Here is a 72,089-nt window from a genome sequence, read left to right on the forward strand (position 1 = left end):
CGTCAAGTTCTTCAAAATTTCTTCCCGTCTCGCAGGTCGTCATGTGAATGAACTCGCAAACGTATTATCCACATAAGTTATTCTCGTCTAACTGCCTTCGACACTATACAATAATAGAGTTCAATCAAAATAATAATCAAGCATGATAATGGTATTAAAACTATAATCAAAGAGATACACATACCTAGCTAGTACTACTTACAGTGACTTGTTGAAATCACAGGTCCTTTCTCCATTCATCTAGAGTCTCTTGTTGAACTGTTTCCAAACCTTGCCCGCCAAAGAAAATGAATATATAAAGAAAATATTAATTACTTGATATCAGGAAAATGAACGAACGTTGTCGATATAGTGCGACAATGATTGAAATCACCTCTGGAGCATTTGTTGCAGGTCGGTCTATGTCTCCATGTCTTTGCGTTTTGAGTCCATGACAAGGACGGTTTCTGTGTCCAACTGAATGACTAGCAAAAATCTTCTCAACGAAATCTTCTCAATGCATTATGAAATTTCAAACTAAAATTGACTATTGCATCTAGACATCATATACCAGACCGCATGTGAGCAAAACAATTTATTTTCAGTCATGCACAATCCAAACGAGACTAGCTCTGGCTATAATTTAGAAACTACTTTGAAGCACCAACCTGTTGGAAATATGCCCTAGAGGCAATAATAAATTAGTTATTATTATGTTTCTCAGTTCATGATAATCGTTTATTATCCATGCTATAATTGTATTGATTGGAAACACAATACTTGTGTGGATACATAGACAAAACACTGTCCCTAATAAGCCTCTAGTTGACTAGCTCGTTGATCAAAGATGGTCAAGGTTTCCTGGCCATAGGCAAGTGTTGTCACTTGATAACGGGATCACATCATTAGGAGAATCATGTGATGGACTAGACCCAAACTAATAGACGCAGCATGTTGATCGTGTCATTTTGTTGCTACTGTTTTCTGCGTGTCAAGTATTTGTTCCTATGACCATGAGATCATATAACTCACGGACACCGGAGGAATGCTTTGTGTGTATCAAATGTCGCAACGTAACTGGGTGACTATAAAGATGCTCTACAGGTATCTCCGAAGGTGTTCGTTGAGTTAGTATGGATCGAGACTGGGATTTGTCACTCCATGTGACGGAGAGGTATCTCGGGGCCCACTCGGTAATACAACATCACACACAAGCCTTGCAAGTAATGTGACTTAGTGTAAGTTGCGGGATCTTGTATTACGGAACGAGTAAAGAGACTTACCGGTAAACAAGATTGAAATAGGTATGCGGATACTGACGATCGAATCTCGGGCAAGTAACATACCGAAGGACAAAGGGAATGACATACGGGATTATATGAATCCTTGGCACTGAGGTTCAAACGATAAGATCTTCGTAGAATATGTAGGATCCAATATGGCCATCCAGGTCCCGCTATTGGATATTGACCGAGGAGTCTCTCGGGTCATGTCTACATAGTTCTCGAACCCGCACGGTCTGCACACTTAAGGTTCGACGTTGTTTTATGCGTATTTGAGTTATATGGTTGGTTACCGAATATTGTTCGGAGTCCCGGATGAGATCACGGACGTCACGAGGGTTTCCGGAATGGTCCAGAAACGAAGATTGATATATAGGATGACCTCATTTGATTACCGGAAGGTTTTCGGAGTTACCGGGAATGTACCAGGAATGACGAATGGGTTCCGGGAGTTCACCGGGGGGGCAACCCACCCCGGGGAAGCCCATAGGCATTGGGGGTGCCGCATCAGCCCTTAGTGGGCTGGTGGGACAGCCCAAAAGAGCCCTATGCGTATTGGAAGAAAAATCAAAGAGAAAACAAAAAAAAGGAGGTGGGAAAGGGAAGAAGGACTCCACCTTCCAAACCAAGTAGAATTCGGTTTGGGAGGGGGAGACCTTCCCCCTTAGGTTCGGCCGACCCCTTGGGAGTCCTTGGACCCCAAGGCAAGGCTCCCCCCTCCTCCTCCTATATATAGTGGGGTTTTAGGGCTGATTTGAGACGACTTTTCCACGGCAGCCCGACCACATACCTCCATGGTTTTTCCTCTAGATCGCGTTTCTGCGGAGCTCGGGCGGAGCCCTGCTGAGACGAGATCATCACCAACCTCCGGAGCGCCGTCACGCTGCCGGAGAACTCTTCTACCTCTCCGTCTCTCTTGCTGGATCAAGAAGGCCGAGATCATCGTCGAGCTGTACGTGTGCTGAACGCGGAGGTGCCGTCCGTTCGGTACTAGATCGTGGGACTGATTGCGGGATTGTTCGCGGGGCGGATCGAGGGACGTGAGGACGTTCCACTACATCAACCGCGTTCACTAACGCTTCTGCTGTACGGTCTACAAGGGTACGTAGATCACTCATCCCCTCTCGTAGATGGACATCACCATGATAGGTCTTCGTGCGCGTAGGAAATTTTTTGTTTCCCATGCGACGTTCCCCATCAGTGGCATCATGAGCTAGGTTCATGCGTAGATGTAATCTCGAGTAGAACACAAAAGTTTTTGTGGGCGGTGATGTGCGTTTTGCTGCCCTCCTTAGTCTTTTCTTGATTCCGCGGTATTGTTGGATCGAAGCGGCTCGGACCGACATTACTCGTACGCTTACGAGAGACTGGTTTCATCGCTACGAGTAACTCCGTTGCTCAAAGATGACTGGCGGGTGTCAGTTTCTCCAACTTTAGTTGAATCGGATTTGACCGAGGAGGTCCTTGGATGAGGTTAAATAGCAACTCATATATCTCCGTTGTGGTGTTTGCGTAAGTAAGATGCGATCCTACTAGATACCCATGGTCACCACGTAAAACATGCAACAACAAAATTAGAGGACGTCTAACTTGTTTTTGCAGGGTATGCTTGTGATGTGATATGGCCAACGATGTGATATGATATATTGGATGTATGAGATGATTATGTTGTAATAGATAATATCGACTTGCACGTCGATGGTACGGCAACCGGCAGGAGCCATAGGGTTGTCTTTATAACTAACGTTTGTGCTTGCAGATGCGTTTACTATTTTGCTAGGATGTAGCTTTAGTAGTAATAGCATGAGTAGCACGACAACCCCGATGGCGACACGTTGATGGAGATCATGGTGTGGCGCCGGTGACAAGAAGATCGTGCCGGTGCTTTGGTGATGGAGATCAAGGAGCACGTGATGATGGCCATATCATGTCACTTATGAATTGCATGTGATGTTAATCCTTGTATGCACCTTATTTTGCTTAGAACGACGGTAGCATTATGAGGTGATCTCTCATCAAAATTTCAAGACGAAATTGTGTTCTCCCCGACTGTGCACCGTTGCTACAGTTCGTCGTTTCGAGACACCACGTGATGATCGGGTGTGATAGACTCAACGTTCACATACAACGGGTGCAAAACAGTTGCGCACGCGGAACATTCGGGTTAAGCTTGACGAGCCTAGCATGTGCAGACATGGCCTCGGAACACATGAGACCGAAAGGTCGAGCATGAATCATATAGTTGATATGATTAGCATAGAGATGCTTACCACTGAAACTATTCTCGACTCACGTGATGATCGGACTTGAGATAGTGGATTTGGATCATGTACCACTCAAATGACTAGAGAGATGTACTTTTTGAGTGGGAGTTCTTAAGTAATATGATTAATTGAACTAATTGTCATGAACATAGTCTAATGGTCTTTGCGAATTACGATGTAGCTTGCGCTATAGCTCTACTGTTTTTTTATATGTTCCTAGAGAAAATTTAGTTGAAAGTTGATAGTAGCAAACTTTGCAGACTAAGTCTGTAAAACCGAGGATTGTCCTCGTTGCTACACAGAAGGCTTATGTCCTTAATGAACCACTCGGTGTGCTGCACCTCGAGCGTCGTCTGTGGATGCTGTGAACATCCGACATACACGTTTCTGATGACTACATGATAGTTCAGTGCAAAATACTTAATGGCTTAGAAGCAAGGCGCCGAAGACGTTTTGAAACGTCGCGGAACATAAGTGATGTTCTAAAAAGATGAAATTGTGATTTCATGCTTGTGCCCTTGTTAAGAGGTACAAGACCTCCGACAAGATTCTTTGTCCACAAAGTAAAGGAGAAAAGCTCAATCGTTGAGCGTGTGCTCAGATTGTCTGAGTACGACAATCGCTTGAATCAAGTGGGAGTTAATCTTCCAGATGAGATAGTGATGGTTCTCCAAAGTCACTGCCACCAAGTTGTGAGAGCTTCGTGATGAACTATAACATATCAAGGATAGATACTATGATCTTTGAGTGATTCGCGATGTTTGACACTGCGAAAGTAGAAATCAAGAAGGAGCATCAATAGTTGATGGTTAGTAAAACCACTAAGTTTCGAGAAAGGCAAGGGCTAGAAGGGATACTTCGTGAAACGGCAAAACAGTTGCTGCACTAATGAAGAGACCCAAGATTAAACCCAAACCTGAGACTAAGTGCTTCTGTAATGAGGGGAACAGTCACTGAGGCGGAGCAACTCTAGATACTTGGTAGATAAGAAGGCTGGCAAAAGTCGAGAGAAGTATATTTGATATACATGATGTTGATGTGTACTTTACTAGTACTCCTAGTAGCACGAGGGTATTGGATACCGGTTCGGTTGCTAAGTGATTAGTAACGCGAAATGAAAGCTGCGGCATAAACGGAGACTAGCTAAAGGCGAGGTGACGATACGTGTTGGAAGTGTTTCCAAGGTTGATATGATCAAACGTCGCACGCTCCCTCTACCATCGGGATTGGTGTCAAACCTAAATAATTGTTATTGGTGCTTGCGTTAAGCATGAACATGATTGGATCGTGTTTATTGCAATACGATTATTCATTTAAAGAGAATAATGGTTACTCTATTTTCTTTAATAATCGCCTTCAATGAATCTCGATCGTAGTGTTACACATGTTCATGATATTGGTGCCGAAAGACACGAGGTAATGATGATAGTACCACTTACTTGTGGCACTACCGCTTGAGTCATGTTGGTATAAATTGCATGAAGAGGCTCCATGCTGATGGATCTTTGTACTCACTTGTTTTTGAATCACTAGTGACATGCAGATCATACCACATGAGCAAGGCCTTGTGTTTCATTGAGATGAAACAAGATAGTAACTTGTTGGAAGTGATACATTCTGATGTATGCAGTCCAATGGGTGCTGAGGCACGCAGTGGATATCATTATGTTCTTACTTCACTAACGATTTGAGTAGATACAGGAGTATTTACTTAATGAATCACAAGTCTGAAATATTGAAAAGTTCAACTCCGTTTCAGAGTGAAGTTCGTCGTAACAAGAGGATAAACTGTCTACGATATGATCATAGAAATGAATATCTGAGTTACGAGTTTTGGTACGCAGTTAAGACAATGTGGAAATTGTTTCGCAGTTCATGCCACCCGGAACATCATAGTGTGATGATGTGTCTGAACGTCATAGCCATGCACTATTTGGTATGGTGCATGCTGTGATGTCTCTTATCGAATTACCACTATCGTTTATGGGTTAAGCATTAGAGACAACCGCATTCACTTTAAATAGGGCACCACGTATTTCCGTTGAGATGACACAGTATAACTGAGGTTTAGAGAAATCTAAACCGTCGTTTCTTGAAAGTTTGGGGCTTTGACACTTATGTGAAAAAGTTTCAGTCTGATAAGCTCGAACCCAAAGTGGACAAATGCATCTTCATAGGATATCCAAAACAGTTGGGTACATCTCCTATCTCAGATCCGAAAGCAAAGTGTTTGTTTCTAGAAACGGATCCTTTCTCGAGGAAAGTTTTCTCTCGAAAGAATTGAGTGGGAGGGTAGTAGAACTTGATGAGGTTATTGAACCATCACTTCGACCAGTGTGTAGCAGGGCGCAGGAAGTTGTTCCTGTGGCACCTACACCAATTGAAGTGGAAGCTGATGATGGTGATCATCAAGCATCGGATCAAGTTACTACAAGCCTCGTAGGTTGACAAGGTCGCGTACTACTACAGAGTGGTATGGTAACCCTGTCCTGGAGGTCATGTTGTTGAGCAACAATGAACCTACGAGTTATGGAGAAAGCGATGGTGGGCCCAGATTCCGACAAATGGCTGGAAGCCATGAAATTCGAGAGAGGATCCATGTATGAAAACAAAGTGTAGACTTTGGAAGAACTACTTGATGGTCATAGGACTATTGAGTAAAAATGGATCTTTAAAAGAAGACAGACGATGATGGTGATAAGTCATTATTAAGAAAAGCTCGACTTGTCGCAAAGATGTTTTCGACAAGATCAAACAGTTGACTATGATGAGACTTTCTCACTCGTAGAGATGCTAAAGGTCTGTTAGAATTATGTTAGTAGTTGCTGCATTATTTATGAAATATTGCACGTAGGATGTCGAAACATTGTTTCCTCGACGGTTTCCTTGAGCAAACATTGTATGTGATACAACCAGGAGGTTTTGTCAATCCTAAAGATACTAGCAATTGTGCAAGCTCCAGTGATCCTTCAATGGACTAGTGCAAGCATATCGGAGTTGGAATATATATACTTTGATGAGATGATCAAAGATTTTGGGTTTGTACAAGGTTTATGAGAAACTTGTATTTCCAAAGAAGTGAGTGGGAGCACTATAGAATTTCTGATAAGTATATGTGGTTGACATATTGTGGATCAGAAGTAATGTAGAATTTCTGTAAAGCATACAAGGTTGTTTGAAAGGAGTTTTCAAAGGAGTACCTGGATTGCGCTACTTGAACGTTGAGCATCAAGATCTATGGAGATAGATCAAAACGCTTAATAGAAGTTTCAACAAGATGCATGCCTTGACAAATTTTCGAAGTAATTCAAAATAGATCAGCAAAGAAGGAGTTCTTGACTGTGTTGTAAGGTGTGAATTTGAGTAAGACTCAAAACCCGACCACGGCAGAATAAAGAGAATAGACGAAGGTCGTCTTCTGTGCCTTAGCCGTAGACTCTAAAGTATGCCATGTTGAGTACCGCACCTGATGTGTGCCTTGACTCAAAGTCTGTTGAGAGGTACAGAAAGTGATCCATGATTGAATCATTGATCAGCGGTCAAAGTTATCCTTAGTAACTAAATAGACTAAGGAATTTTTTCTCGATTATGGAGGTGGTTAAAGAGTTCGTCGTAAAGGGTTACGTCGATGCAAGCTTTGACACTAATCCGAATAACTATGAGTAGTGAAACGGATTCGTATAGTAGAGTAGATATTTGGAGCATTTCCGAATAGCACGTAGTAGCAGCATCTATAAGATGACATAAAGATTTGTAAAGAACGCACGGATCTGAAAGTTTCAGAGCCGTTGACTAAAACCTCTCTCACGAGCAAGACGTGATCAGACCCCATAACTATATGGGTGTTAGATTCATTGGAGTCACATGGTGATGTGAACTAGATTATTGACTCTAGTGCAAGTGGGAGACTGTTGGAAATATGCCCCTAGAGGCAATAATAAATTAGTTATTATTATGTTTCTTAGTTCATGATAATCGTTTATTATCCATGCTATAATTGTATTGATTGGAAACACAATACTTGTGTGGATACATAGACAAAACACTGTCCCTAGTAAGCCTCTAGTTGACTAGCTCGTTGATCAAAGATGGTCAAGGTTTCTTGGCCATAGGCAAGTGTTGTCACTTGATAACGGGATCACATCATTAGGAGAATCATGTGATGGACTAGACCCAAACTAATAGACGTAGCATGTTGATCGTGTCATTTTGTTGCTACTGTTTTCTGCGTGTCAAGTATTTGTTCCTATGACCATGAGATCATATAACTCACGGACACCGGAGGAATGCTTTGTGTGTATCAAACGTCGCAACGTAACTGGGTGACTATAAAGATGCTCTACAGGTATCTCCGAAGGTGTTCGTTGAGTTAGTATGGATCGAGACTGGGATTTGTCACTCCGTGTGACGGAGAGGTATCTCGGGGCCCACTCGGTAATACAACTTCACACAGAAGCCTTGCAAGCAATGTGACTTAGTGTAAGTTGCAGGATCTTGTATTACGGAACGAGTAAAGAGACTTACCGGTAAACGAGATTGAAATAGGTATGCGGATACTGACGATCGAATCTCGGGCAAGTAACATACCGAAGGACAAAGGGAATGACATACGGGATTATATGAATCCTTGGCACTGAGGTTCAAACGATAAGATTTTCGTAGAATATGTAGGATCCAATATGGGCATCCAGGTCCCGCTATTGGATATTGACCGAGGAGTCTCTCGGGTCATGTCTACATAGTTCTCGAACCCGCAGGGTCTGCACACTTAAGGTTCGACGTTGTTTTATGCGTATTTGAGTTATATGGTTGGTTACCGAATGTTGTTCGGAGTCCCGGATGAGATCACGGAAGTCACGGGGGTTTCCGGAATGGTCCGGAAACGAAGATTGATATATAGGATGACCTTATTTGATTACTGGAAGGTTTTCGGAGTTCACCGGGGGGGCAACCCACCCCGGGGAAGCCCATAGGCATTGGGGGTGTCGCACCAGCCCTTAGTGGGCTGGTGGGACAACTCAAAAGAGCCCTATGCGCATTGGAAGAAAAATCAAAGAGAAAAAAAAAGAAGGAGGTGGGAAAGGGAAGAAGGACTACACCTTCCAAACCAAGTAGAATTCGGTTTGGGAGGGGGAGACCTTCCCCCTTAGGTTCGGCCGACCCCTTGGGAGTCCTTGGACCCCAAGGCAAGGCTCCCCCTCCTCCTCCTATATATAGTGGGGTTTTAGGGCTGATTTGAGACGACTTTTCCACGGCAGCCCGACCACATACCTCCATGGTTTTTCCTCTAGATCGCGTTTCTGCGGAGCTCGGGCGGAGCCCTGCTGAGACGAGATCATCACCAACCTCCGGAGCGCCGTCACGCTGCCGGAGAACTCTTCTACCTCTCCGTCTCTCTTGCTGGATCAAGAAGGCCGAGATCATCGTCGAGCTGTACGTGTGCTGAACGCGGAGGTGCCGTCCGTTCGGTACTAGATCGTGGGACTAATCGCGGGATTGTTCGCGAGGCGGATCGAGGGACGTGAGGACGTTCCACTACATCAACCGCGTTCACTAACGCTTCTGCTGTACGGTCTACAAGGGTACGTAGATCACTCATCCCCTCTCGTAGATGGACATCACCATGATAGGTCTTCGTGCGCGTAGGAAAATTTTTGTTTCCCATGCGACGTTCCCCATCACAACCGGGGGCTTGTGGGTTCATCTTCCCTATCGAATAGTTGTGAGGTGAACTGTCATGCCTTTCAACCGCTACATCTGGCTCATAGACGTGTGCTTCCGCCGTCACCACCGCAATTGACTTTTCTATTATCTAAGCCATGCAAAGTATATTTTCTTCACTATTTTGCCTTAGGCTGGGGGGAGGGGGGAGCACGGCCCCTCAGGCCTTGTTCGCTTGTCTCATGGTAGAATCCACCTGTGGTTTCTAACCTTCCAAAGAATTGGTGATCCTGGTCTTGTCACCCAACCCCCGCCATTCCCCATCCATATGAAATCCATGTGTGCATAACCTGTTCGGTTTCTTCCATGCTAATTCATACACAAAGACAACATTGTTCCATAGAACTGAAAGACCACACAGTCTACGCAGTTTTTACTGAAGGAAAATATGTCAGAACATAGAGAAGGAAATGTTCAAGATATACAGATGTTACATAATTTATCTCAAATAAACAGTAAAATCGATGAAGATATAATACAAATGTTACATAATTTATATCAAATAGACAGCAAAATAATTCTAAAATTCTCAGTTGTTCCAAACTGGAGTCGGTCCGTTTCAGAATGTGGTATGGTATCTCTAAAATCATGCAAGATATAATACATATGTTACGTAATTTATCTCGCCGATGCCGCTTCTGTAGTGATTGATACAGTGTGTTGGCAATAAAGGCAGTTAGTCCACATCAAAGGATAATATGTGAGCAATATACATGAACAAAGAAATACATATGAGATGTCTTATTTCTAGCAATCAACAGTCAAGTGAGCAACATCGTATCCATATCCACCAAACAGATCACAACTATACGGTAAAAACTGAAAGCATATGTGACATTGAGCTGGGTAGTGGGTGGTTCCTTCACAAAGGAAACAAGTCACCTGACTACTTGGGCACTCGTCAGCTGGGTGATTTCCTTCACAATGAGTGCATCCATCCTTGTGTTCTTCATGGGTGTGTCCTATTTCTCCACAGATCTTGCATCCACAAGTCTTCTCCTTCGGATTATCATAGCTCTTCTGAATAAGTCGGGATCTTAACAGAGTGTCCTTGAATTCGTCCCAAGTTTCTGCTCCACTAAATCCTTGTATGGCATGGTGCATTTTCCACCAGATAGCAGCACTTTGGGTAAAGTACTGGAGAGCATGTTCCACTTCATACTTCCTTGAGATCAAGTTGCTCCCGAAGTGGTTCTCCATGTTCTGAATCCATATTCCAGCCTCCAGCTGGGCCATAGGTCCAGAGACTACAAGTCCAGCTTCATACTCCATCTGGTAGGGTTGAGGTTTTGGGGATGAGACGAGTAAGAGAGGGAGGGAGATACACACAATACAAGCAATATTTTTGAGAATAGGTTTTATTTGTGGCCGTCGGAAAACACACACCAATGGCGGCTCACAAATCATCGTATCTAACGTGGGTATATAGCAGGGGTGTGGACTTCTAATGGTCATATAAATATTCAAACGCTTCAGGGTCTTCGAGTTCTTCGGGTCTTGAAAGTCTACTGTTGGTATAGCTTCAATTCTTCAAACGCGTGGTGAAATCCTCTTTACTTTGAAGTAGAACTCCGTTGATTCTTCATGTGGTCAAAGGGGTAAGGGTATTGTATAACTATTTGAGGTGAGAGGGAACATTCGATGAAATCAGAAGAGATGAGAAGTAAAAGGTGTTGTTGAAAATAATTCTTTTGAGAGATCCTTTCCTAAGAAATTTCCAGTTTCTAGGGTCACGTCCTACAGTCAGCATGTGTTGTGATACCATTTCTGTAGCGACCCGACTCAAAACGAGTCAAGCCTCTGTGTATCTGTGCCATCCCTGGATCAGTATGCTAGCACACACAGTACATCAATGTATATATCAAAGTGCAATCACATGGGAATAGCATAAAACTGATATATACCTTAAATATCTCAGCGGAAGCACTCAAGGGAGTGGAGTCCCAATAAACACCAACGGCAAGTTGAGTGTAGACCGTAACCCTGAATCGTACTCTTACTCGTCGAAGAAAAATATCTGCAACATAAGACGTTGCAGCCGTGTAGGTCAGCATATTGAATATGCCGGCAAGTCACATATGAGAGGGGGTAAAATATCATCTATACTATATGCATATATGGCAGGTGGTGTTGTAAGTTTTAGCGTAAAGCAAATTTTCTCCAACAACAAGAGAGGGGCTAAAAGCAAAATATTACTACGTAGTTGGTTGTTAATGAGATGGTTCCACCAACCAGTTCTCATACCCAAGTTATCAATATTACCCACATCAAATATATATAATGGTGTTGAGAATTTCAGATAACTTCAGTTCCTTTGGCTCAAGTTGTCCATGACCGTGGACACGGCTAATCAATTAGGTTTGAGTACTCTGCAGGGTTTTGCACACGTTCCCCACAAGATTTGATCGCCTCCGGTATGTCCTCGCACTTCAGGGTGTTTGAAGACCGGATGATCAAAACATGGTCTTTCAACGGGTCCCTCTGAATCCCTGTCGGTGCCCATCCAATCCTACCGTTCTTCTACATCTGCTAGCACCGCCTGTCCAGAGTCGCCACGTTGTCCAGCCAAGCCAGAGCCCATAATGACTTGTGGTTGTGCAGTTAAGCCTTGGGTCTTGAAAATATCCGTCTGTCTCTTTCAGCCTGGGTGAAGTTTTCCGCAAGATGTCATGGCACGTCTCCAGCATCCCGGGTCATCCACTGGTTTCTCCAGGGAGCCGATCAACCGTCCTTCACCCAGAGTTGCATTGCATCACGAGGCCTTGAAAAGTCTTGACTTAAACGGTCTTGGTTATTAAATTATTCTCGCACCACTCGTGATAAACTCTCAACCAGAATCCCGTCTACTCAAGCATAGCAATATGAAATTTGTCGTCCCGGGCCAAGTAACGGGGTTGTTGGGTGCCTACCACATGATACTACAATACGTAACCATAATTTCCAAGTACCTACTCAGCATGCAATTGGGCATAGGATGGTAGAACTACGATGCATAAAACATAGGTGATACATGATCAAATGACTTGCCTGGTATTACTTGATGAAGATAGTCGCTCTCAAAATCCTGATAATTCTACTCGCCACACTCCGAGCAATCTATCGTAAACGAATAGCATTCAATAAATATTCATGCCAAAAAGGAAGAACCAAGAGAACATAAGAACAAAGCATGTCTTGGTGCAAAATAACAACGTACTAAGGTTTAAATAAAAAGGTCCTAAGTGTGTTGTAAAGTGAAGGTGCATGAATGAGATCAAAAGAGTTAATGGACGATGAACTATTGCTATATAAGCTCGACTTGCATACACTATGGGAGATGATCAAAAATATTGGGAGAACAACATTAATGTTATTTGACAAATAGTATAAGACATACGAATTTATTTGTAATTTTTTTTCTTGAAATGGAGCACTACAACACAAGTTATAGCGAATTGAAGTATGAATTGAATTCGCATTCAAAAGGTCAAGAGAAGTTGAACTGAAGATGGTTACGTACAAAAATATATGACATGAGCGTTTAGGGGTAAAAGGAATCAATTGAAAAGGTGGTACGATTTGCAAGATAAGATCAAATGAATGTTCGCATACAAATTTGAATCGCTCAAATTTGTAAGGTTCAAAGGTCGAAACTAATGATGCTACTGGATATATGATATCAATATGAGTGTGTAGAAAAAGAATTACTAGATTTGAAATAGCGGATCAAAAGATACAAATACTTCAATATAACATTGAATCGGCTTAGAACGATGTGAACACTTTTGGGCACTAATAGATAAATCTGATTTGATCAAAATTATAAGTTGAAAAGTTAAAACTAATGATACAAACGGGAAGATTACTTTGATACGAATTCGACGCAATTGGATTCATCTAAAACGGAGCTACGGATAAAAAGATATGATCAAAAGAAGTTTAAATATCAGTGCAAACAAATTTCTAAATTTCAAAATTTCAAAAAGTTGATATGATAGGTTCACCAGATAGGTGGGATCAAGACGAAACTCTAGGCGTTGGTTTCATCTAATTCGGATAAACGAGTAAAAAATTACGGCTATTTGAAAAATCAGGGCCAAGCTGTTTTACTAAAGAAAAATGGCTATGTCTAAAAGAATTCTAGTACTAATGTATAAATACGAAGACTAATTAATATATCTAATTACTCTACCATATACTAGTGTAGGAATACTAGTCTAGAAATAATAAACTACGAAAGTATAAAAGAAAAATACGAAGAGAAATACCTTTAGAATGCAGAGTAAGAATTAATTCCAATGAGGAGACGACTTTCAAAAATCCCGCCGAAGAGAAGAAAAATATTTTTATTTAATAAATCTAGTTAAACCAAAATATTGATTTAACTCGAAATAGATAATTTTTTGGATGCTCCTATGGATCTATATTTATAGATGAAAGGAAGGTCTAATGGTTCATAGATAGACAATATGGAACTAAACATATACGTATTGTGGAGAAAGAGAAACAAAACTTCGCATGGGCCTATAACGCTTTGGCCTGCAGCATAGGCAAATGCAGCCACTTCTTTTCCGGATAAACAGTGACAACGTGAACACTGTCTTTTTTTATTTTCGAAAATAAATAACGAAAACAAATATAAACGAATTTAAGAGAATATTTTATATAGGCATATTATATATAAAAATTTTCAGAATGAAATTTCCTACAACATGGATATTTTATTTTTCACAAAATAAAAACTTTGTAAAATTTTATTTTTTTTAAATCCAATAAAATCAAAATCTTGTCTTTAAATTTTTTGACACTATTTTTCTTCTGACTTTTATTTTTTTGGGGTGTCATGTTACCTCCTCTTTTTCTTGCTTGGCAAATATATTGTCAGGAAATATTTTGTGGTTGAAATCTTGTGCCAAAAATAAAATAAAAATTCAAATCAAAAACCAAAGGAAAATTCAAGTGCCATATTCATCCAAATTCTTTATAGTTGAAGAAGTCATGTTATCTTTTCTCACTGATTTTAAATAGATGAATTTGAATTCAAAAGAAAAATGGGAAAGTCATTTTATTCCCTCTCATTCAAAAGTTTTAAAAAGTTATAAATTTCACTCAAGTTTCAACCACTCAAACAAACAATCAATCAATCTAATAATTATATTAACATTACAAAATTTATAATTTTGGGATGTTACAGGTCAAGTCCTCACACTAAAATCTCTCCACAACAACAAAAGCTATGGAGAAATATAAGAGGAAGAACAAGGAGCTCACAAAGAACTCCAAGATCAAGATCCAAGGGGTTCCACTCACACAGAGGAGAAAGTGATTGGTGGAGATGTAGATCTAGATCTCCTCTCTCTTTTACCTCAAGAACTAGCAAAAATCATTGGAGGGTTTGAGAGTTCGCAAGCTCTAAAAAGGTTAATAACGGGGGGAAGAACACGAGCTCAACGAAGAGATTCAGTCCAATGGGGAAGAGGACTACCGCTGCCAGAACATCCGAGGGAGCGGTACTACCGGCCGGGGCAGTAGTAAAAAACTACTACCGCTCCAGGAGCGGTACTACCGTTGTATACTGAAACTCCCATAACTTTCGCATGCGAACTCCGAATCGAGCAAACTCAAGCTTATTGAATTCACGACGACAAGAGCTATCCACCAACGATATAGAGATGTGAGACTTCTATGAATGAAGAACCGGCAAAAACTTCCAACATAAAAAACATCATAAAAGATGCATATGGACTTCGTTTTCGATTAACTCGAGCTTGTCATGAAGATGACCATAAGCTCTAAAACGCACAAGGAGAAACACCAAACTAGAACCAAGATATGATGCAAGGATGCAAATGGTTTGAGCTCTCAACGAACGATACGATCGAGCTACTCACTTGAGAGCCCCCTTGACAGTACGACAAACTATTCTACAATAGAAAAACCTATCAAGCGCACACATATAAAGCAATAATGCATACGTACAAGATGTAAATGCTTAAGCGATAAAGGCAAAACCCTCTAAGCATCACCAAACTGAACTCTCTAAACTTCCCCCCATTGCCATCGTCGCCGCTGCGCAGCAGGAAGACACCAATGCCCGGGTGAAGGCGACAACGAGGGAGGCCTTGTTGTACCTAGGGGTAAACCCTAGCCAGCACAGGCTTGTCGTCGCCGTTGCCGCGGCTAGCACGGGCTCATCAGCATATCCTCAGATGATGCTGCCGGAGTTACCGCACACGTCTTCCACACAGTTGATTCCCGGCTTCCACGTCTACCCGCAATCAGTTCGGCAGAATGCCGGTGGACATCGACGATGACATGGCCAACCATTTCCTCGAGAATATGATCTTCGAAGGTGGTGCGTCGACGGGTGGTGCTTACTCCGCGGCTGCGTACGATCCCGATGAGACCCAAAGCCAGGACAACCGAGCGCCATTCACGCAAACCACCAATGATCCACATGACGCCTGATGACAAGTTGATGGATATACTTCTCACCCCTCGTTGGTTACCCCAAGTGGAAGGTGGAGATGTAGTCAGCAATAGATTTATCTTACACGGAGACTGTAAGGTTTATCGAACCAAGAGGACTCCTAGGCTCAACAGGTAGGTGTCTTCCACCCTGGCGCTAGCAAAAGACGTGGACCTGCACACACAACAAATAACTTTGCTCCCAATGAGTACAGAGAGGTTGTCAATCTCTCAGTCCTTGTAGTTTGCAAAGGATCAAAATACAAGCGGGAAAGTAATAGTGATTGCAACAAAAAAGTAAATGAAAATGGTAAATGATGGAGGTGTAAACAATGATGGTGATATGGACCGAAGTCACATGATGTTCACTAATGATGTCCCTCTCCCAAAAGACGATAAACAACTATGCTTGGGTAAAAAAATCACAGTTGGGCAATTGACAGAATTATGATCACACCGCAATGCTAATTATGCTACTTGATAGTTAGAGGTTCAATAGTAATGGGCAGTACATCAAGACAAGTAGACCGTTTATTCATCAACATCTACTTACTAATCATCCACCTTGATATATCTATCCAGAACATCTCTCCGGTATTAAGTTGCGAGCCCCACCTAAAGTGTAAACTCAAAGAAACGGACAACTGCATTAACGAACTATGCGTAAGGTAAACAATCCTTGCAACCGTAGTCACAAGCACCGTTGTTTTCTCCCTGGTGGCAACAAGCACATCCCCTAGTCTCATGTTTCTGCCACTCAAGCTAGACATCGAGGGCATGAACTCACAATCACGCATAACGCTCCCTCTTGGAGTTACAATCTACTACTCGACCAAAGCAATAAATAGCAACGGAGAACATGCATGAACCACCAAGGAACATAATATAAAAGGATAATCAAATATATAACTCATAACAATCTGAACATAATCTCATAATCCATCGGATCCCAACAAACCGAGCATAGCAATAGCAAGAGAATTACATAGATGCCTTGATCATGTAGGGCAGCTCACAAGGACTAACCATTGAAGCACAAGATTGGAGAGAAAACATCACATAGCTACTGGTAATGGACTCATGGTCCAAGGAGGACTACTCACAACACGTCCGGGAAACGTCCATGGTGGTGGAGAAGCTCCCGGAGGTCAATCCTCCCTCCGACAGGGTGCCGGGAAGAGGTCTCCTGACGCTCCCGATCTCGAAAGCGCTGCGGTGGCGGAACGATGGAGAAATTCACGATTCCAGAAAGTCTGCGAGGGTTTCCTCTCGGGACTCTAAATATACTCCAAAGGAGGGCATCGGAGGAGGTGGGACCCACCCAGGCGACCTCCCGGCGCGACCTAGGGCCCGGCCGCGCGAGTAGGACGCCTGGGAGGCCCTTGCCCCCCCTCTGGCTCTCCTTTGGTGATCCGAAGCTTATGTTTCGCTGATATTTTATATATTTTGTTTGAATTTTTTTGGGCTTTAGAAAATTGGGTAAAAGCCCCTGCAAAATAGACATCAGCAGACAGAAACTGGCACTGGATGCACTAAGTTAGTAGGTTAGTCCAAATGTGTGTAAAATGATATAAAAGTGTAGCAAAACATATAACAATGTCATCCAAAAGATCATGGAACAAATAGAAATTATAGATACGTTTGGGGCGTATCAACGCCTTCATGCAAGATCAGGTCGGCCTAGATGACTTCCCGCTCTACCATGAGTTCCCGGAGGACTATGACTTTGAGGAGGAGGAGGATGACATGGAAATTGACAGGGAGCCTTAGTTCGAGGAGGAGCTCGTCAACCAAACTGCTTCCGGGGTGAAGCCGAAGCGCAAGATCAAGCAGACGAAGGCATACACGCCGGCCGAGGACAAGCTCCTTTGTGAGTGTTGGAGGGACATTGGGCAATACCCGAAGGTCGGTGCCGAACAAGAGTGGTCAGCCTTATGGACTTGTATTCATCATGAGTTTCATGAGTGCAAGAAGTTTTCCCCATACCAAATACAAATCAAGCATGGATGGGTGTCACTTTCAAAGCGTTGGAGGGTGATTCAACAAGAATGCAACAAGTTTTGTGCCACCTATGAGATCATCAAGACACGCCCCGTGAGCGGCCTCGACATGCAAGACATGGTATGCATGCCCTCTCATTCCCTTTTGGTGCCACACAATTTTTTCGTGGATTGCATGTCCATTTACCCACATATTCTTGCTTGGTTTGAATCGTAGTTGTCCCAAGCTTTGGAGATATTCAAGGTTCAACACGACAGCAAGGCCTTCCATCTCTCCTAAGGTTGGACTATCATCAACATGGAGAAGTTCAAGGCGCAATATGCCGCCCTCTTGGTGCGTGGGGGGAAAGAAGTTGTGGTAGACCATGGTGTCGACGAGAAGGCCCGACAGCGAGGGAAGACCATCTCGAAGAAGGAGGACAAGCGGGACGCGACGTCGATCGCCTTGCTTGAAAAGATGGAGGGCATGATAAGTAAGAAGGACTTGAGGAAGGAGAAGCGCCGGCAAAAAAAGGAAGAGCAAATGAATGCCTTCATGGAAATCCAAAGGAGGAGGCTCGAGATGGACGCAGAGAGGCAAGCCAAGATGCTTGAGTTGAAGGAGACGAGGCAAGCCAAAATGCTCGAGATCAAGACAACGAATGCAAGACCAAGGCGAAAGAAGCGTCCCTCGCAAGTATGAAGACGGGCGTGGAGATCATGAAGATTGATCTGAACACCGTGTCGCCGAGGAAGAGGCTACGGTTCGAGAAGATGCAAGCCGAAATGCTCAAGTTCGAGCAGCTGTGATCTGCGACGGAGATCGGAGTCTCTTTTTTGCATGCCGGCAAGTATGACCACGGGCCGACATGGCGTGGTCGAATTCCGGCCCCTTTTGATGTGGTGGCATGTGTGCCGACCGTTGGCAAATGTGACATCATGAACTGCGTGATGGGTTTTTGTAGGCTGGCAATGTATGCCGACAGCGGGCATGATGTCGGCATGAACTCTTGGGCGTTGGCATGGAGACCTTTTTAATCTAAATGTGCGAACATAAATGGATCGCACGCGTTGAAAGCGTGTGGACGCGAAGCGTACGGCCGACCAAAACGAACAAAAGCGAACAAAATCGTAGTCCGTTTGGGTCGACCGGTTGAAGTTGCCCTTATAATCCTACTATTGATGGGATAAAACCCCGCCCCATATGCGAAAATTATGTCCTGTAATTTGTACATTCAGTTAAACAATAATTCGAGAGGATATGCATCCAGCGGGACCATGCATCACATCCTATCCGAGATTCAAGCAAGCACATCACACTCACCCAGTGAGAAAAAGAGGAGATTCCTGAGGTGGATTTCTTGCAACCCACTCCAAGTTCATTCTGGGCCACTACCCCGATGAAGGTCTGAACCCAACCCAGGGAGCCCATCCGCATCACAAAACTCGCGGCGGTCGTCCCACCGGAGCCGCCCGCCTCTCCCTTTTCCCCCTCCCCTATTTCTCTCCGCCCAAGCTATTCCTTATTTTTTTCCTCCTCCTTTTAGCCTCCTCGCTTCCTCCCCCATCACGGCAGGCAGGGCACCAAGGCCGTCCGCCACCCATCCCGTCCCATGCCGCCGCTGGAGGCCCTCGTCGGCGCCGCCGAGCTCTGGCGCCCCGCGGCCCGCGGGGCCGGCGGCTGGGCCACCGCCGCCGCGCTCCTCCTGCTCCTCGTCGCCCACCTCTCCGTCCTCCTCGTCCGCCGCCGCCGCCGGGGCCGGGCACGCCTCGCCCGGCAGCAGGCGGAAACCCCCGCGTCCCCCGACTCCCCCTCCTCCGGGTCCGCGTCCAGCACAGGGTCGGTCAGATATCCCCTCCCTCGCCCCCCTTGCTCGGATGCGTGCGGTTGATTTGATCGGATGGGGGCTGTTTGTGTTCCGCGCAGGGTGGAGGGCCTCGTGACGGAGGACGACCTGAGGCAGCTGGTGGGGAACCTCGGGGTCGGCGCCCGCCAGCCGGACCTCGAGGGCTGGGTCCCCGTCATCGCCAAGGGGAACGACGCCGTCTCCTACAAGGCCTGGTGCGACAAGACCACGGTAGCAACGCTGGCTCCCCCCCCCCCCCCCCCCTCTTTCCCGTCGCCTGTATTCATTCGTACCTTGCGCTACAGCCGACGACGAATGAAATTCTCGGGCATAATCAAAATTTGAATGGTTCTTATGTCCTTTTCAGCCAATGGAATTGCATTTGCTTTCCTCAAAATGAAAACTGGGATGTGACATTAAGGCTTTTGCAAATAGTTAAAACTCATAATGGTCACGGATAGTTATCACTATTCGCCCATCAACTTGTAATCTTCATAGAATCCCGTAGGGTCTATGGGTTGTTTCTGTCTGGATTCTAAACCAGAGTTTGCCATGATTGGGGGTACAGAGTCCAGCTTAAGAATTTTATTTATTTATTTATCTTATGATCTCAAATGCAGGACGGTCCACCTAAATATCTTAGTGTGACGACTTATGAGGGATGCTCAACAGAGCTTTTGAGGGACTTTTACATGGATAATGAGTATAGAATGGAGTGGGATAACACCGTGATAAAGCATGAGCAGCTGCAGTGTGATGAAAATAGCGGGATTGAGATAGGACGCACAGTTAAGAAGTTCCCTCTTTTAACACCAAGAGAGTACATATTGGCATGGCGAGTTTGGGCATCAGACGAGAACTCTTTCTATTGTTTGGTCAAGGTCAGTCTCATCTCCCTCCCCCTTCTCTGCTTCTTGCATAAATTATTCATTCAGTTTCACACTCTTGTGCATCAGTGGTATATATAATATCTTTTCAACATATATGGACTTATCTGCACTTGTGTTATTCTTGGTTTCTGTACGGATGCAGTAGCTTACTCATTATAGATACATTCATGTACAGTTAATCCTAATCACGAAAGGCTCTGAAAATACTAGCTAGTCCTATGTCACCAGAAGTTAGCAATGTTTCTGGAGTCAATTACAGAATGAAGTTGATGGAGCCGCTGTTACGTCTAAAATGTTCAATTCTATCTTGAAATTTAAGATTCAATCAGTTTACATCCTTTGATTTAAAATTCAGTGCTGTGGCTGCATATACACATATTGTAGCGATAATGTATGCCCATTATAGAAAACATAGAATCACTTGAACTAAGGTCGAAGCAAAAATAAATAAATAATCACGTGAACTGTTGTTGAACAAACAAAATAAAAAAACTTATCTGAAGGAAATTGAATCAGAAAATGCAAGTCACTTGGAATATAATTGAGCAGGTACTCTAAAAAGAGGCAAATGCACCGGTACTCAAACTTGTGGTGTGGGTTCACAGAATGCAACCAACCAGTCCTTCAACTTTACTGATGGGAACATTTTGGTCTAGATCTCTCCAAGGAGGGCTGAGCATGCTGTTTTATTTATTAATCCTGCAGGAATGTGAACACTCTCTTGCGCCAAGACAAAGAAAATTTGTTCGAGTACGACTTCTGAGATCAGGATGGTGTATTAGGAAAAGTAAGTGATGACTGATAGCATGCCTTCTGTTTGATGATATTTATTTGGTTTAGACTAAGCTATCTTGTTCCAGTTACGCATTTGGTGGTGATGGTAGCTTTTTTTTAAAGTGGCATACATATTGGCGTTGAATGGATGATATTATGTGACTAACTTGTGTTTAAACACGAAATAATAGCCTAAATATATCAATTTGTACATAGTTTTCATATTCAAATGCAACTACTATCTCAGTTTTCAGAGCATAACTTTGTATCATTATCAATATGCGCATTGGGTTGACTTGTTATCTCATATAAATGAATCTAAAGCTCTGTAACTTCTCTGTACCCGTTGAGTTGTACCTGATGCTATGTGCATGTTTCATAGGAACTGAAGATAAAGTATTCCTATAATCTGTTTTTATTTTATTTTCTTAGAAGAAAAGTATCATAATCAAGCACAGTGGCATTTCTTCTTCCGGCAGTTAATTTCATGTATGACCTGAAAAATGCCACTACGATGGAAATCAAAAGTTAGAACAAACAGGAGGTGCCATTTTATAGCTTGATAATCTTGGTTTACTGTTATTTGTTTGAAATGTGCGATAAATTCATGTATCAAGTAATCCCTCCGTTCTAAAATATAGCGCGTATGGATTTTTCAGAAGTCAAAGCACACCAAAATACATGAAGTTGTAGATATGGACACAGTTTTGACAGTTATTTCTTATATGAATGTGTAAGCAAAGAGAACTAATACAATAAGTACATAATTATGAATAGATTTCTCGATCAATCTAACGATGTTAGTATATTCATTTGATCCTGTCTCATTAATCCTTTTACATATAAGTAGTAAAAGTTAGAGAAATTTGGTCGCACACTTTGTAGAATGTCATCATTTTTAGAACGGGGGTAGTATATCATATATGTGGTCTGTTAGTAATTTTATGTTTACACTTTACCTTATAGTCCCTGGAAGAGATGCATGCGAAATCACAGTGCTGCACCATGAGGACAATGGCATGAACATCGAGATGGCAAAGCTGGCCTTTTCTAAGGGCATCTGGAATTATATTTGTAAAATGAACAATGCTTTACGCCGGTATCCTCAGCACGGGGGTCCGTCAGTATCAATTTTGACCATGCGAAGACTTACCAAGAAGGTTGGTGCTCTTTACTAGTTTGTCGATTCATGTTAATTTATTGCTTGTTATGGATTGTAAGTTGTCTCTTGTTTGCTTCCATGATTAAAATACAACAATGCAGGCAATGCAATTGTTTTGGAGATAGAATATGTTTATAAGTAGTATCAGCCTGTTCTTTTGAATCTTAAGTTATGTATGTATCCAGACGATGTGTGAATGTCATTCTGATGAATCTTTTTTCGTACATCAGTTTCCCCAGGACTTGCAGATCAATATGGATGAAAGTAATCGATCTCCGGTGAATACAGCTGCAGCTGTTGCTCCTCCTACACATTCATCTGGAACTTCACCCTGCAAGCAGCTAGGGAAGAAGTCATCACGGGAAACGATTGCAAGTGGACTTTTGCTAGTTGGAAGTATCGTCTGTCTGTCTAAAGGCCGATCTAACCTCGGCGCTCAGCTTGCCATGGCCTTCTTCCTGAAGAAGGCCTTTAAGCAGGACAAACAACCAGGTTCCTCGCCGAGGGGAAGAACTGATGCAACCGTGTCCATGCAGTAATAGTAGGACTGGCTCTGCCGTTTTGTCCTTATTTTAAGCAAACCGAGTACTTACTGCTTACTTCAAATTGAAAAGGTGCGATTGTACAGTGTTCTTGACCGCAAATTATGTAAATGCGAAGTTTTGAAATAACTTCTATTCTCCATTTAGCACATGGGTGGTATTCAGTTATTTTTCCTCAGCTCTGTGCTTCCATTGAAATGTTAGCAAATCGGAATATTTTCTACTTTGACCCCATACAGAACTGTCTTTCTTCACAGCTGATATCGACCATGCTTTTTGCTGCTCATTCTGCTTCTTATGTGCATACCTAGGAAGTAAATAAGATGCAAAAATGTGCATGTGTACCAAATATAGGAATAACAGACTATCAGTTCAGCATTTTCTCGTGAATAAACCACAAACCACGTGCACTTAAAATCCTAATCAATTTTTTTTTCCACTCTTGAAATATAATTGTTGAAGAGATAGAATTCAACAACAAAGCATAGGAACCTAGAATGTAAAATATGTTTTAGCAATGACTTTGAAATGCAAAAGTGTAAAATATAATTGTTATTTGCATGGTATGCTTGCACATCTACTAGCTGCAAAGTTAGCTTTGATACTTTGGAATGAAGGCGATGCACATCGACATTCTTTATTGCACTGAAGCATATAAAATAGAATAAGGTGACATGAAGGTTTGACAGGCTGCTACTTTGCAGCTATCGAAGCGATTGCACGTGAATTGCACTTTGATAAGGAAACCAATATGCAGAGCTGTTTTGGGACTGCTCTATATATACTTCCAAAATCAGCTCCACTCCACCAGTTCCACCCATGAGTTATAGCATAGAGTAGTTGATCTTGTTGTATTTCCAGCTAGCAACAACTTCAAGAATGAGAAAACTTTGTGGGAAACGTATATTGTGCCCCTGGTTTTGCCGTGTCGGCGGTGTGCCCCATCGGAGTCGAAGAGGAAGAGAGCAACCAGATCTTCCGGTGGTCGCCTCGCTAGCCTCAACATTGTACCGGCGCCTTGTTCGTTCGTGATGTGGAGGAGAACGAAGGGGTATGGGGATGAGGAGGGAGCACGTGTGTGCGAGATACCGCTCTGAAAATAAATAAATGAGCCATTATCCATTCATTAGTGGTAATGATGGGTAATTTTCCCGAACTTCATGAGTAATCTTCAAACTAGAGTTTTTGAAGCACCCCGGCTTCATAGAAAACATGGAGCTGTAGCCTAGATTCATTTTTTTTTTAAAATAGGGCATCGTGAAGCTACTTTGTTTGGCTTGCGTTTTTTCGAAGTGAAGCTTGAATTTACGCAGTAGAACAGGCCCAAACATGCTCATAATAACCAGAACATTAACCTTTTCCTACACTAGAACATGGACCATAATTTGCATACAGAACTGCTACCAGCCGTATACAACACAAAATGGTCTCACGATGGGAATGGAGCAACATTACCTATTTGGAAACTAGTTCAATTCAAATTGAAGGTCGATGGGTCTTCTAGAGCGACTTCATGTGAAAAATGGACCAGGGGATATGGTCACCATCGGCTCATCGGAACACGTGGATTGGCCTAAATTTAGTTTCCCAAGCTTGTAGTCAACCTTTATGATAGCACGTGCCTTTGCAAGGGTGGTGTTACCCTGTTCTTATACTGTAGAAAATCCAGATTATTCATCCAAGACTGCTTTCGTTTTACGGCTACAAATATGCTTCTTTATGATACAAACGGCTCATGGCAGAAATATAAACAAGGCTGCATATGTCCCTTTTCTATTTGAACAAATAAATTCTAAACATTCTAACTTACTAAAAATTACCTGTACATATTTCCTTCTTTTTATTGAAAATGCAGCGCTCCTGCCGGTTCCTTAAAAAAAAATTAGCTTACTAAAAATTCCTACTGCTAAATGATGCTATACTTGATGTAAAGTCGTTGTGTAACTGCTCTTTGCTCTTGTGCAATCTACTATTAAAATGGGTCAAACCATGTTGCCCAATGGGACATGAGATCAGTCGAGACTTTAGGCTGACTCCATGTCCCTGAATAGAACAGTTGGATGGTGTATGGGGATACAACACAAGATTCTTTTCTGGTTTGGTTGTACATAATTGGATAGTCTAGAGCTAAAACAATCCGCATTACAAATGTTAAAGCAAGGTATATACAAATTTGAAGTTCAAATGGTCACTTCCAAATTTGCATGTGAAGCAAGGTGTATATTTGCATGTGAAGTTACGGGAGGTAGTCCACTTGGTACAATTATCTTATGTGTATTCTTCTTATATTTTTACCATAAGATATTGTACCAATATTAGGACTCATTGCCAATTTTTAGTAACTTTGAACTTCAAATTCTGGCCCTCATTTTCAATAAATACTTACTATGTACTACATTTTCAATGAATATTTACTATATACTACATTTTCAGTAAACATGCAAAAATTCACTTAATGTATATAATATATAGTAAGGCTATTCTAAAATTAGAGAAAGCTCTACACGACAACATATAAAGTTATAATACTACCAAGAAATGTATGCACAAATCTGTCGAATAAATAGACATACATAGGTATTTTATACTTTTAAAAGGTAAAACATCAGGCAGTGGGTCCTCCACCCCACATGTCATTGAGTTCAATGCCACCAACCGCACCAAACTCAGCCCATGACGTAGGTGTCGATGTCATATGGCCCTCGTTCGTTCAGATTCACTTCTCATTCATCTACTTCCCCGTCCGAAAATATTTATTGAAGAAATGAATGTAATTAAGATACATTTTTCCGACAGTTACATTCATTTCTTGTTACATCTATTTTTCGTTCAAGACAGCTTCTGACATAACTAATATTCTCTCCATTCTCTTTTAGAGATTTAACTACAGGTTACATACAAAACAAAATGAATGAATCTACACTTATATATATATAATTGTAGTTATTCTTCACCCTCTCTATTTTCACATCAATACACCGTAATTTTATGTTTCTAAAATTTAAATCTTATCTCATACGTAAAAAGAGACCGTAAAAAAATACATAGTCACCGTAAAAAATATATTATTTCACGTAAAATTTCATACATAAAAACGTAGTATAAATTATACATAAAATGTGATTTTTCTTGTCTTATGACTTATATTTTTGTTTTCTTATGTCAAAATTTTCATAGTGAATCAATATAAACGTATCTATTTGCATTTTAAATTTAATTTATTTATGAAATGGTCGTAAAATTACCTCGGGTGAGGAATAATTTAATCTACACCCTGGATGATGAATAGAGTTTAATCTACACAGCTAGGCTTAATTTAATCTAAAACGTAGTATAGATTATACATAGGGTCGCGCTATTCGTCACCCTGGATGAGGAATATTTATTCTTCACCCCTCTATTTTAACATCAATGCACCGTAATTTTACATTTCGTAAATTTTGTCTTATTTTATGCGTCAAAAGAGACCGTAAAAAATATAATCAACGTAAAAATATTTTATGTCATATAAAATTACGAACGTAAAAAAAATAGTGCAAAAAATACAATAAATTCAATTTTTTCTGGTCTTGCGACCTATATTCTTTCTTTTCTTTTGTCAAATTTTACGTATTGATTCGATATAAATGTAACTATTTGTATTTCAAATGTAACTTATTTGTAAATTAATCGTAAATTATTTTGGGTGAAGAATAAACTATTCTGCACCCTGGGTGATGAATATATATATATATATATATATATATATATATATATATATATATATATATATATATATATATACTCTCAAGAGTATGTACTCCCACCTTATCCAATAGGTTTATCCACTTGATTTTTTAAATTGAATATATATCCATTAATGGTTGCACAGCCAACCACTGCATGCATAACAGAATTGATCGTGTGCATGGTTGTTAGATTTTTTAACGAGCAACAGAACATGCATGTTCACCCTTTTATAGTTGTAGGTTTCAGTGCTTTATATCTTGTATGAGCAACACGAGCAGTATCTTGTTAAAAAAATTAGTATTTCAAGAGTACAATTAATGATGACATAGTATCTGCCGCCTTTTCTTCCTTTTCAATTGAGAGGATGAAGTATATACTACAAGCGTGCATATGTATATACCATGTATTTCCTAAATACATTTTTTATCTCTATCCTTTTGGTATTAGTATGCGCTCATTCTTCATTACGGAAATGAAGTATATACCACCTAATTTCCATAGTATATATTGTAGGGTGCATAGTAGTATATAGCTCTTACTAATTTTTTCTCGACAGTATATACTTCGTGAGCCTAGTATTATACCATCAAAAAGAGTTTACGTTTTTTGAAGAAGTATATACTACATTCTAATGGATTATGTGCTACTTAATTTTGGAAGGAGTATATGCTGAGTTTTTTTCTCTGGATGTAGTACAGTATATACCTCCTTTCATGAATAACAATCATTTACTGCCCAACGTTATTTCACAAAATGGGAAGAATTTATGTGATACAGGAAAATAAAAAAGAGAGTATGCTAGCACAGTAAAGAAGTACCCATGCACACACATTATCATTTGAACGTGGAAGAATTCAAATCCGAACCATGCAATAAAAAAACTTAAATCTAAAGAGAAACAGATCCTCAAAGAATAGACATCAACAAACAAGGTGGGATTATGCATCATGTATATCTGGTACACCCGCCGTAATTAATCTCATCTTATGTCTCGCGGAATCATGGCCACCTGCCACCATCATGGATGCCGGCCATGGCACGCCTGGATGCTGGTGGGTGCCCGCGTTGTGGAACCGTCTGCGGATGGATGCTCGTGCCGCCGTAGCATATATGTGCTGGTATATTTTGAATTGAAGCTTCGATGGGTCGTTGATGGGAGGATTAGAAGAGCGCGTCACCATGTCCGTTTGTGACCAGCTACCGATCTCGATCCCGCGTCCTGTCGCCGAGATCACGTCGCCGCCTGTAGGGAAGAAGAGATGGATTTTTTTTTTTCTGTTGAGAAAGAAAGGGAGATGGATATGACGTACGTATGTGCTAATGAAAAGAGACGCCCGAACAGAATAACAAATCCTGAAAATCTGGAAACAAACTACCTATTTTCTTATTTTGCATGCATTATCTTGTCACTGAAAATAAATAGAAAACAAATCAGCCGAAGACACCTGGGTAGGAGTACATACTCCTAGGAGTACTAACCCATTTTCATATATATATATATATATATATATATATATATATATATATATATATATATATATATATATATATATATATATATATGTAAATTATTTGAGGCACCTACGTGCCTGGGCACCTTGTTCGGGTCTAACCCGCTAATTCATTTGGTTGCAGGCAGCTTCCATAATTGTTGATTTGTTTCGTTATAAATTTGCAAGCAAGACTGTCCTTATATAATGTTAAGTATTTGTAATTGTATGAAAGATAACATCGAACCTGCGCCATTTAAAGGCACTTCCCACGCATGCAAAGCTGAAATATGTGTCATGCACATGTACATATTGGTAGGTATTATACCTACTAAAAATATGTACGTGTTGATAATATACCGATGAAAATATATGCAAACCCGAGGTATTATACATAAGGAAAATATACACGTACCATGTAAATTATAGATAATAAAAATATACATATAATTGGATATTATATATAACTGAAACTTAAGAGTATTAAATATATAACTTCATAAGCACGATATTTCTATGTACGTGCATACCTATATGTTAAATTTATTCGTACATACTCATAAATATCGCATATCTACATATTTTCAAGGTATATGCTTATACATTTCATGCGAGGGTATGTAGTTGTAGAGAAATACCATGAACATGCACATACCTAAAAATATATTGAGTACTTTACATCTCACATATCCATAAATATTTTCATGTATGTAGGTATTGGGTATTATACCCAACGGAAATATTTATGTGTTGGTATTGTACCTAATGAAATTATACATAAACTCAACATACCCATGTGTACGTGCTGGTAATTCAATCAATATTCATGTGCATAGCCTTCTATTAACAAATAGTTTTTTTCTATTCCTAATGACTATCACATACCTACATTTACGTCCGTCTATGAAACATGACAGGAAATAAAAGATAATTAATTAAGACACATTAATTATTGTTTTCTCTCTCCTATTACGTCTCTTAACAAGGAATGTTGCCATGCATGGTGTGTGAGGCCACATTTATGGCATTCAATGAGTAATTATGTTACAATTATTGAAAAGGACGTGGATGTCGCCTAGAGGGGGGTGAATAGGCGCTCTAAAATAGTTAAGGTTTAGGCTTGAACAAATGCGGAATAAAACTAATCGTTTAATATGTCAAGCACAAAACCTACAAACAACTAGGCTCACCTATGTGCACCAACAACTTATGCTAAGCAAGATAAACAACTAAGTGATAGCAAGATATATTACAATAAAGAATATGTCTATCACAAAGTAAAGTGCATAAGTAAAGGGTTCGGGTAAGAGATAACCGAGGCACGGGGAGACGATGATGTATCCCGAAGTTCACACCCTTGCGGATGCTAATCTCCGTTAGAGCGGTGTGGAGGCACAATGCTCCCCAAGATGCCACTAAGGCCACCGTAATCTCCTCACGCCCTCGCACAATGCAAGATGCCGTGATTCCACTAAGGGACCCTTGAGGGCGGTCACCGAACCCGTACAAATGGCAACCCTTGGGGGCGGTCACCGAACCCGTACACGTGGCAACCCTTGGGGGCGGTTACCTGTACCCGTACAAATTGCTCGGGGCAATCTCCACAACCTAATTGGAGACCCCGACGCTTCCCGGAGCTTCACACCACACTGATTGAGCTCCGAGACACCACCAAGCTTCTAGGACGCCAAAGCATCCACGAAGAACAATATCAAGGGTACTAAGTACCAAAGGTAGTAAGCTTCTCAACTTCTCACTTCCACGTATCACCGTGGAGAACTCAAACCGATGCAACTAATGCAATGGCAAGAACACACAAAGTGGTCAAGTCCCTCACACTCAAATCCCTCAACAACAACAAAAGCTATGGAGAAATATGAGAGGAAGAACAAGGAGCTCACAAAGAACTCCAAGATCAAGATCCAAGGGGTTCCCTCACATAGAGGAGAAAATGATTGGTGGAGATGTGGATCTAGATCTCCTCTCTCTTTTCCCTCAAGAACAAGCAAGAATCATTGGAGGGATTGAGAGTAATCAAGCTCTAAGAATGTCAACAATGGAGGTAGAACAAGAGCTCAACGGATGAATTAGACCAAGGGGGAAGAAGACCCCCTTTATATAGTGGGGGAAGGAATCAGACCGTTACCCCCACTTTCTGCCCGAGCTCCAGCGGTACTACCGCTGGCTTCAGCGGTACTATCGCTGGCACTCCAGCGGTACTACCGCTGGCACTCCAGCGGTACTACCGCTGGCTGCAGCGGTACTACCGCCGGCACTCCAGCGGTACTACCGCTGGCCCCTGGTAGTGCAACGGCACTAGCACCGCCAAGAAAGTCTTCGCAAAAAGGTCCGTCCACGAACAACCGCTAGGCAGGCGGTACTAAGCTCCAGGGGCGGTACTACCGCGAGCCAGCGGTACTACCGTTAGGGCCAGCGGTACTACCGCCAACTCTAGCGGTACTACCGCTAGGTCCAGCGGTACTACCGCTAGGTCCAGTGGTACTACCGCTCGCCACTGAAACAGCCATAACTTTCGCATACGAGCTCCGAATCGAGCAAACCCAAGCTTGTTGGATTTAGGACGACAAGGGCCGGGACTAAAGGCCCTGTCCCCACTAGTGAGGCTTAATTAGCTTGAGTGGTGTACTTTAGAGATTTTTTTGTACTTTTTAGGAAGATATCACAAAGACTATTGTCTTTATACCTTGGCTATAGCCGCAAATATTCGTTAAATCCGGCTGTAGATGCTCTAAAAATATTTTTAATATAAAAAATGCTTTTATATTATAAAGCGAGTACCTATTAATAAGACCCTAAACTATATAGATTCACGGTTGGAAGCATGTTGATGTCTAATGGAGCATTAATCACGAAAATAAAGCCAATCTTAAGTTCAAGTTTGTAACTTTTTTTAAAAGAAAAAAGATCCCTCCGGCCTCTGCATAAGTTTGTAACAATAATGAATGGAGGCTTCAATGTTAAACAGAAGAAGATAGATACAACTTTATTAGTGCCACCTTTCGACTGTCCTCGTTATCCATCTACATCGAAGTACATTGATCGTAACTCATTACAGAACCGGACACGAGTACCATCAAATCAAAGGCAAGCTCAACACTGAAATTCGGGAAAAGAGTGGAAACATACAAATATATGTGGAAGGCCCGCGAACGACCAAACGACTAAAGGAAAGCAAATTTAAACTGAGCGCGAATGCATGCGTCTAGTGATCCCCGGTGATCTTCCCAGTGGTGGTGTCCTTGCTGGTGTTGGTGTTGTCACCGCCCATGCCCAGCGTGTTGGCCACGGCGTCCTTGGCGCCCACCACGGCGTTCACCACCGTCTCGCCGGCCTGCTGGAGGGCGCTGCCGGTCTTGTCCTTGCCGGCGACGGCGGACTCCTTGGTGTACTGCGCGGCGTCGGAGGACCTCTCCTGCGCGTACTGCGCCGTCTCCGACGCCTTCTGCTTGGCCGCCTCGGTTGCCTCGGCGGCCTTGTGCTTGGCCGCCTCCGTCTTCTCGCCGAGGAAGCTCCCCGTCTGGTCCTTGCTCTCGGCGGCGCGGTCCTTGGCCGCCTGCGCCGTCTGTGCCGTCTTGTCCTTGGCCTCGCCGGCCTTCTGCTTGGTGGCCTCCGTGGCCCGGCCAGCCTTCTGCTTCGTGGCATCGGCCGTCTCGCCGGCCTTCTGCTTGGTGGCCTCCGTGGCCTGCCCCGCCTTGTCCTTGGTCGCGCCCACCATCTGCCCGGTCTTCTCCTGCACAACCAAGACAGCATTTCACATCACCGAGCAACGGCGCATGCGTGCGCGCGGCAGCACGATGGACTACGGGAGACGGCGGTTACGTACCTCGGTGCGGGCCTTGGTCTCGCCGGCCGCGTAGCTCGCCTGCTTCTGGTTGGAGGCCATCTTCTCTTCTTTCCTCTCCTCTGTCACAAAAAATGCGCGAACTGGAATCACTCACTCGATCGGAAGGACTAAAACTCAGTGCTGCTGCTCAACTCTGGGTTGGAATGGATCGAATGCTTTGTGTTTGATGAAAGGAGGGTCGAGCCGGTGGCATTTATAGGCAGAAGCAACGGGACACGTCGCGCGGCGGTGCTCGCGCGTGGCCGCCACGTAGCTGGAGTAGAAAGTAGCTTCGCGAAGCTCGATCGAGCTGCATGCTGATTCAACCCAAGACACATGCGGATGCCGGTGCCGATGGAGGCCAAGTAGGAGACCAACACAAACAAGTGTAAAGGCAGGTTCAGGAAGGAGATTGGGTGGGGTAGCGCGGCGGTGAAGTCCAATGCCCGCCCATGTTACTCGCTATGCATGTACGGAGTAGGATGCGCCTTTCTGCGCCGACATGCGGACCAGGTGATATGCGGTGGTGGGCTCGCCACGCGGTCTAGCTTCTGTTTTCTTTTTTCAAAGCCCTGGCTTATGTTTGTTCGACGTGTCCAAGTCTCATTGCAGGATTCCACTTTTTTTTATATTCTTAGGTGTTTAGTAGAGGTGATAAAATATTATATGAACGTACGTACGTACGTGCTTCTCTTACCACATGTGGAAATCAGTCTCTCATGCGGACATTGCTTTTGGAGCTCGGCCTCTATGAAGGTCTTTGAATTTAAAATTTAAATTTTATGAATATTTATATTTTTACATTTTAAGAAATTCTAAAAAAATACAGAGATAAATGAAGGCGTAAGATACATGTATGTAAATTTTCAAAAAAAATACGTTCAAATGAGGGTGGTGCAAAAAGATAAATCTGATGCTTTTTAACACTTGATACTATTCATCATTTCAGGTTATGAATTTGTTTCTTTGTGCAGATCGTATTTCAAGTATTTCATCCTAAAATTTTACACACATACACATAACATCCATTTCGCCAAAAAAACATAACATCCTTCCTTGCTTGCATTTTATTTTCAGATTTTTTTTTAAAATCGAAAAGTTTGAATTTTGAATTTTTCAAAAATTTCGGCCACCATGGAGCTCAGCCTCCAAATGCCCATTCTCTCTCTCATGTCACTACCTCCATTCGAATTGTACAGAGTTTGCGTCAATTAATTCAAGTTGTTTCCCACAAAAATAATAATTTTAATTGTGTATTGTACAAAGACTGTGTTAGTTAATTTGGATCGAAAGGGCTACGATGTTGTGAGAGCGGGAACATAGTTAGCTTGATTTTCTAAGTTGTGGCTTGATGAGCTAGAACGGATGACCGTTTGGCACATGAAAAACTGGCGCATGTTGAAGGAGAAATAGCGATAGGCAGATGCAACTTTGAAAGCCATTGTAGATGAAATTAACATACCAGAAAACTCCAAGAATCATGGTATGGTCGAGTTGAGTGGGAAGAATGGGTGATAAGATTTGGTGTCATAAGTGTGTTACTTCGATTGAAAATATTCTTGTGTCTTTTAAACTGTGGAGTAGTTTTGATCATAGACAACCTTACACGTCGGAACTGACATTATGATAAGTGTCTTTTATTTTTCCACCAGAGGGAATTCATTAAGCATATGTTTTAATTGTAAGTCTGCTCGTGCAATGTAGTTCGTAGTTTGTGTAACTTCTAACTTATACACTCCTGATGCATGTAACATGTTCGACAACTGATTTATATAATGATAAAATAGTGTTTATCTTATATCCTCGTAGGAGCAACAACCTTATGTTAGTCATTGTTCAAAAAAAATGTGATTTTCTTTCTAAGAAATTATTTCTTCTCCTATGGTTATGTATACACTAACTCTGTACGTGGCTGAAAGTTAATAGTCTTTTCACGACGATGTCTGTTAGGATTTTGCTTGCGGTTGGAGTTGTTTATATAAAAGGAGCCTTAATCATACAAAAATATTCCCAGTTCTCTGTTCTAATTGTTGAGATGCTGCAAATCCACTCATCCAATGACTTCTATTTCTATCGGAGGATTTGTTGACCTCTCGCTTACCCCAAGTTGTCGATGGTCACTAGGGCGAAACACAGAAAGAAAAGCTATTACCATTGAATATCCCCCTATTGCTCTAATTCGATTAAGTGCCCTAAGATTTTACGACAGACTTGAAAATCCACCTACAAACGATTTACGTCCATTCATTTCGGATAAAGCTTGCATCCTTACTGGCCCAAATTTGTGTAATGAAAGAGTTATATTAACAGAAAAGGGGAGGCAAACAGTAGAGTGGCTGGTATAGAGAGTTAGAGATCCTGCTTATTTTCATGAAAATGGGATGAAAGTAAAAGAAAGAATATCATTGATGAGTGATAATTTTACACTCATTTCACCTTTATTTAAACTGAGATATTTCATTTAAAAAGATATTTGCTCTGATATTGTTACTGATAACTAATGAATGCAAATGATTTCACAAATCCTCTCTTTGATGTGTTTCCACAGGAAATGGGCTAAAAAGGGGAAGAAATCACATGTGGAAATGGAAAGGAAGGAAAATGGAGGAAGAAATAATCAATAGAAAGCGTATGTGCGAACACATGGCAAAAGACGATGTTCCATATGGACTTATGCACCCGTATGAGCGCATGTTTGGCATGGATTTCGAGGCAGATTCTCTACCTGAACAACTTTTATAAAAGGGAGCCCATCGAAATGTCGACAGAACGACGAGCGATGAGCGTAGAAGCCAGTACCTCTTCATCATTATCTTCATCCACAAACCCTAGTCGCCACCATTTCCATCTTCATAGCCATCTCCACCACGTAGTGATCTTGCATCTAGTTCATACTTCTAACCATGCATCGCACAAGGCTTCCATTGTAAGACATATTGCGATCCATCAATCTCAAGATGTGTTCCTCAATGTTTTCTTCTCGCGGTCACCATGTATGAGTAGTTCGGTAAGGTATGGTTTGGGGCATTAGCCTTACTACCCAAGGTATTTGTTGGGGGGGGGGGGGTCAATGGAAGACTTTGACATAACGGCCCATATGTGTGAATAAAACTATTTCATGAATATCTATCTTGTCTTGTCCGCGATCTTCATCACTGCAGATACCCAAGATCATGGAGATCGAGCACCAGTGAGGCAATGAGTAAGGGGATCATGAAGTATTATAACGAATACCGATGACAGTAAGGTTCAGTGGGGTAACATGGATCATATCCTTGGGGATATATGAGATGTAGTCATTAAACACCCAAAGCTTTTGTCTGATTCTATTATCTTAATTATCGAGGCAACCCCACGCGATGGATGGGGCGTGCGGTAGGACAACTAATTCCTCATGCATGACTCGTGGCAGTCAATAGTTATTTGGACACATCTCCCACTCCGATCTAGGACAAGCACATCTCGATGGGTGGCTTCCAGCGCACAAATTAATATCATATTTATCCCAACACAAATACAAGGGTGTAAGCGTTACGACATCATACCTGTACCTCTTTTTATTATAAGTGTTTGAATCACAATTTGATTCCTAATCCGGTCAAAATATGCATTTGACACTTTGATAAAAGCTTTCTAGAGACCATCACTTCAAGGGAATCTCCCTCTCGTGGTCTTGATAACTTAGGGTCACCTGTGGGAAAATAGGTGTTGGGGAACGTTGCATAGGAAACAAAATTTTTCCAACGCACACGAAGACCTATCATGGTGATGTCCATCTACGAGAGGAGATTTGGATCTACATACCCTTGTAGATCGCACAACAGGAAGCGTTAAGAAACGCGGTTGATGTAGTGGAACGTCACTAGCCCACTAAGGGTTGGTGCGCCACCACTAGGGCCATTGGGCTTCCCCCAGGTGGGTTGCCCCCCTCCCAGTGAACTTTCGGAACCCATTCGTCACTCCCGGTACATTCCCGGTAATGCCCGAAAACCTTCCGGTAACCAAATGAAGTCATCCTATATATCAATCTTCGTCTTCGGATCATTTCGGAAACCCTCGTAATGTCCGTGATCTCATCCGGGACTCCGAATAACATTCGGTAACCACACATATGACTCAACTATACTAAAACATCGCCGAACCTTAAGTGTGCAGACCCCGCGTGTCGTGGGTATAAGCCTGACAGTAGATGTATGGGGTACGAAAAGGATGGGTAGAGTCCTAGCTACGGCGAGGTTGTATGAGTTCAGGCCCCTCTACGGCGGAGGTAATAGCCGTACGTCTCAGTGCTCAGGGAGCTTGTTGTCGAGTGGAAATATGGAATACAATGAGTTGCTAACCCCTCTACCAGTGGGGGAGGGTGGCTTATATAGAGTGCGCTGCCCTCCACAACGGTTCCGGTACAGGGGTGGAGTAGTGGGGATTGAATGCGTACGTTATAGGTAACGTACGCCCTAAATGCCAATAAATGCACCTGGAAACGTACGACCGTTTCCCTCCAGGGGGGTTGCGATGTACCGAGTGGTATCCAGTCGGTTAGCTTGATATCCTCCGAATGTTAATCTCCGACTGGATGGTCGAGGACCTGTTACCGACTGGATAATGGAGACTCCTTAATTCATTCGGAACTGACTAAGGGTCTTGTCCTTTGAGAGGGGTAGTCCTTGGGTAGGACCTACATGACAGGCCTATGACCCTACCCTAGGACTACAACCCCATCATTAGTCCCCGAATGGATTGGGGTTGAAAAGACGAAGCGATGCTTGAAGTTTGGATCCGACTGGAGCGGGCTCGGCTTGGGCGTTGCTTGCCTCAATCCATTTTATCTTTTCTGACCAACAATCCGAGTGGAAGTACTTGCGAAACAGACTGTCGGAAGCCGAGTGCTTCTGCGGCATCTTTTGACGCGACCGGTCAACTGACAGCGGCGGATTTTCTGGGATCTCAAATTTCGGGTTTCGCGTGCTCAGCGGGGATAACGCCATCGCGCTCGAGTAGCGCCTGACGCCTCGATTATCGCGCCTTCAACCTCTCCACTAATATCGCCGCGGTGGGTCGGGGGATAAGGTTTCGGGCCCACCTGCCAGCGACCCATTCAGAACCCTACTTAAATCTCGGCGGCGAGGGTTCTTCGTTACGCTCGCCGAATCTCTTGCCTTCGCCTGCTTCGTCTCTCTCGCCACCTCCAACGCCTCTACAGTCCTCCCTCCTCCTTCCTCCCGCGGGTTCGCAGTTTCCGCCATGACCAAGGGTTAGACCAGCAAGATGGAGGCGAGGAAGAAGAAGGGGAAGGCGGCGGCTCCTGCTTAGCGGCGGCAGCGGCCGCTGCCGGCGGGGTGGATTCAAGGTGACTTCCTCCCCTCCACGGTGAGGGAGGGGGATCTTCTGCAGCTGGTTGAGCACGGGATGATCGTGCACAAGTCTTGGAGGCTGCCAGCGGAGAACGAGGTCGAGCCGGCGCCCCGGGAGGGGGAGCGCGTCTTGCTGCTCAGCCACGTCTATCGAGGTTTCTCCTTGCCCCCGCATCCTTTCTTCAAGGGCATCATGAATCACTTCGGGGCACAACTTCACCACTTTCCCCCGAACGCCATTGCCCATCTCTCTGCTTTTATAGTTCTGTGCGAGTGTTTCATTGGCTATCCTCCCATTGGGGGCTGTTCAAGCACATATTTTCTGCTAGATCCCAAACCATCAAACGACTCAGCCAGTCGGATGATAAAACACATCTTCTCCAGCTCCGCGGGGGCCTAGGTTTCCAGAAAAAGAGTCGGAGCAGTTATCCTGCCCTCCAGCTAAGTGAGTCGGTCAGGAACTGGCAGTCGACGTGGTTCTACTGCCAGGATATCGCCTGTCCGAATGCTTCGACAGGGCTTCCTCCCTTTAGCTTAGATCGGCCCGCCCCACCTAAGCAACTCGCGCTCACGAGGGCGGAGAAGAACGACATCCAGCCCCTGGTCGGGGCGCTTGTAGATGTCGTCAGGAGGGGGGTCACTGGCATAGACTTGCTGGAGGTCTTCCTCGGTCGGCGTATCCAACCCCTGCAGGCTCGCGACCACGCCATGTGGCATTATACGGGGCCCGAGGATTCCACTCAGACCAACGTTGTGGGCGTGACTGAGGAGAAGGTGACCTCGTGGGTGCTCCAGATCACAGGCCCCTGCGAGAATCCCAAAGGATCTCGGCGAGTGAAGCCTTTCTGCGCGGATAATCCTCCTCCGAATCAGGTGAGTGGCACTTGTCGAGTGCTCCTAACTGTCTTAATCTTATCGTTTGCTTGAATCTCTGTGTGACGTCTGATGTCGCCGACTGAATTTTATGCAGGAGTGGACCAACTAGTTTTCTCCCGTCTCGAACGGGAACCCGGCCGAGGAGGAGGAAGGCAGCCAGGAAGGCAGCGTGGAGAGCGCTGAATATGTCTCCGACATCGGGGAGTCGGAGGAAGAGACTAGCGAGGAAGAGGAAGAAGACGAAGAGCAGGACTCGCCACCTAGGCAAACAGAGCATCGGACCAAGCGCCGACACGAGCCTGCCGTTCCCTCGACCCCTCCAGCATCTTCGAGTGCTCCGCCCATTGCCCCGATGGTCCCGAGTGCTCGGAGCACCAAGAGGGTCAGGGATGCTGCCGCTGAGCCTGCGGGTCAGCCTTCCAAGGCGGCCAAACCGAGTGGGTCCAAACCTTGGAAGGCTCTGCCGCGGATGAGGGTTGCTGTCCCCGTCACCTCCACGTAAGTGTATCGATCTTCTAATTTCTTCTGATATCCGAGTGAATTCCTGTTCATTGGTCGAATGGATTTCACTCGACAGAGTCGCTACTTCTGCCACCTCTCCGGCGCGCCAGGAAGATGACCCCATGGACACGGACAATGTCGTCTCGTCCCAACCAGGTGCATTGTAGTGACTTCGAGTGTTTTATTCTATCATAGGTTCTGCCTCCTTCTTTTTCTGAGATCTTGCGTCGTTTGGTCTATCAGGGGCGATTTGCGTGGACGAGGGCGATCAGGGGAGAGCTGAACAGGCTGCGGAGCCCGTTCTTGAGGCTGCTCCGCCTGTTGCTGCTCTCGCCGCCGACGTGCCGCCGACTGAACCGGCGCTGGTGGTTGAGGTGCCGACTGGAGCGGACCTTGGGATGCCTCAGGAACTTCCGACGATGCCAGGCTCGTCGAATGCCGAGTTCAACATCCAGCGTCTCCCGGAGGAGCAGGTGGGAGCGGCCAAGGGAGCCATGGTGCAGGCGGAGCTGATGGCTGGAGAAGCCAAGAGGGCCAACGACTCCGTCGCGTCCTTGTACCAGCGGAGCTTGGAGCTGCGGGATGATATCTGAGTAAGTGGGCTAGTAAGTATTTACTTTTCTCTTGTAACCCACTGGGTGTTTTTGGATAGCATCTGTTGTTTGCAATGGGTTCACTCTGAGTGAACCCAGTGGGTGTAGTCCCCGAGACTTCTGTCGAGTGCTTGCACCGGCAGTTGTCTTTATACATATTGTCTTTGCTTTGGTCAGGTCTGTAAATAACATGACCGAGTGCGAGTAGTTGTGGCACTCGGAGTGCACTTACTGTAAGAGTCCCCGAGAGTAATTTGTACTCAGGTCGGGTAGTATTGGCCTCGTAGGCGTAGGTGGTAACATGCATCTCAATAGGGCGGGCCTGCTTGAGTTGCATGCCAGTGGGGTCACTCTTAGTGAACCCACTGGGTGTAGTCCCCGAGGCCGCTGTTGACTGCTTGCGTCGGCAGGGGTCTGAAGAACTTAGACTTTTGTTGTTGGATTTTTTGATTGTCCCTTGGTGTTTGCTGGCAGAAAACTTGTGAAATGGGAACAACCTATGAGACTCTCAGGGCGGAGAAGAATCAGTTAGCTGGTGAGCTTGATGCGGCGCTGCTTGTAATAGCTGGCATGAAGTATGCTCCGGCGGGACGAGAGAAGTCATTGGAGCAGGCGCGTGAAGCGAACAAGGTGTTGACTGAAGAAGTTGAAAAGATGGGGAAACAAAGGACTGCTCTGATGGGACAAATGGACATGCTGAACAAACGGTGCAGAGCACAGGAGAAATACGTCAGCGACTGGGCTCGGCAGATGATGACGCGTCTGGCTGGTAAGTCCTGCTTTTTCCGAGTGCTTGTGTTATGCGCGTCACACTCGGCGCTTATTGTTTGCTTGTCCTGTTGTCGTAGATTTTTGCTTTGACGCCGAAGCTGAAGCAGCTGATGTGGAGCGGTCGATTCTCGAGAACGTTCCACTCGGCGAGGACGCCAATCGGGATCTGCTCCGTGCGCACATCCGTGTGGGCAAAGTTGGTCCTTTCATCGGTCGACCGAGAGAAGTCGTCGGCCGAATCGACAAGGAGCTTTGGCCAGAAGATGAGTCGCGGCAGGAGATGGAGAACCTGATGACTCGACTGGAGGAGATTCCGAACCGAGTGCAGTCGTGGAAGAAATCTGCAGCTCGTTGTGGTGTAGATGTTGCTCTATCCCTGGTCCGAGTCCATTGCAAGGAGGTGCGCGAGGAGAAGTTGAAGACGTTGAAGGTGGCCAACACGAAGAAACTTCGATTCGAAGACTTCATGGAAACCTTCCTTGAAAGTGCCACCCGCATCGCCGACGGTATTGATCTGGACACGTTCGTAGATCCCTCCAGTCCTGGTGTTAATCCAGATGATGCGTAAGAACATTTTTATCCTCGGTATGCCGAGTGTTGATCTGTAAGAAACTTTGGCCACTGCTGTTGGCCGTCATATTCTTGTTTCGGTGTGGGTAAGCTTGATCCACACCGAGCCACTATCTTTGGTTGAAATTTGAATCGAATCTTTTGCTCTTCTGTTGCAATTTTGACTCGAGTTTTTGTTTGGCGTTTCTTGGTGAAGCCAAAGGCAAACATTCAGAATATGTCAATTGTCTTGACATCTGCATGAGCCTCATTGATGGTCCGTGGAATTTCCGATTACCCGAGTGTACCTATAGGATACAGTCGAAGGCATGTGGGTGCTTAGGCGATTCTACATCGCAGCTAAGCCCCCGAGTGTGACGTTAAGTGCATACTCGGAGAAAGTTAATACTTAGGCGATTCTGGGTCGCAACCAAGTCCCCGAGTGTGACGTTAAGTGCACATTCGGAGAAGGTTAATACTTAGGCGATTCTGGATCGCATCTAAGTCCTCGAGTGTCACGTTAAGTGTACACTCGGAGAAGGTTAATACTTAGGCGATTCTGGATTGCAGCTAAGTCCCCGAGTGTGACGTTAAGTGCACACTCGGAGAAAGTTAATACTTAGGCGATTCTGGATCGCAGCTAAGTCCCCGAGTGTGACGTTAAGTGCACACTCGGAGAAAGTTAATACTTAGGCGATTCTGGATCGCAGCTAAGTCCCCGAGTGTGACGTTAAGTGCACACTCGGAGAAAGTTAATACTTAGGCGATTCTGGATCGCAGCTAAGCCCCCGAGTGTGACGTGAAGTGCACACTCGGAGAAAGTTTATACTTAGGCGATTCTGGATCGCAGCTAAGTCCCCGAGTGTGACGTTAAGTGCACACTCGGAGAAAGTTTATACTTAGGCGATTCTGGATCGCAGCTAAGCCCCCGAGTGTGACGTGAAGTGCACACTCAGAGAAAGTTTATACTTAGGCGATTCTGGATCGCAGCTAAGCCCCCGAGTGTGACGTTAAGTGCACACTCGGAGAAAGTTAATACTTAGGCGATTCTGGATCGCAGCTAAGTCCCCGAGTGTGACGTTAAGTGCACACTCGGAGAAAGTTTATACTTAGGCGATTCTGGATCGCAGCTAAGTTCCCGAGTGTGACGTGAAGTGCACACTCGGAGAAAGTTTATACTTAGGCGATTCTGGATCGCAGCTAAGCCCCCGAGTGTGACGTGAAGTGCACACTCGGAGAAGGTTAATACTTAGGCGATTCTGGATCGCAGCTAAGTCCCCGAGTGTGACGTTAAGTGCACACTCAGAGAAAGTTTATACTTAGGCGATTCTGGATCGCAGCTAAGCCCCCGAGTGTGACGTTAAGTGCACACTCGGAGAAAGTTTATACTTAGGCGATTCTGGATCACAGCTAAGCTTTTTTTTTTGAGACTGGAGTCTGCGACCTCGGAAGAACTTTGATCCTGCAAAAAACTCAATCTGCTTTATATTATTTTACAAATACTTGTTCTTTACATTGCTTCAGTCGACGGTCACGTGTAGAAGCGCTTCAGGAGATCTCCGTTCCATGCTCGCGGCTCGTCTATCTCCCTGTCGACGTTGTAGATTCTGTATTCTCCATTGTTCAGCACCTTAGAGATGATGAAGGGTCCTTCCCAGGCAGGAGCCAACTTGTGAGGTCTTTGCTGATCTACTCGGAGCACCAGGTCGCCTGCTTGGAATGTACGACTCCTGACGTGTCACGCGTGAAAACACCGCAGATATTGTTGATAAATGGTTGAGCGAGTCAGTGCCATCTCGCGCTCCTCCTCTAAAAGATCCACTCCGTCTTGCCTTGCTTGTTCTGCTTCAGCTTCGGAGAAGAGTTCGACTCGTGGCGCATTGTGAAGCAAGTCACTCGGAAGGACCGCTTCTGCTCCATAAACGAGGAAGAACGGTGATCGCCCTGTAGATCTGTTCGGGGTTGTGCGAAGTCCCCAAAGCACTGAAGGTAGCTCGGTAACCCAAGCGCCAGCGGCATGTCCTATCTCTCGCAGGAGTCGGGGCTTCAAACCTTGCAGAATAAGTCCGTTCGCCCGCTCTGCTTGTCCATTGGACTGCGGGTGCGCCACGGAAGCAAAGTCCACTCGGATACCTTGGCTTGTACAGAAAGCTTTGAATCTGTCCGAATCAAAGTTTGTCCCGTTGTCCGTGATTATGCTGTGAGGTACACTGAATCTGAAGATGATGTCCCTGACAAACTTGACGGCTGTTGAGGCGTCGAGCTTCTTGATGGGATTGGCTTCGATCCATTTCGTGAACTTGTCGACTACCACCAACAGATGTGTGTATCCACCTTGGCCTGCCTTGAATGGACCGACTGTATCTAATCCCCAAACAGCAAACGGCCACACAAGAGGGATCGTCTTCAACGCAGACGTCGGCTTGTGGGACTTAATGGAGTAGAACTGGCAGCCCTCACATCGGTCAACCATATCTTTAGCCATCTTGTTAGCCTGCAGCCAGAAGAAACCATCCCTGAATGCCTTGGCGACGATTGCTCTTGAAGAAGCGTGATGACCGCAGGTCCCCGAGTGAATATCCTCCAGAATCAGCTGCCCCTCCAATGGGGAGATGCATCATTGAAGAACGCCTGAGATACTTTCTTTGTACAATTGGCCATCAATGACAGTGAACGACTTCGACCTGCGGACTATCTGCCTGGCCTGGACTTCGTCTTCTGGTAGTTCCTGCCTCAGGATATATGCAATGATCGACACAGTCCAATCGGGGATGATGGCAAAGAATCTCCATGACCAGGTCAACCACAGCAGGTACATCGACTTCAGTCGGATCCATTGAACTCTTTGGTTGTACCGACTCCTCTGTGAAAGGATATTCTTTGACTGAGGGGAGGTGGAGGTGCTCGAGGCAGACGTCACTCGGGACTGGTCTCCGAGTGGATCCGAGTTTTGCCAACTCATCAGCTGCTTGGTTCTTCAGTCTTGGAACATGGTGAAGTTCTAGACCTTCAAACTTCTTCTCAAGCTTCCTCACTGCATTGCAGTATGTAGTCATGGTGGGGTTCCTGACGTCCCACTCTTTCATCACTTCATTGACCACCAAATCCGAATTGCCGTAGACCATCAGGCGACGGACGTCGAGTGAGATGGCCATACGCAACCCGTAGAGGAGAGCTTCATACTCTGCCTCGTTGTTGGAGGAATCAAAGTGTATCTGTAGCACGTACTTGAGCTTGTCACCCTTTGGCGATATGATCACAACGCCAGCGCCGGAGCCATTCAACATCTTGGACCCATCGAAGAACATTGTCCAATGGGCCGAGTAGATGTGGGTCGGTTGCTGTTGCTCTACCCATTTTGCTATGAAGTCAGCTAGAGCTTGAGACTTAATAGCTTTCTTGGCCTCGAACTTGATATCACAATACAGCATCTCCATCGCCCACTTCGCCACTCGGCCTGACGCGTCTCGATTGTGGAGAATCTCCGACAATGGAGCATCAGAAACGACAGACACCGAGTGGTCTTGGAAATAATGGGCCACCTTCTTCGCAGTCATGTAAATCCCGTAGATAAGTTTTTGATAGTGGGGATACCTCTTCTTGGAAGGAGTCAGGACTTCGGAGATGTAGTACACTGGCCGCTGAACTTTGTATGCTTTGCCTTCTTCTTCTCGTTCGACTGTAAGAACAGTACTGACGACTTGATTTGTAGCCGCAATGTACAGAAGAAGGGGCTCTTTACTGAGTGGAGCAGTAAGAACTGGCTGGGTGGAAAGTAGGACTTTGAGGTCGTCGAATGCGACTTGGGCTTCGTCTGTCCACTCGAAAGTGTCTGATTTCTTCATGAGTCGGTACAGAGGAAGCGCTTTCTCGCCGAGTCGACTGATGAACCTGCTCAAAGCCGCTAGGCAACCTGTGAGCCGTTGAACGTCGTGTATTCTGACCGGCCTCTCCATTCGGACGATGGTCCCGATCTTTTCGGGGTTGACATCGATCCCTCGTTCGGAAACAAAGAAACCGAGTAACTTTCCGCTGGGAACGCCGAATGAACATTTGGCGGGGTTGAGCTTGATATCGTACCTACGAAGGTTGGCGAATGTTTTTGCCAAGTCAGTCAGCAGATCGGAACCTTTGCATGACTTGACTACGATATCATCCATATACGCCTCCACATTCCGACCGATCTGGTCGAGGAGACATTTTTGGATCATGCGCATAAAGGTAGCTCCTGCATTCTTCAAACCGAATGGCATAGTGATGTAGCAGAAGCACCTGAATGGGGTGATGAAGGCTGTTTTTAACTCATCGGGACCATACAGACGGATCTGATGATAGCCCGAGTAGGCATCAAGAAATGACAGACGCTCGCAACCCGCAGTCGAATCGACAATTTGATCTATGCGGGGGAGCGGAAAATGGTCTTTCGGGCAGACCTTATTGAGATGCTTGAAGTCGATGCACATTCGGAGCGAATTGTCCTTCTTGGGCACCATGACAACATTGGCGAGCCACTCGGAGTGGTGAACCTCGCGAATGAAGTTGGCTGCCAACAACTTGGCCACCTCTTCCCCGATTGCCTGCCTCTTGTGCGCGGCGGACCGGCGCAGGCGCTCTCGGACAGGCCGAGCGGTGGAATCCACGTGCAGTCGGTGCTCAGCCAACTCCCTGGGTACACCTGGCATGTCATAGGGTTTCCATGCGAAGATGTCCCAGTTCTCACGGAGGAATTGGGTGAGCTCGGCTTCCTATTTAGGATCGAGGGTGGTGGAGATGTTCGTCGGGGCAGCAGTGGCGTCCGTCGGGTGGATGCTGACCTTCTTCGTCTCTCCCGCCGACTGAAATGCAGACTCTGAAGCTGGCTTCTTCGAGCGGATCAGGTCGGTGGGGTCGACTGTCTTCTTGTACTCGTCCAGCTCGAGGACGGCCATCTTCTGGTCGGCGATTCTTGATCCCTGCTGCAGACACTCTTCAGCCCGCTGCCGATTGCCTGTGATGGTGATCACACCCTTCGGGCCTGGCATCTTCAGCTTCAGGTATACGTAACATGGACGGGCCATGAAGTGTGCATACGCTGGGCGACCCAGAATTGCGTGATAAGCGCTCTGGAAGTCGACCACTTCGAACGTCAGCTTTTCCTTGCGGAAGTTCTTGTCGGAGCAGAAAACGACGTCCAACGCGATCTAGCCGAGTGACTTGCCCTTCCCTCCAGGGACGACTCCGTGGAACTGCATGCTGCTCTCGCTGAGTTTGGACATCGGGATGCCCATCCCCTTGAGTGTGTCGGCGTACATGATGTTCAAGCCGCTGCCGCCATCCATGAGGACTTTGCGCAGTCGGACTCCTTCTACCACCGGGTCGACGACCAGAGCCTGTCTTCCCGGGGTGGGTATATGTGCCGGATGATCCGACAGGTCGAAGGTGATCGCAGTCTGAGACCATTTGAGGAACTCGAGGTTGGTAGGGGTGGCCATGTTCACCTCTCTGTTCACCAGCTTCAGTCGGCTCTTGCTCTCGACGTCAGCAAAGATCATCAAGGTTGCATGGACTTGGGGGAACGGATCCTCCTTATCCTCCTCATCCTGTTCATGGTCCTTCTCACTCGGTTGCCCTTCGCTGAACCCCTGGATCAGGAGGCGACACTGTCGAGTGGTATGCTTCGCATATATGGGGTTGCCCTCTTCATCCATCTTCGTATGAACCGGACATGCCTGGTCCAGGATGGGGTTATTGAACTGCTTCTTCTTGGGGGTGAACCGAGCCTTTCCTTTGCCCTTGAACTTGGCATTGGTTACGGCTGCAGCTTCTGCTTGTGGAGCGGTCGGAGCTTTCTGCTTCTGCTTCCGAGTGTTGCCCCCATCTCCATCAGCGACTGTTTTGTGCTTGCCGCTTCGGATGCGGTCCTCTTCTTCGCCATTCGCATAGCGTGTTGCTATCTCCATCATCTTGCTCCTGGAGATGTCGCCTGTTCGACCGAACTTCAGGTAGAGATCCCTGTACCGCACGCCTGCCTTGAAAGCGCAGACTGCTTGATGCTCGGTGACGTTCTCCACCGTGTGATAGAGAGTTGTCCAGCGCTGAATGAAGTCACGCAGGGGCTCATTCTGCTTCTGGACTCAGTGCTGGAGCTCCACAAGGCCAGCAGGGCGCTTGCACGTCCCTTCAAAGGTCCTGATGAACACTTGGGCCAGATCTGCCCAACTGTAGATGCTTGAGGGGGCCAACTGGTTCAGCCACGCTCGCGCCGAGCCGTCGAGCATCAGAGGGAGGTGCTTCATGACGACATGGTCGTCTCCTCCTTCGATCTGGACTGCCACTCGGTAATCATCCAGCCACGTTTCTGGCTTGGACTCCCCTGTAAACTTGCTAATTCCCGTCGCCAATCGGAAGTTGGGAGGGATGTCAGCCGAACGGATGGCTCGACTGAAACACTCGGGACCAGAAACGATGGTCCTGCTTCCACTCGGACGGTCAATATCGTGACCATTGCGGTGGGCTCGGCCCCTGTCGACCCTCCGCTGGGCGATGTGCCCTCTTGCGTCGGGCCTTGGGTCGTAAGTGCCGCCGACTGAACGCCGATCATCATGATGTCGGGGCCCGTAGGGCCCACCCCGCGGAGGGGTGCGTGAACGGCGACGATCTTCGGGGTTTATGGAACGACTGCCTCCTCTGTGTCGCTGATGAGAACCAGGGCTATGAACTGACTGATGCGTATTCGCATGAACAGAACTATTGTAGATCCTGTTGTGCGACTGGGAGACCGCCGAATTTTGCTGCTGCGCCGTGTGCAACAGGGCTCGGATCTGCTCGATTCCTCTACCAGCCTCTGAATCAGTCGGCTGGAGGGAATCGGCTATCTTGGCAGCAGCGGCCAAGTTGAGGAGAGGTGTGCGGAACAGCTCCACGTTGCTCCGCCGAGTGTGCCGACTGGCAGAACGGCGAGGCGGACGACGCGCGCCGGACGTTTCGCCGATCTCGTGCTCGTTCCGGCCAGCTTGACGGGGATCTTCATGGGAATTGGCCATGTGTACTTCTGTTGCAGGCCCGCGACCCGCGTACTCGAAAGGAAACTCAGTCGGAACCGAGCCCGAGCGCTGGGATGGCGGGGCAACCAAAACTGACTCAAGAACCGCCACTTGTGAAGATGCGTTCTGGCGCGCCTGGGCGTGTCGCACCCAACGCTGGAGCCGCGGACGGCGGGACCGCTTGTTGCGGCGCGTGACGGCGGTGTAGTTCGACACCGGAGCCGACTGCTGGAGAAGAAGAATGCCGCGGGCGCCGGCACGGAAGTGCATAGCCCCGCGACGGGGAAGCGCCTCGACGTCGAGGGGCGCATCCCGAAGCCACGCCGAATCGTCGACGATGAAGGAGAGAGCGCCGAAGAAGATTTGGTGACCCATGCTCGAATCTCCACCGGACGACATGACGAAAGGAAGTAGTCGCAAACTCGCCGGAAGTCGCTTAGACGCCTGCCCCATGGTGGGCGCCAACTGTCGTGGGTATAAGCGTGACAGTAGATGTATGGGGTACGAAAAGGATGGGCAGAGTCCTAGCTACGGCGAGGTTGTATGAGTTCAGGCCCCTCTACGGCGGAGGTAATAGCCCTACGTCTCAGTGCTCAGGGAGCTTGTTGTCGAGTGGAAATATGGAATACAATGAGTTGCTAACCCCTCTACCAGGGAGGGTGGCTTATATAGAGTGCGCTGCCCTCCACAACGGTTCCGGTACATGGGTGGAGTAGTGGGGATTGAATGCGTACGTTACAGGTAACGTACGCCCTAAATGCCAATAAATGCACCTGGAAACGTACGACCGTTTCCCTCAGGGGGGTTGCGATGTACCGAGTGGTATCCAGTCGGTTAGCTTGATATCCTCCGAATGTTAATCTCCGACTAGATGGTCGAGGACCTGTTACCGATTGGATGATGGAGACTCCTTAATTCAGTCATAACTGACTAAGGGTCTTGTCCTTTGAGAGGGGTAGTCCTTGGGTAGGACCTACATGACAGGCCTATGACCCTACCCTAGGACTATAACCCCATCACCGCGGGTTCGAAAACTATATAGACATGCCCCGAGGCACTCCTCGGTCAATATCCAATAGCGGGACCTGGATGCCCATATTGGATCCTACATATTCTCCGAAATCTTATCGGTTGAACCTCAGTGTCAAGGATTCATATAATCCCGTATGTCATTCCATTTGTCCTTCGGTATGTTACTTGCCCGAGATTTGATCGTCGGTATCCGCATACCTATTTCAATCTCATTACCGGCAAGTCTCTTTACTCGTTCCGCAATACAAGATCCCCGTGACTTACACTTAGTCACGCTGCTTGCAAGGCTTGTGTGTGATGTTGTATTACCGAGTGGGCCCCGAGATACCTCTCCGTCACACGGAGTGACAAATCTTAGTCTTGATCCGTACTAACTCAACGCACACCTTCGGAGATACCTGTAGACCACCTTTATAATCACCCAGTTACGTTGTGACGTTTGATGCACACAAGGTATTCCTACGGTGTCAATGAGTTATATGATCTCATGGTCATAGGAACAAATACTTAACACACAGAAAACAATAGCAATAAAACGACACGATCAATATGCTACATTCATAGTTTGGGTCTTGTCCATCACATGATTCTCCTAATGATGTGACCCCGTTATCAAGTGACAACACTTGCCTATGGTCAGGAAACCTTGACCATCTTTGATCAGCGAGCTAGTCAACTAGAGGCTTGCTAGGGACGGTGTTTTGTCTATGTATCCACACATGTATTTGAGTTTCCAATCAATACATTATAGCATGGATAATAAACGATTATTACGAAAAAAATATATAATAATTACTAATTTATTATTGTCTCTACGGCATATTTTTATGAGTCTCTCACATGCACTAAAGTCAATAATGTAGTTCACATCACCATGTGATTTTAACGAACAAAAACAGAAAACCAAACAACCTTAAAATTACCCATCGAACCATCAAATAAACTGACAAATCAAACCACCAAATAAACCGACAAATCGGTTAATACGGTTCGGTTTTATAGTGCCCACCCCTAAAGATGACTAGATAATTGATACAAAACAAAGCCAAATCTGTCAAATAATGCTAAATCAGTACCATGCCTCGCTGAGTCAAATGTCTATCGGTACCATGCCTGCTAAGTGGTGTACAGTATCTTCCACTGAAAATGTATCGTAGAAAAACGACTCCTTCAAATGTCTATCGGTACCATGCCTGCTAAGAATCGTAGAAAAACGTATCTACGAACATATGATACCTCTATGAACATATCATTCATCGTAAAAAAATGTCTTCCTTGAAAACGTATCGAGGAATAATGGGTTGGTTTGCGTCATGTACCATGTCTTCAGTGTACATCTTAAAGTCATGTACAATGTCTCAAGTCAGTGTACATCTTAAAGTCATGTACAATGTCTCAAGTCAGTGTACATCTTAAGTCATGTACAATGTCTCGAAGTCAGTAGCTAATTTGCATATTTTAAGGGTCAGACTATTTGCATATTTTAAAGGCCACACTATCTATGAAACACAATATATGTTTTCATTGACACTACCAAAATACAGAAATTCGATCACATACAACTTTATTGCCGCCTTCGAGTGTCCTCGTTATCCATTTACACCAAAGCCCATGGATTATAACTCATTACAGAACCAGAGACGAGTACATCAAATCGGAGGCAAACTTACACTAAATGAGCGGAAATCATGAAAGAGTGGAAACATACAAATATGAAATATGTAGAAGGCCCTCGAACGACCAAACACGACTAAAGGAACGGAAATTAAGCGCGAACGCATGCGTCTAGTGATTCCTGGTGGTGGTGGTGGTGTCCTTGACGGTGGCGCCGGTGGTGGCGTCCTTGGTGGCGCTGGTGTTGTCCCCTCCCATGCCCAGCGTGTTTGCCACGGCGTCCTTGGCGCCCACCACGGCGTTCACCACCGTCTCGCCGGCCTGCTGGAGGACGCTGCCGGTCTTGTCCTTGCCGGCCACCGCGGACTCCTTGGTGTACTGCGCCGTGTCGGACGCCTTCTGCTTGGCCGCCTCGGTTGCCTCGGCGGCCTTCTGCTTGGCCGCCTCCGTCGTCTCGGCGGCCTTCTGCTTGGCCGCCTCCGTCTTCTCGCCGAGGGCGCTGCCGGTCTGGTCCTTGCCCTGGGCGGCGCGCTCCTTGGCCGCCTGCGCCGTCTCGTACGTCTTGTCCTTGGCCGCCTGCGCCGTCTGCGCCGTCTTGTCCTTGGCCTCGGCGGCCTTCTGCTTGGCGGCCTCGGCCGTCTCGCCGGTCTTCTGCTTGGTGGCCTCGGCCGTCTCGCCGGCCTTCTGCTTGGTGGCCTCGGTGGTCTGCCCCGCCTTCTGCTTGGTGGCGCCCATCATCTGCCCGGTCTTCTCCTGCAACTCACCCAGCAGATACAGAAGAACATATCAGATCACCGCCGGAGCAACGCCGCATGCGCGCGGCAGGCAGAGTATAGATAGACACCAAGGAGACGACGGTCACCTCGGTGCGGGCCTTGGTCTCGCCGGCGTGGTAGCTCCCCTGGTTCTGGTTGGAGGCCATCTTCGTCTCACGATCTAGCTCAAACAAACACGAACTGGAATCACCACTCGGACTCGCTTTAGGCTGTTGCTTAGCTCACTTGGAATGGATCGACTGCTTGTGGAGAGGAGATTGGCGCGGGTGGCCTTTATAGGCGGGAGCGACGGGAGAGTCGCCGGGACACGTTGCGCGGCGGTGCTCGTACATGGCCGCCACGTAGGGAGGACACGCGTTGCCGCTCCCCCGCCGTACCTTCGCGAAGCCCCGCCATGTCGATGGAGCCCATGTCGGGAGAAGAAGCAGCCAAAAGGGGCGAAGAAGCTGCAATAATAAACAAGTGTAAAGGGGTGGCGCGTGTGCACGTACGCCGGCGAGCACAAGTTGGATGCGGCTCTCTGGCTGGTTAAACTAGCTAGGGGGTTGCACTTGGTGGCGGTGCGGTGGACTGGAGCATGCACGGGATGGACGCCATCGATCGTCGCCGCCATGTGCGTCGGCATCTCGGTGGATCCGTACGTCGACGTGTTGCTCTCTATCTCGGTGTGATTTGTTTGTGCCTGCGATGCTTGTCTTGCCGCAAAAGGAAACCACACGAGCCACACGAATAGACAAGGCAGCGTCGCTCCACTCGATGAGATCGGGAGTGCTGCTTCTCCTCCCAGAAGTAGCAGCAGTGACAAAGGAAAAAAAAAGATGCACCGTGTGCACGCTCGGAAATATCGCGATTTAACTCGAGGAAGAAAGAAGAACATTTCGAAGCTCAATGCCTTACGTAACATCAAACACTTCGCGTGAAGGACGCTCTAGATGGGAGGAGCGCCAGCTTCCTGGCGAACAATTTCTTTTCCTGGTTACTTTAATTTATATTTCTGAAAGATAAATATATTTTACTTAATTTACAAAATACTCATTGCACATTTGAAAAATGTAATACAGTATAGAAAAATGCTCGCGCAACTTTCACAAACATTGGTATCGTTAACAAAATGCTTATGACATTTTATAACGTTTACGTGCGTCAGAACATGTTGGTGCCATTAGGAAATATTTGTACAATGTGTTTTTTCGAAATTCATAAAAATGTTTCATACCATCCAAACAATATATGTGGCCTTTTGAATAACTGGTTCTCTCCTTTCATGCCATTAAAAAATTCGACGTGTATTTGAAAAGTGTCTAACATCTGTTAAAAAAATGTTATAACATGTATTTATAAGAAGTGTACATCATATTCAAAAAATATTAAACGTTTGTATCAAAATGGGATTCATGTGTATACTAAAATTTTGAAATGTGTATTAAAAATTATACATGTGTTGAGCAATTAAATTAAACAAAGAAAGTGGATGACTAAAAACCTTGATGAAAAACCGATACAAAAACAAATAGAGACGAAGAAAGAAGAATAAACCACACGGAAGGTTCTAAAACTGTTTTTTAGACAAACTTTAAAGTTTTTATTCAATCTTCATAATGTTTATAGGAATGAAATCAAGTCCAATGAGCTGACCTAACCGCGTGGGGGCGCTTTGGGGTGAGAGAAGAAGCGACGTCTAGGGCATTACGGGCCTGTTTGGGACCGCTCTGCTCTATCAAAATCAGTTTCGCTTCACCAAATCCATTTTAGAGCAATTTTATATAGGAGTTGCGACCATTTCAAGAGAATGTTTGGCTCTCATTTAGCTCCAGCTTCACGAATGGAAATTTTAATGAAAAGGATCTATTTGATTAAATGAGAGATAAGAAACGAAGGGGTATCCACTTACTGGTGCTAGTAGTGGGTAACTTTCTTCCAACTCTAGCTTCTATAATTTTATAGAGCACCTCCTATAGAGTTTCAAAAAAAACAAGGAGTGAACCCCGGATTCTAGTTTTTTTACGGAGCGGTATATCGTGAAGCTACCCCGTTTGGCTTACGTTTTCTAGAAGGAAATTGAATTTTCTGGAGTAGAGCAGTCTCAAATAGGCTCTACATAGACCACAACCAGGGGATGTGGTCGTGAGGAGGAGGGGGCGGTGACGGCGTGGGCGTCGGCGAGAGGGAGAGTCAGCGGAAGGAGTTACAAAGGTGGGGCGGAACCAGCGTCTAATACGATGAAGACATGATTTTTTTTAGAAAAGGAGGCTTAGCCCCGGCCTCTGCATCGAAAGATGCATACGGTCATATATTAAAACAAGCTCAAGTCTTAACCGAGTACATCTGGTTCAAAAAACTGAAATAAAAGGAATATAAAAGGATACAAGATGCCAAATGCGTCCAAAACCGGCGCTGACAATATATCTAGATGCCTAAACACCTATCCGATTATTGTGACGCCATCCAAACCGGTGATACCCTGAGCTACCATCTTCCAACGGACACACCCAGTAACCATAGGCTCCCTGGCGTCCACATGGGTGAGTAATGACCACGTACAGATCAATGCGGTAACTCTGAAGATGACCTGCAAGAAGTTAAAGTCATGTCGGCGGTTAAAAACAATGTCATTCCTGCAGTTCCACACGGCCCACAATAATGCACACACTCCCACACGAATACATTTAGTAGTTAAAGTATCAACCCCCTGTAGCCACATACCAAACAACGTGTTTATGCTATTAGGAGGAGTGATATTGAAAGCAATGTGCAACGAGCGCCAAATCAACTTTGCCATAGGACAATCTAGAAAGAGGTGCCGAATACTTTCATTATTAGGACAGAAACTGCATCGAGGATGCCCATTTCAATTCCTCTTGGCAAGATTGTCCTTTGTTAAGATAACTCCTTTGTGGACGAACCACATGAATATCTTAATTCTAAGAGGCACTTTGATCTTCCAAATATGAGCGGATTTTGGAATGATGAAGATATGATGAAGACGATGCAATGCACCTTGGGTTTTGCAGTTCTTTGGATAACGTATACATAGCGTTACAATAGGGCGTAGGAGCGCATGTTACGTGAAGGCGGTGTGCGCCAAGAGGTGTTGATCGTGCGAGCTGTACGTGCGGTCAAGGGGCGTTGCTGCTAACAATAATGTGGATCGAGTCAGGAAAGAGCATTGAGATCCAATGATGTAGAGCTTCGTCACTTTTCCATCGATCAAGCCAGAAAGACGTGTGTCGACCATCGCCCATGACTACCTGGAATACTATGTATAGAGGCATAACGGCGACGAGCTGAACCCATGCAAGTCAGCAGGCACACGCTTGTCCGGAAGGATCGCCTCCCTTGCATTGGTCCACACCCACCATGCTGAGGACGAGGAGAGCTTCGGGTGGAGGCGAGATGGTGGAGCTTGAGTTGGAGCCATGCATTTTTCGTGGATAGCCACCCGATCCCAAGACCTTCCTTGGTCTTGGTTTGGTAGACGTCGTCCATGCAACGAGGCACACTTCGCTCTGGAGGGGCAATCCGCATTGTTCTAGAGGAACACACCTTCGACGCCTCATTGGCCCGGACGAGCACGAGCGGTAACTCCATGACCCCACTGGCGTCTAGTTTTAGCTCACCATTTACGAAAACCTTGTCCCAGGAGTTATAAGATACAAACTTAGAACACACCAAGTAAAAATAAGCAACAATAAGGCAACTTAAATACACTTCTATCTATGTATATTCTAATCTATACTTCTATACTTATACTAATTAGGCACTCTCCAGAAATTACCACATTAATCAGAAAATAAGAACCGTTTATTTGGTGGGACCGAATTATTACGGTGTGGATTAATCCATCCAAGTTGTATTTAGCTGTGATCTCAACAGGGTACGCTTGGCCAATATGAAGGTAGATAATTTTCATGTAGCAACCAGTACACGCACCAAAATATTATCCATCAGGTATCAAATCGATCTTTGCTTTTCATCTATATATACATGACGGGTCTCCTTGTGGAAGTCATAAATACCTAATAACATCATGTACCTTTGATTCCCTCTAGCAAAAAACACTGGCCAGATCGTATAGTCTTCGTACCGCTGGAAAAATAGGCAAGTTTGAACATATTGCATGAGGGTTGTATGAACACCCAAAACCATGTACTCCGAATTCAGCATGTACCAGATATTCGTTGTACATCACTTTGGAAGACAACATCCTGAGTGCGGCAATGTGTTGGGCACTAAATAGGCGCCTATGTATCTCACATGTGCTACAATGATTGACCCGTTCATGGTTGATCGTGGTGTTAAGATCCATGCATGACTAGCTATATGCTTAACAAAAAGGTACCTGCCTCATCTCCAGCGAATTTGTTCTATATCAAATGCGTGGTATGTTTAAATAAGGCAAATTTAAATTGATGCATCCTTTTCTATGCATGTGCCCTTTCTTTTTGACAAATCGGTCATAACTGATGAGTTTAATCTTTTTATCTTAGTTTCTACAAAGATAAAATGATTTTTCTCTGTGAGATGATCTCATAGGAAATATATCTTCAAACCATTATTTTGGTGTATTATAAGTTTGTAACAATATTTTTCTTTCAGGGACGAACTTGGTACAAGCTACTATGTGCCTATGTACAAGAATCATCAAGCCAGCCCGATCTGGTGGCCCTTGGCAGTACTTCAAGCAATAAGTCTTGAATAATTGGGAACAAGATTTATTTATTTCACTTGCAAGTTAATATATGCAACATGTCGTTTATAAAACCTGGTGGCCCTTGAGCAGTCTTTCACGAATGCATGATGGAAAACTACGAACATGGATGGTTAAGTATAATCTTTTGACATTCTATTTGATGTTTTCTTTTCATCAATAATAACCATATGGAGGCGATGATTAAGTTGATTTATGTGTTGCTTAATGATTGTATAATTTATGGTATAGCTAGAGTTGATTGTGGCGTTAGCATGCATTTATATATTAAAGTTACATGTGTATTACCATCATTGCATTGCATACAACCTAAGAAAAGTGCGGGATTTTATTCACTAGACCAACACTACACAAATAAGGTGCACATCGGAGTGTGTTACTCTTCTGCAGCTAGCCTTTTTTATTTATTTATACAGAAGTATTATATCGACCTACTTCTATGTAATTTATACATGAAACCAAATGCATCCAAATATCTTTATTTATATTAATTATTATATCTAGAAATTGATGTATGATAGTTCACATGTGTCCTCTGACACTTGAAGCGTCTGATGTATGTTGCAAAGATTTAAACGAAAGAAACATTATGATTTTTATCGTCATCATTGTTTAGTCAACTATAAGGAAACATGTATGTACTTTTTACCAGCATCTCAAGGGCTTAATAAATGGTTTTTGCATGAGCTACCACGCGAGTGCACGATACACGACACACATGATACCACATGATGTTTCCCATTTCACCTTGCATCATTCACACCGCAACATCGCGCGCAGATGTGCGACCTTATAGCAGGGTCCCCAACACATCACGATGTGCGATGGGTAGTACACGTTACTAATGCATAAACCTGGATATATTTTAGTTTTAGCTATTCTTTTTTCCAGTAAGTTTTAGTTATTGTTTAATGATAATATGAAAAAACAATTATAGCTCATATGCATATTTATGTTTGTGGTTCATGTTTTTTTTCCTGGGTATTACCATTTTCCGATTATAGTTGTGTCTGTGCGAATGCACGGGTTGATGACTAGTATAGATAATTGTACAATCTAGAAATTTTTGTTAAGATATTTGTCACGCACATACATCCTAGGGCTATTTATAAAGGTATTTAAGGATACTGAAATAGTTGTGAACGCACCGAATGATAAGTATCAATCCGCTCATGTTATTTTTTATTATAATATATTAAGATTTATAATGGAGATTCAGTTCAACTAAACTTTTTCTTCAAAAAAATTAAGTGACAAAAGAACTTTTTGCTGCAAAATACAATTCAAATTAGAACAATAATAATAATTTTGAAGATGTAGGTGAAATTATATCAAATAACATTGTAAATTCTGCGACATTATGTTGCTGATTATGATAAATATAATACAATTTGCACTAATTATGTTCTTCTTTTAATGTACGAAATAAGTAAAATAGTTTGGTATAAATAAGTAAAACTCTTAGAGCATCTCTAGTGGCTTGTGCATGTGGTAGTCTAAATCAAATATAGACTGTCACAGGTCCAAAAACGCCTCCAGCGGTTTGTCTATTAGCTAGTCTAAATTATAGACATCCAGTAAAATCGCTACCCATTGTCCAAATATACACCACGCAGCGACGACCGAGCGATCACGAGCAGCTGCTTCTCGCGTCGTCTCTCCCGCACCCATCTGGAGCAGATCGAGACGAGAAGGTCGCCCACCACTGCCCCGAGCTTCCCGCCGTCGATGAGGTATGTTCTTTCCTCGTAGATTTAGAGAGAGAGGGGGACAGGGGAGGGCGTGCTGGCGCTGGCGCGGCCCCGGCTCGATGCGCGAGGCAGGGCGGCGGCCGCAGGGGCAGGGGCGACCAGGCCGGCGGGATGAAATCAGGGGCCAGGGGCGACCAGGGGGGGCGCTCATGTCGGTGGCGGTAGGGGGAGGGGGTGGGGAGGCCAGCGACAGTAGGGGAGGGGGGTGAGGAGGCCGACGACGCTGGGAACTGCACAAGCAGCAGCAGGCACAGGCAGCAGCAGGGGATCGCACACGCACAGGCAGCAGCAGGGGATCGCACACACACAGGCAGCAGCAGGCACAACCAGAACTCAAATGAATTTGCTGCCAATTGCTTCCTACTGAATTATTGTTTGTGTATTATTGTTTGTGTGTAGATGGAGAACTTAAATGAGATGGACTCACAGCTCAACAACTCCTCATTTCTAGACATGATGAATGTGGGATCGAGTGACATAAATTGGATTGAAACATCAAATTGCAGCCCAATCAGGGAACAAGTAAGGATGCCAACTAATTTTTTTGACAAAAGGAGCCTCCACAAAAGGGAAAATTTGGTCAAGAGGGGGGTGAGGAGGCCGACGGCGCTGGGAACTGCACAGGCAGCAGCAGGGGATCGCACACGCACAGGCAGCAGCAGGGGATCGCACACGCACAGGCAGCAGTAGTTACAACCAGAACTCAAATGAATTTGCTGCCAATTGCTTCCTACTGAATTATTGTTTGTGTATTATTGTTTGTGTGTAGATGGAGAACTCAAATGAGATGGACTCACAGCTCAACAACTCCTCATTTCTAGACATGATGAATGTGGGATCGAGTGACATAAATTGGATTGAAACATCAAATTGCAGCCCAATCGGGGAACAAGTAAGGATGCCAACTAAAAAAATTGACAAAAGGAGCCTCCACAAAAGGGAAAATTTGGTCAAGTGCTGAGGACTTGGTGTTGATCCAAGCATGGGCTAATACTAGTTTGGATGCGGTGACTGGGACAGATCAGAATTTAAGTACATATCGGGGAAGCATTTCAGATTACTACAACATCCACAAAAAACCGTCATGGCCGAAGCGTGTTCCTAATGGACTCACTTGTCATTACAACACTATTTCAGCGCTCACGAGCAGGTTCTGTGCATGCGCTCAACAAATATTGAATAGAAGTGGCAGCGGCTTGACTCTCTCCGATAAGGTATGCATCTATTTTCTAATTCGCTTCAAATATTCCATATGTGTTGTATGAAAGTGTTAACTCTCCATTTCCTAATGCAGGAAAGAGATGCACTCCGCTTGTTCATTGAACTGGATGAGAAAAAGAAACCATTTACATTAATGCACTGCTATATAGAGTTTGAGAAGTATCCAAAGTGGCAGACACATCCGCCTCCTCAAAAGAAACATAAGAAGACCTCGGATGCAAGTCCGTGTAGAACCTCAAATGATGAAGACTTCGAGGTATGCACAGATACTCTTGAAGAGGAGATAAGACCTCCTGGCACAAAGAAGGAGAAGAAAGAATGTTTGCTGAAAGATAGTGCTTGCAAGTTATCATTAGAAAATGTGTGGGCACAGAAGATAGAGAAGGATGATGCCAAAGAGGTCGCATAAATGCGCGCTACGCGAGAGCTTTTGAATTGCAAGAGAAACAGATTGCATTGCAAGAAAGGGAGGATGCACGGAAACAGTTTGAATTAGAACAGAAAATCATGCTCATGGACACATGTGGTATGAGTGATGCACAGAAGCAATTCTACAAGAAAAAACAAGATGAGATCGTTGCTCGCTGCCAGAACACATCTGGTTGACCTTTATTTGTTCTTGTGCCAACTATTTATTATGACTTGAACTATTTGTCACCTGTACTACATCACTCGTGTCCAAACTTCTGCCAGAGGTGTTCAACTAGATCATATTGAAGTTAGAGAATGATCATCTTTGTTTCTAATTTGTTGATGCATCTGAATAAATGCACTCAGCTGTTCCGCATGAGTAGAAGACACAGTGACTCTTTCTCCGATTCCCTCATAACTGTAGTTTTCTCAATGAGTGTGTCGTTCCTCTTCAACTATCATATTGTGCATATGACACAAGCTTTCATGACATCACCGATTTCTTTACGTTTCCATCCCTTCGCGAGTCCTAGACAATGGCAAAACAGGATTGCAGAACTGCAAAGGCTCGTTCAACATCCTTTCTAGCCGCCTCTTGCCTTTGGGCAAAATGTTTCTTCTTTCTTGTTTGTGGAGATGGTATGGTCTTCACAAATGTTGTCCATTCTGGATATATGCCATCTGCAAGGTAATACCCCATAGTATACTGATGTCCATTGATGGTATAATTCACTTCTAGAGCTTCACCTTCGGCTAGCTTTGCAAACACATGAGAACGTTGAAGAACATTTAGATCATTGTTACACCCTGGTACACCAAAGAAAGCATGCCAAATCCAAAGATCCTGGGAAGGAACTTCTTCCAAGATCATTGTGGGCTTTTTCACATGACCTTTAAACATGCCATGCCATTTTTTGGGGCAATTTTTCCAAACCCAGTGCATACAATCTATACTGCCTAACATACCAAGAAATCCTCTTTCCTCGCCGACTCCAAGTAATCTTGCAGTATCTTCTTCATTTGGAGATCTTAGGTACTGGTCACCAAAGACTTCACAAATTTTGATCACAAACTTCTTGCAAGCCTCTAGATTTGTAGCTTCTGCAGACCGTATGTAGTCATCAGCACCATCAGCCGCTATTCCATAAGTTAGCATTCACATTGCTGCGGTCATCTTTTGCAACGGATGCAACCCAAGAAGTCCACAAGCACTTCTTGTTTGCGTAAAATAACCATCATAATCATGTTGAAGTATAGTTTTAGCTATGCGATTAAACAAATTTTGAGACATCCTAAACCTGTGCGTTATATCTATAATTAGATAGGAAGGTGGAAAATAGGCAAACATAGAGTAATTTACTAATTACGAACCTTCGCCGAAATAAGTTTTCGGGATAGCGAGGATTTTCACTGAAGTAGTCATTCGAGAGTAGAACAAATCCCGCATCTCTTCCTCGATTGATCATATGACGTCCATGCTTGGAACCACCATGGCGTCGACGGTTCCCCTGCTCTTCCTCCTCGCGCTCTGCGAATGCTACAAGAATGAGTTCGTCGTCGTCGGATGAAGACGATGATGAAATCATGAGCATATTCACAGAAGCAATGTTTTCACTCATCATTTTGTTGTGTGAGAGAGAACAGAGGAATTCGGGGAAGGAATGACCAGAATTGGTGAATGAGAGATGGGAGGGTGGTATATATAGACCTGGAAATAGAGTCGTTGCAAATAGAGCCGTTGAAAATAGAGTCGTTGAAAATAGAGCTGTTGAAAATAGAGCCGTTGGAAATCTAGACTATCAAATTTAGACAATCCGCTGGAAAACAGAGGTTGTCTAAATTCAATTTTTTTAGACCATTGTCTATATGAAGATATAGACTACCAAATTTACACAAGCCACTAGATATGCTCTTAGCTCCCACCGACCGATCCACGTGACCGTTCCGTCGGCTCTTCGTCCGTTGATCTTGATTAGATCTAACAGACGAGATTGTGCCCTCGTCCGTTGGAGCCGCGACCGTTTCCTGAAACAATCCCCTTGTTTCAGGATAATGTTCCTGCAGCTGGAAGCAGTCATCCCCGTAGCAACACGTGCTTGGTGGCTGGGAGGGCGAAGACGACTAGATCTGGGAGGGTGGCGGCACGAATGGGGCTAACCCACCGCCGTGACGACGACGACGTTTTCAGGCGCGGCTGTCGACAACCCAAGGAGATAAGGTTCTCCTTTGGATCCCGGTAAATTCTCCTCCTCCCCCCCCCAATTCCTCCCCGACGTTTGTTGTTCCGGTCGAGTCCTGCTCCGTGACTTCGAGTGCTTTCGACGGTGTCTCGGCGGTGAGCGGCTACGTGGAGCTTAGGTTTGCTATAACATCCTCTGTTTTGTGATTTGCGCCCCCGAGAGTTTAGGAACTTAGTACATAGAATGGATTTTGCACAATTTGTGGACTAGAGTTCTGCTCCACATAGGGAACGGATTTTGCGGTGGCGCGAGAGGGAACGCCCCAGCCCAGGAACAACTGGAGAGGAGCAAGAATAGTTTGTGGCATGATTTTGCGCCCTCTGTTTTGTGAGCATGAATGGCCATAGTACTGCCCCCTGGCACCTGGAGAGGAGCATAAAGAGTTGTAGTATAGGCCAACTAGTTTTTCTCATAATAGTTGTAGCTGCAGGAATCATTGGAGCTACAGAAATTATTGGATTTAAATTTTATACACTGAATCACCAAGTCATACAGTCACTGCAACTGAAAGCCCTTGAAAATTCAGAAGTTTCTGAATTTTTGTAGACTAGTAAATAATAACAACTATTCATTACCGCAACATTTCAAGTCATAGTTTGTTTGAAACCGTAGTATAAAGTAGCTAGAATCGTGCTTTGACAAGGTAACAAGACAAATCACGGCAAAGATCTACATGTCTACATCAGCCAAGTCTCATAGAAAGAAACATGCAACATAACCAAGTTAATGAACAGGTAATCACAATTATACATAAAATAAGAATGTGTGGTAGACAATCATTTAGTAAAAATCACTTGTGGCCAAATTTAGGATGGTTGACAGAAAACAGAATTATTACGTGGGATTAGGTTACTCCAAAGTTTCATATATTCAAGAGAACGAATCAAAACTGTCACCTAGCTGAGTGTAACTCTAACTACCTTTATGACTGAACATATCGTGAGAGAGCAAAGCTCGTGGTAATGACAACCAGTCGGGGTAAACAAACATTTGAGCAACCAAACAATGCTTGTGCTACCATCTTTTGCTGTTACCCACATTAACTATATTGCTATGTATAATCCTGTCAGAAAACATAATTATTAACTAGAATTGAAAGCCCTTGAAAATTTAGAAAACTTCTGAATTTTCGTAGCTCATAGCTTCTATACCTAATACTTTTTGTAGATGATAGATTTTTATTGTTTCTATATCACCTCAAATGTATGCTACTGACTTTTATGAATGTTGTTGAATTTTATTAATGCTCCTCAATTTGAGTGTATGCTACTGAATTTTATGAGTTAGTTTTTGTTCTGCATTTTCTTGTAACTAATGTAAGCTTATGCTTCTGAATTATGGTCTTTTTTTGCTTGACCTTGTTTCATGTTTTCTGAATTTTTGTTATTGCATTTCTTGAAGCTTATGAGGACATGGCAATTAGGCAATGTTTTCTCCAAAAATCCATTTATGCCTGCTCGAAGTAGCTAATGTTTCCATTTTTGTTTTATTTCGCGGCATGGGTATCTATCTAACCCGATGGTCGGCGAAGCGGCTACGCGAGATAGCCAACACCATCAAAGAAAAAAGGAGGGGTGTCATAAGCAAGTCCTCTTTCGGGGATTTGCTTCATATCTCTCCTTTGCCTCCTCCTCGAGAAGCACTTGTTGATTTCATAGTCATGAGGATTGATACGAAGAAGCAACTGCTCAAGTATGTGTTTGCTATTCTTTTATTTTTTGCTTTTTTCATTTTTCTGTGTTGCATAAATTCTTCGATTTTATTTTTTGAAACATGTACTGATTTTCATATGTCTCACACGTTAGATGACCGCAAGAAAATCCCCTTCACAAGGGATATGGTTAACAAGATATTTAATGTACCATCTGGAAGCAAGCCACTAGAATTCGGCAAAAGGGGGAAAGCAGATTTTCGTGAAATTTACTTGGAAGATGAAAGGGCTCTAATACCAACCACAGTTTTTGTCTTATCAAATGTTGTCGATGACGATGAGGAGACCATTGATAGGTCATGGATTTTACTTTGCCTTTCATTGGTCCTAGCTCCTGGTACAAGAAATATGGTGCCTCTGGATTATCTGTACAGTTCGCAAGACATAAGTGTTGTCCATGAGTTTGAGTGGCATGATCATATTCTGTTAGATGTGATGAGGGAAGTTAAGAAATACGAGGGTAAGAGGAATGACGACAAACTAAAATTCCATATTGGTAGTTGTCTACCAATGCTTCCGATACTTCCCTTCATTCCCGCAACACCCCCCTTTTTTTGTTTTCCAGGGCATATTAGTTTTGACAGTGGCTTCTGTGTCTTTTTTGCAGGTAATTTACATGGACCACATTGACATTCCAAGAGGATGCATAGTTGATCATACCATCGACTATTCTCTGCCACGGGCTTCTTTTGTGAAGGAGTTCACCACTCTTATCGCAGTTGACACCCTAGAAGATGGTTTCGGGAAGCGCCCTGTAAGTATTCTTTTTTTCAAATTTTGAAACAATACCTTCTATTTTATTTCTTGCAATTGCAACTCCGCATTCTTTTTGTCATATTTTCCATGTGTTTTTCAATATGTTTAGTTTTCTCGAATGCAGTTCAGCTCCACTACACCGTATGCAACAACCAAGTTTCTGTCATACATAGACTAGCTTGCCCAGTTACCCAACAAAGCTAGTGTGAAAGAGGAGCCACCAGAGATAAACGGCCAAGATGGAGCTCGTGTGTCCCCAACACAGAATCCGGATGTGGATGGTGCTGATGTCGCTCAAGAACCAACACAAGGTGGTATGAACAATGTTGATGGCGCTCAAGAACCAACAGAAGGTGGTTTGTGTTGGAAATATGCCCTAGAGGCAATGATAAATAGTTATTATTATATTTCATGTTTAAAGATAATCGTTTATTATCCATGCTATAATTGTATTGAATGAAAACATAGATACATGTGTGGATACATAAACAAAACAATGTCCCTAGCAAGCCTCTAGTTGGCTAGCCAGTTGATCAATGATAGTCAAGGTTTTCTGACTATATGCAAAGGTTGTTACTTGATAACTGTATCACATCATTAGGAGAATCATGTAATGGACTAGACCCAAACTATGAATGTAGCATATTGATCGTGTCGTTTTATTGCTATTGTTCTCTGCGTGTCAAGTATTTGTTCCTATGACCATGAGATCATATAACTCACTGGAACCGGAGGAATACCTTGTGTGCATCAAACGTCGCAACGTAACTGGGTGACTATAAAGGTGCTCTACAGGTATCTCCGAAGGTGTCTGTTGAGTTAGTATGGATTAAGACTGGGATTTGTCACTCCGTGTGACGGAGAGGTATCTCAGGGCCCACTCGGTAATACAACATCACACACAAGCCTTGCAGCAATGTGACTAAGTGTAAGTCACGGGATCTTGTATTACAGAACGAGTAAAGAGACTTGCTGGTAATGAGATTGAAATAGGTATGCGGATACCGACGATCAAATCTCGGGCAAGTAACATACCGAAGGACAAAGGGAATGACATACGGGATTATATGAATCCTTGACACCGAGGTTCAACCCATAAGATCTTCGGAGAATATGTAGGATCCAATATGGGCATCCAGGTCCCGCTATTGGATATTGACCGAGGAGTGCCTCGGGTCATGTCTACATAGTTCTCGAACCCGCAAGGTGTGCACACTTAAGGTTCGATGATGTTTTAGTATAGTTGAGTTATATGTGTGGTTACCGAATGTTGTTCGGAGTCTCATATGAGATCATGGACGTCACGAGGGTTTCCGGAATGGTCCGAAAACGAAGATTGATATATAGGATGGTTTCATTTGGTCACTGGAAAGTTTTGGGCAATTCCAGCAGTGTACCGGGAGTGACGAATGGGTTCCGGGTGTTCACCGGCAGGGGCCCACCCACCCGGGAGTGAGCCCAAGGCCCTAGGGTGGCGCCACAATTCCTTAGTGGGCTGGTGGAGTCAGCCCAAGAGGTCCATGGCGCCACATAAAGAAAATACCAAAGGAAAAGAAAAAGAAAAAGGAAAGAGGGATGTGGGAAGGAAGAGGAGGACTCCTCCTTCCCAAACCGAATTGGAGGAGGAGTTCTCCTCCTCCTGGCGGCCGGTGCACCTTGAGGGCCTTGTCCCTCAAGGCTAGCCCCTCCCCCTCCCTCCTATTTATAGTGGTGGTTTAGGGCTTTCTGAGACACAACTTTGCCACGTGCAACTCTAGCCTAAACCACATAGTTTTACCTATAGATCGGATTTCTGCGGAGCTCGGGCGGAGCCCTGCAGGAGTAGATCATCACCACCACCGAAGCGTCGTCACGCTGTCGGAGAACTCATCTACTTATCCACCTTGCTTGCTGGATCAAGAAGGCCGAGATCATCGTCGAGTTGTACGTGTGCTGAACGCGGAGGTGTCGTCCGTTCGGCGCTAGATCGGAACGGGTCGTGGGACGGATCGCGGGACAGTTCATGGGATGGTTCGAGGGACGTGAAGACGTTCCACTACATCAACCGCGTTTCTTAACGCTTCCCGCTATGAGATCTACAAGGGTACGTAGATCTAATCTCCACTCGTAGATGAACATCACCATGATAGGTCTTCGTGTGCGTAGGAAATTTTTTGTTTCCCATGCAACGTTCCCCAACAGTATGAACGATGTTGATGGCTCAGCGAGGAATGTGCATGAGCCACCTCCGAAAAACACGAGGGTGGTGATGATGTTTGCGGCTCTTTGGAGGACTGGCTGCACCCTCTACCCACATTTGAGCAATTAGAGGTGACCCATATAGCATTTCTTCTTTACAACTCTCTTCTTTTCCCGCATTGTATCTTTTTTGCTTGACAGAAAATATGAAAACATTGTAGCTAATGTCGTTTCATCCATTCTTGTTTTATTTTTATTTTTTATGCATTCCAGCTACCCCCACATATGCATGCTATATTCAACAAGCATAAAGAGATCCATGATGCAGAACTTAAAGGTGCATTGAGCTCATTTGGGAGTTTGTTGGAGGGCATCTACCACAAACGAATGGGCCTAATGTTGTCTGAGGCATCCAAAGCTAGATTTAGGAGTGACGAAGTGAAACATGAATGTACAGATGTCACTTTTGATGTACCAGCAGCTCCTGCTCCTGGCATGTGCGATGCAACTGCTAATGACTCGTCCCCGCAATAGCAGAAGCAACCGGATTGTACTACAGGAACTGCCAATGCAACTGTCACTATTTCATCTCCACAGCAGCCCAAGCAGCCTAACAACATGGAACAAGTTACTACAGTAACTGCTCAATCCACGGTCACTGCCTCGTCTATGCAGCAAGCCTCTCAACCGAATGACCCAAAGAGTGTTGATCCAGGAGTGGTAGTTGGTAAAACAAATGCTGCCCAAACACCCCACAAGAGTGAGAGTGAGCACAACAATGGAAATGATCGCAGCAATGCAAAAGGAGAAGATATATGCAGCAAGGCAAACAGATTTGAACGGATGTCGCCTCGCAGCACATCCTACCCATGCATGAATTTGATTAGGAGGCTAGGAACTCTTGAAGATGGGCCTTCATTTGGATTGTTTGAACCTGTAAGCCCCGATGCCTTGTTGTTTCAGGATGTGCCACAAGTTGAATCACCTCCATGATTGCGTGTTGTTGATATTGAGTCTTTCATGGAGATTCGAGCGAGGAGCCCTTTGTTTGATGACCTTTTTGTTGTTGCCACTTCACCAGTCATGTTTATGATGTCACTCCACTCACGACGTTCCCGCCAATATCAAGAGGCCCTGCAGGTTTTTATAAGTCATTCCCGCAAATTTTTGTTTATGCAACATATCATCCTTTCTTTTTTGAAACTTAGCACATGTACGATTCAAAACTGTTACTCATTATTTCTTTCGGCTTTATTTTTTCATTTTTTGGGCAGAAGCATGTATTGATGAAACAAGAGAGGAGGCAGTGGTTGAAGTCAGCAGCGGGCGAGGCCATGATCAGAAGAATCCTACAGTTAAGAGAGCAGCACCGACCGAACACCTCCAACAAAGTTGCCGAAAATGAAGGAGATAAAAATTGATGCAATGGACGATGTGATATACCAGAGGTACTGTTGTACCAACTATAAGATAAAGGACCCACCCCGAGGCAGCCACTTTAAGTTTTTTTCGTGCTTTTATTTTTGTGTGCTGAGAGAAAATAACCCACAGCAATGGTTTCACAACTTCTAAGTAAGTTTTTGTCCTCTCTTGCAACAAATTAGCCGTTCGTTCATAAGGATAGGTGGTTTCAATATTTCATTCAAACATTTCATCAACGGGCTCAAAAAGAGGGCTCATGTGAACAATGAGGTGATGTCACTCTACATTGAAAGTTTCAACGTTGAGCACATGTACAACTCAAGCAAGCCAAGGAAGTTTGCATTCTCACCGCATGTTGCTGTGAGTTAACTATCATCTTTTCCCCTATTGTTGTCACTTGATTTTTCGCAACGTAACATAGTAGGTTTTAGATGACAGCCACATTCCTTTTCACCTTCTTTTTGTTGCGATGTTTTTGCTTATATATACAGTCAAAACTCTATGTGGACCCAAGTTCATGCAATCCAAATTCTTGCACCAAAGATTTGAAAAGGGCCTGTGAGAAGAACGACATTACCAAATCTGATCAAGTAAGGCTTTTTGTTCATCAAAGTTTTGTATACAATGCAACAAATTTTCTACCTTGTTGTGCAACTATGCCCTTATATCATTTGATTTTTTAATTCATTTGCAGTTGTTCTTCACCGTTCTGAAACGATATCATTGGGCAGTCATTGCTGTAAACTTGATGCATAAACAGTTCAACGCGTTTGATTCCAACAATCAAGACTCTGACTATGTCAGCATCCTCGAGAAGCCTTGTTCCAATCTGGTATGGGGTAGCAATCGTTTTCTGCTTTTTTCACCATGCTTTTTCAAATCAATGTTTTGGTAGCAATAAGTCTTACATTTTGCAGATAGAGAATGATGACCCACAAATACAGGGGATCAATCGTAGTCCTTTCCATAAGTAAGAGTGTCGAACCCAACGAGGAGCAGAAGGATCTGAAAAGTGGTTTTCAGCAAGGTAATATCTGCAAGCACTGAAATTGTCGGTAATAAGTAGTTGTGTGGTGAGATGATTCGTAGCAAGTAGCAAGTAACAAAAGTAGCAACGTTGCAGCAAAGTGGCCCAATCCCTTTTGTAGCAAGGGACAAGCCTGGACAAAGTCTTATAGGAGGAAAAACGCTCCCGAGGACACACGGGAATTTCTGTCATGCTAGTTTTCATCATGTTCATATGATTCGAGTTCGTTACTTTGATAGTTTGATATGTGGGTGGACTGGCGCTTGGGTACTGCCCTTACTTGGACAAGCATCCCACTTATGATTAACCCCTCTCGCAGGCATCCACAACTACGAAAGAAGAATTAAGACAAAGTCTAACCATATCATTAAACTAGTGGATCCAAATCAGCCCCTTACGAAGCAACACATAAACTAGGGTTTAAGCTTCTGTCACTCTAGCAACCCATCATCTACGTACTACTTCCCAATGCCTTCCTCTTGACCCAAATAATGGTGAAGTGTTATGTATTCGACGTTCGCATAACACCACTAGAGGAAAAACAACATACAACACATCAAAATATCGAACGAATACCAAATTCACATGACTACTATTAGCATGACTTATCCCATGTCCTCAGGAACAAAAGTAACTACTCACAAAGCATAATCATATTCATGACCAAAGAGGTAATGAGTAGCATCAAAGATCTGAACATAAACTCTTCCACCAAGTAATCCAACTAGCATCAACTACAAAGAGTAATTAACACTACTAGCAACCTTACAAGTACCAATCGGAGTCGCGAGACGGAGATTGGTTACAAGTGATGAACTAGGGTTTGGAGATGAGATGGTGCTGATGAAGATGTTGATGGTGATGAGTCCCCTCCGATGAGAGGAGTGTTGCTGATGACGATGACGATGATTTCCCCCTCCGGGAGGGAAGTTTCCCCGGCAGGATCATCCTGCCAGAGCTCTAGATTGGTTCTGCTCAAGTTCCGCCTCGTGGCGGCGGCGAATCCTCCAAAAAGCCTCCTCCTGATTTTTTTCCGGACGAAACCCTTCTTGTAGCAAAAGGGGGGAGCCAGAGGGCCAGCTGGGTGCCCACAAGCCCCCTAGGCGCGGCCAGGGGGTGGACGCGCCTAGCAGGCTTGTGGCCACCTGCTAGCGCCCCTCTGGCACTTCTTCGGCCTAGTATTTTTTATAATTCCCGAAAAAAATCCTCGTTGATTTTTACGGCGTTTGGAGTTGCGCAGAATAGGTATCTCAAACTTGCTCCACTTTTAGGCCAGAATTCCAGCTGCCGGCATTCTCCCTCTTCATGTAAACCTTGCAAAATAAGAGAGAAAATGCATAAGTATTGTACCGTGAAGTGAAATAACAACGCAAGAAGCGATAAATATCAACATGAAAACATGATGCAAAGTGGACGTATCAACTCCCCCAAGCTTAGACCTCGCTTGTCCTCAAGCGAAAGCCTAGCTCAATAAATATGTCCACATGTTTAGGGAGAGAGGTGTCAACAAAACAAGATACGAACATGCATGCATCATGATCATGATCAAAACAGCAATACCAATATATAATCTCTCATGCTAAAGTGATAATTCCTTCACAAAGTAAAGCATGGATCAAGAACCTTACCGAGAAGTAACAACCGATAGCCTTTAGTCATTGAAGCAATTGCAATTTATCACAACATCAGAAAGAGTCAAATAAGAGCTTGTAAAGCAAATCCACATACTCAATCATCCTTTCGTTCTCTACAATTGCTACAACTCACGTGGTACTCATGAGATCAAAGTTTCAGCTAGACACAGAGAAAGATAGGGGCTTATAGTTTTGCCTCCCAACTGCTTACCTCGAGGGTAATGTCAACAATAATAATTCATGAATACTCACTGATACGTCTCCGTCTTATCTACTTTTCCGAACTCTTTTGCCCTTGTTTTGGACTCTAATTTGCATGATTTGAATGGAACTAACCCGGACTAACGTTATTTTCAGCTGAATTGCCATGGTGTTGTTTTTGTGCACAAATAAAAGTTCTCGGAATGACCTAAAAATTTACGGAGAATTTTTCTGGAATTAATGAAAAATACCTGCACAAAGATGCACCGGAGGGGGTGTACCAGTGGGCCACAAGCCCACAGGCCGCGGCCACCCCCCAGGCCACGTCGTGAGGGCTTGTGGGGCCCACGTGGCGCCACCGCCTCCAAACTCAGCTCTATTTATTCCGTCTCGCCCAGAAAAAAATCAGAGAGAAGGATTCATCGCGTTTTACGATACGGAGGCGCCGCCACCTCCTGTTCTTCATCTGGAGGGCAGATCTGGAGTCCGTTTTGGGCTCCGGAGAGGAGAAATCGTCGCCATCGTCATCATCAACCTTCCTCCATCGCCTATTCCATGATGCTCTTCACCGTTCGTGAGTAATCTCATCGTAGGCTTGCTGGACGGTGATGAGTTGGATGAGATCTATCATGTAATCGAGTTACTTTTGACGGGGATTGATCCCTAGTATCCACTATGTTCTGAGATTGATGTTGCTACTACTTTGCCATGCTTAATGCTTGTCACTAGGGCCCGAGTGCCATGGTTTCAGATCTGAACCTATTATGTTATCGCCAATATATGTGTGTTTTAGATCCTATCTTGCAAGTTGTAGTCACCTACTATGTGTTATGACCCGGCAACCCCGGAGTGACAAGAGCCGGAATGTAACGACCAAACCTCGATGGATTTGAGTCTGTGTGCTTTACTGTGCAAGTCCCTGGATCGACTCGCTAGCACACACAGTATAGATGAAAACCAGATATAGCAAGTGCATCATTTATTACAACGTATGATCCAGAATTTATAAAGTATAACAATCTGCATAGCACTTAACTAGCTCTATTCTATTAAACAGCGGAAAAGTAGCAGAATAATAACGATGAGTCCCATCATAGCCCACTGGCGATGTTGAGTGAAGACTCGCGACCCTAACGGTACCTTACTCCTCGTCTGATTATCCTGCAACATGATACGTTGCAGCAATATAGGTCAATACTTTGAATGTATTGGCAAGTTACACAGGAAAAGTAATATAACAGACCTACATGTATATGCATAGTATAACAAGAGAAAGGCTGATGGTTATTTTGCAGAAAGCTGATTTTATCCTCATAGCTACCTAATAGTCAAGTTTTAATTTATTTGCTAGAATAACTCACACATGGTTGAATTGGCATCTCCAACTCCAACCTATTACCATCATTAAGTTTCCCACCAAGTTTTATTAAGTGTGTCATCTGTCAAGATCATCCAACAACTGTAATGGCCTAGCTGCTCAAAATTGTCCATAACCGGGGACACGGCTAATCATGATTAGTTTATACACTCTGCAGAGGTTAGTACGCTGTACCCACTGGACCCAACCCGAAGATTCAGGCGAAGTCTTTCAGAAGTAGTCACCTAGTCCCACAGGAGGCCCATCCCACCTATCATAGCTACATCAGCTAGCACATCCGGGTAAGGTTTCCACGACTGATCAACTAAGCGAGAGCCCATAATAGCCAGTGGTCGCACAAGGAAGCTACTAGTCACTAAGTCTGTTTGATCTTTTTGAACCTGGGCGACATCCACTTACATTCAGAGGGTTGATA

At 44.5% G+C, this 72,089-nt stretch overlaps 3 protein-coding genes and 1 long non-coding RNA gene across 4 annotated transcripts; 2 read left to right on the forward strand and 2 right to left on the reverse strand.

Moving 5' to 3' along the window:
* Positions 1–19,099: 19,099 nt before the first annotated feature.
* Positions 19,100–23,066, forward strand: LOC123448097. The gene is made up of 6 exons (XM_045124869.1): positions 19,100–19,513; positions 19,601–19,751; positions 20,141–20,401; positions 21,116–21,197; positions 22,151–22,344; positions 22,577–23,066. The coding sequence occupies exons 1-6, from the start codon at positions 19,287–19,289 to the stop codon at positions 22,883–22,885; spliced, it is 1,224 nt and encodes a 407-aa protein (XP_044980804.1). The 5' UTR covers positions 19,100–19,286; the 3' UTR covers positions 22,886–23,066.
* Positions 23,067–31,208: 8,142 nt separating this feature from the next.
* LOC123417063 (ABA-inducible protein PHV A1-like) lies at positions 31,209–32,152 on the reverse strand. Its single transcript, XM_045106877.1, has 2 exons — positions 31,952–32,152; positions 31,209–31,858 (listed from the first exon to the last, which is right to left on the reverse strand). Exons 1-2 carry the CDS (start codon positions 32,009–32,011, stop codon positions 31,331–31,333), a joined length of 588 nt encoding a protein of 195 aa, XP_044962812.1. The 5' UTR covers positions 32,012–32,152; the 3' UTR covers positions 31,209–31,330.
* An 18,033-nt stretch (positions 32,153–50,185) lies between these two features.
* LOC123448107 (ABA-inducible protein PHV A1) lies at positions 50,186–51,305 on the reverse strand. Its single transcript, XM_045124881.1, has 2 exons — positions 51,123–51,305; positions 50,186–51,013 (listed from the first exon to the last, which is right to left on the reverse strand). The coding sequence occupies exons 1-2, from the start codon at positions 51,180–51,182 to the stop codon at positions 50,432–50,434; spliced, it is 642 nt and encodes a 213-aa protein (XP_044980816.1). The 5' UTR covers positions 51,183–51,305; the 3' UTR covers positions 50,186–50,431.
* A 5,837-nt stretch (positions 51,306–57,142) lies between these two features.
* Positions 57,143–58,250, forward strand: LOC123417079. The gene is made up of 2 exons (XR_006616559.1): positions 57,143–57,477; positions 57,895–58,250. It is a non-coding gene; the product is annotated as an uncharacterized LOC123417079 (long non-coding RNA).
* The last annotated feature ends 13,839 nt before the right edge of the window (positions 58,251–72,089 follow it).

This window comes from Hordeum vulgare, chromosome 1H (genome assembly GCF_904849725.1).
Source record: "Hordeum vulgare subsp. vulgare chromosome 1H, MorexV3_pseudomolecules_assembly, whole genome shotgun sequence".
NCBI lineage: Eukaryota > Viridiplantae > Streptophyta > Magnoliopsida > Poales > Poaceae > Hordeum > Hordeum vulgare.

Coding starts and splice junctions, on each gene's coding strand:
- LOC123448097 (XM_045124869.1), top strand. CDS start 19,287: ATGCCGCCGCTGGAGGCCCTCGTCGGCGCCGCCGAGCTCTGGCGCCCC. Junction 19,514..19,600: donor GGGTCCGCGTCCAGCACAGG/GTCGGTCAGATA, acceptor TGTTCCGCGCAG/GGTGGAGGGCCTCGTGACGG. Junction 19,752..20,140: donor CCTGGTGCGACAAGACCACG/GTAGCAACGCTG, acceptor TCTCAAATGCAG/GACGGTCCACCTAAATATCT.
- LOC123417063 (XM_045106877.1), bottom strand. CDS start 32,011: ATGGCCTCCAACCAGAAGCAGGCGAGCTACGCGGCCGGCGAGACCAAG. Junction 31,859..31,951: donor AGACCAAGGCCCGCACCGAG/GTACGTAACCGC, acceptor TTGGTTGTGCAG/GAGAAGACCGGGCAGATGGT.
- LOC123448107 (XM_045124881.1), bottom strand. CDS start 51,182: ATGGCCTCCAACCAGAACCAGGGGAGCTACCACGCCGGCGAGACCAAG. Junction 51,014..51,122: donor AGACCAAGGCCCGCACCGAG/GTGACCGTCGTC, acceptor GGTGAGTTGCAG/GAGAAGACCGGGCAGATGAT.